Genomic DNA, 72089 nt, shown 5'->3' on the forward strand with positions numbered 1-72089 from the left:
TTATGCTAAAGTTAAGTACTTGTATCTTTATCTATCTCACCAATGTCCTTCTTTGATCTTCTAAGGTTGTTTCTCTATGTGAATTTTGTATATAGTTATAACATTACCTTGGAAAGCATTTGACACTGTAGAATTCTTAACTTAGAGACTTGGTTCCTTGTATTAGTTGAGTTCTTAAGCTTCCTTTAGCACATTGATGTTTTAAGAGAGAAGTCACATGCAAGAAAACATTACAAACAAAAAGATAATTCACACTGTTGGGGTCCCAAATCAACCCTCTTAAGGGCCCCTTCCCGTTTTTGGCGGAGAAGTATTTTCTTCTTTATTACACTGTAGAGACTTGAGATAGAGTGTGAACACTCCATGTAGAGAGAATGCCCATGCAAAAATAACTCAACTATGCTGAAGGTATAATAACTCCCTTATGAGATCTACCAAAGGGAAAACTTATACCTGAATTATCTCCTTCTTTTGAAGAAAGTGTAGATATGAAACGCTATTGAAACTGCAGATTTTAGCCCCTTTCACTGAAGAATGATGAGGCCTATTGGTGGGTAGTTGTGGTTCCCAACACTTAGCAAAAGATATCCGCGATGAGATCCATTTAAAAATGCAGCTAAAAATGGCTTGAAAATGCAAAAAAATTGCCAAGATTTTGTCGCTATCCAACCCTCTTCGTTGCACTATTCTTGCTCCAACAGACCCCCTATGCTCAACCCTTGCCCTCCCTTTGTCCTCCTCTACTTGGCCATGGACTCGCTCAGAGATGGCGCCCACAAGTTGCTTTCCTGATGCTGCCTTCCTTTCCTAAGCACCTTCATGGTTAGTTAAGGTAAAGAGTAGACACACCTAACTTGAGAACTCCTCAGCTATGTTGGCTGACTTCTATGAATGAGAGCCCTACCCCTCTCCTCATATATCCTATTAAGGCTTCTAGAATGTCATATTTTCCCAACTTGGTAGATAACCTTTCAATTTTTAGCCACGTTCAAGTTATAACAAACACATGCAAATGCATGAGTTTTGAATGTGCACATGCACACACAAATGCCCTAACGGAATCAGATTGAAACCAAACTTTTCACATGCAATGCTTCTAGGCTAAGCTACATGTTGATGTCCTTATGTGTCCCATCAGATGATAGATACCCCCTACCAACCAATGTACACTTTTCACATCAAAGAGGGTTATGCAACTGTGCATACATAACTATAATGGATTATTCCGGTCATGCAGGTCCCACTTGTGGACTCACAAAAGCACCAGAGTTCATCCCTAGGCTTAGACTAACCCTAATCTAGGAATGTACACTTGTCCTCGACTTAGTAATATGTCGACGTGGCACTTGAGGACAATGTACACGTGACAATAGTCAAGTGTCAAGTGAGTGTGTAGACTCTTGGTAGTTTATCACATGCTCCCATGGTCTTGAAAGTATTCACTTGTATGATTATACGTGTCTATTTTAGGAGAGCTCGACTCAATGCAAAAAAGGTGGAATTGTTAGTGGCAATTGCTTATGGATTTCTTGTGTAATTGTTACTCATTGCAGTTGCTTGCTATTTAGAACACAACCTAGGTCATTGTTTAATGTGTTTGTGATGGGGAAAGTATTCTTTTGCTTGTTTTTTTGTACTAAAATAGTTAAGTCTCAAGTGAGGATGTAGTCCCTTGTGCTACTTTATCGATTAAGTGTAACTATGCAACATACAAAATACATTTAAAAATGACAATCACCTTGTGTATAAATACAATTAGTTACTCAATGCAATTGCATGCTATTTAAAACTTAGTCTTGTTCATGCTTTAATGTGTTTATTATGATGGGGGAAGTGTTTTGGATTATTTTCTTTAGTTTGTTCTTTTGTCATTTTTGACACCTCTGAAGGTTTTGTTCTAACCCTTCGTAAAGAATGCATAGTTATAACGTTATTGTATGACCTTTTGCAATGGTATGGCATAAAGGATCCTGTGATGGTTGTTGTGGTTGTTGTGTTCCCCTTTATAGTGCACTATACCCTTAACCCTTGAGCACTACAATCTAGTAACTTTGATGGGGGAAGTTGTGGTGTACTTTGGAGCATAGTAACATAAAAACATGTTTCGCCCCGTCGAAACGCCACAAAATGTTTCTGGCACAAAATGTTACGAAACAAAACAAAATGTGTCCATCAAAACGGCATTTCACCCAAATGTAAAGTCATGTCAAAAAATAGGCGAAGGATTTTTTTTGCAAATGCAATTTTGTCCATTTGTTGCGCTTGTCAATTTTGCCCCCCAGTTTGCTTCATGTGAGCTTGTTCACACATCCTAGTGCCCAAGTGCCTTCCCAGTAGCCTGCTACTCCTTCGCTTCTTCTCCTCCGTGCCTCCTCTTCCCTCATCTTCCTTTCCCCTTCTCCTCTTTCTCTCTTCTCCACCACAATCCACCCCTCCTCTTCCCTCCTTTTCTTCCCTCCTCTTTTTCTCCTTTTCTTGCCTTTCATCTTTCTCTATTTTCTTCTCATCTCCTTCCCTTTTCTCCTCTTCTCTTCCAACTTGTTTCTTTCCATTTCCTCTCTCTCTCTCTCTCTCTCTCTCTCTCTCTCCCTTTTCTTGCCCAAATTTTGACAGTACCAAAAGATCTACTCCCAAAATCATAAATTTCATACCCACTAGTCTCTAATCACATTGTCTCCCCCAATCTCTCATGAATTTGGGCATTTTCATGCTTAATTTCTTTTTAAAAAAAATAGAAATTTAAGATTTTTCCTCAAATGTTTAGCCTTAAATTCCAAGTCCCAACCCTGCCCCCATCATGCATCCTCGCAAATTGCCTAATATGCATGACATTGGGGATTCAATGCTCATTCATAAGTATTAGACATCCGACACAAAATGTGTGGTTTGCAAGTTTTGTGGAGAAGTTCAACGAGGAGCCACAACCCGTGTGAAGTCACACTGCACATGGAAAAAGTCACAAGGAACACATGGGTGCACTCATGTTTTGAAAGGTGTCTTTCTTGCCTATAGTGGTTAACCATCAAACTTTGCGGGAATACGAGCACTTCTCCATTTGTCTCTACCTCCGGAGGCCATCAATGTAAACGTGGAAGAAACCAAGCAAAAGGAGGCATCAAGAAGACTACGTGTGGGAGCAGCAACATCGACACAAACCTCTTAACAAGGGCCCTTTCATCCTAATTATGCATCTTCTAGTTCCCGTCACTCTCGATTCATCTAACATTGGTCAGTCCTTGGCTAATGTCAACTCAAGTGATGCGCCACCCACATTGGCATGCCTTCTCCAAGTTCATCAAGCTTTGTTAGTGGTGCTAGTGGGTATGAATGGATGTCAATGCCCCCCCAAGTGCACTCTAGGGTAGCCAGAAGGAAAAGGGGAAGAGAGCCTCCAAGATGCCAAATGACGCTCGATGCTAACTATGCTCCAAAGTTGAAGCAAGAGACCCAAATTATGGAGCATCGTTTCTTTTATTAATGCAACCTTGCCTTTCACATAGCTTATTGCCCAACTTACCACACAAGTTTGATAATGCACTTGTGGCATCCGCCGTCGTCGCAGGAGTGGGAGCTACAAGCCTACATCCAGTGAATGCCGAGTCTTTGAGGACTACTCACTTTTGACAGATCAAGTGAGGAAAATTGAGGATAAGCTCATTGGATTGACATCTTGTTGGTGGGCAGCATTGTGATTGCAGCATTGCAGCATAGTGTCAAATGGATGGAGTGACATGATGAGTCACAAACTACCAAGTCTCGACACTCCACAACTATGCTTCATGTAAATGTTTTATTAAAATCTTTCATAAAGGTTTGAACTTTGTAAATTTATGATGTCTCCTCTTCTTCTAATGCATGATTTTTCGATTGTTAGTGGCACCGTCACATAATACATATTCTGGTATCATCTTGTGCTGGCACCACATTGTTGCCTGCCATTGATGCATCTGCTCTCCTAGATTGATTATTACTGGTGGGGAGTAGATTTATGGCCACATTGGGCAAGCCGTTGAGGAGATTGGGCCACAAAATTTGGTCTAAGTTATCATAGACAATGGCTCCAATTGTGCCAAGATGGGGAAATTGTGGAGAGGGATTAACATACCATTGTCAGGACTCCATGTGCATCCCATTCTTTGGATTTGATGATGGAGGACATTGCAAAGCTAGAATGGGTGCACTCTACACTTGATAAGGCCACACAAATCATTAGATTCATTACAAGGAAAACTCAAGCACTAGCTCTCTTTTGTGGCCACATTGGGCAAGCCATTGAGGAGATTGGGCCACAAAATGTGGTCCAAGTTATCACAGACAATGGCTCCAATTGTGCTAAGATGGGTGAATTTATGGAGAGGGATTAACATACCATTATCTGGACTCCATGTGCATCCCATTCTTTGGATTTGTTGATGATGGAGGACATTGCAAAGCTAGAATGGGTGCACTCTACACTTGATAAGGCCAAACAAATCTATCTTTTCCTCGTTCTTCAAAGGTAAGCTACAAGTGGCTAGCTTTTTTGGAGAGTTCAATTCTCATTTTGCAATCTTAATACTTAAGATTTAATTTCTTGATGATATAATTAGGATGACACAAACAAAGGATGCAATTAGGCAGCTTGTTTATAGTGAAGAGTGGGATTGTTGGAGTGGAAGCCGTAAAGTGGAGGCCCGCACTATTACTACTTACATCTTGGATAGTAATTTTTGGGAGGAAGTGGCGTCTATAAAGATAGCCATTGCACCATTGTACTTCATTTTGAGATTGTTTGACCATGAAGAAAGTAAAATGAGCTTACTCTTCCACTACATGCATAGGCTCAAGGAAAGTATGATAAATTGTAGATGCCTTTCAAAAAATGAGAAGTATGCAATTTTGTTAACTATTAGTATTACTTGTAAGTGGCATGCCGCATTATCACATCTTATTCACATTTCAAATAGATAGAGTCTCTATTGGGTTAGAATTTGTAGGGTAGATGATCTATGTTGGATTTGGACTGACAGATGGAATTGGTTTTATAAACCAATTCACATGGTTTCTTACACGTTGCATCCTTTATACAAGGATCAATAACATTGGTCTAACCGCATTCTTGTGAGTGGTTGGACATCCTATGTGGATAGGATCTTTCTTCTAGAAGAGCAAGTAGAGTAAGTATGTCACATTCTTGCAATAACTCATGCTTCCCTTATGTTTAAGCCATCTCACATTCTTGCAATAACTATCTAGTAATACCATCTTGTAGGATTGAAGAGGAGTCTGTCCCATCCATGATCAAGATCAGTTCATGCGAGGAGTGTACTAGTGGAGCAGCTGAGCGCATATGGAGTACATGTGCCGATATACATCCCAAGAAAAGAAATAGATAAAAATAAAATTTAATCATAATTTCAGACTTCATATGTGGTTATATCACATCAACTCGTTAATAATTTGAATTTGTTACATGTTAAGCACGTCTTAGCTTGATAGGTTGGTGTATGTAAATGCCAACCTTCATCTCTTGGAGCGACTTAAAGGCTCGGACACCAGTGCCTGTATTGATAGAGGGGATATGTTTGCAATGGAAAGTGAAGGAAGTTGATCCTAAAATTCTTAGGAAGTTGGAGCTTATCCTTGAGCGAGCGGAGCAGATTCACATATCATTTGTCTAGAGGCGTATGGATGAGGACATGGCCTATTTTCTTTGGGAGGATGAGGGATGCTTTCGATGCATCACTCATGCACAATCAAGGGAAGTTGCACAAGTATCCACTGGTGCACCCTTGATTGCAATAGATGATGCATGCTTATGACACTTCCTTTGCTCCATGCACATATATACGACGAGGTGGACATGGCTGTGACCAAGCTATGGTGGGGACTCTTTCTAGTGGTCATACTAGTGATTCTTCTAAGGAGATGGTGGCAAGGGTGGGGGAGATAGAGGACTCCTCCCATGAGAGTGATTTAGATGGTGGCAAGGGTGGGGGAGATAGAGGACTCCTCCCATGAGAGTGATTTAGATGCAGATAGTGATGGCAAGAGCTCATAGAGCAGAGCCACTCAACGAGAGTAGTTTAGGATTTTTAATTTTCCATAATGACGTTAACAGCTACTTATTTTGAGATCTTGAGTTTTTGTATTTGACAGTTGACATTAAGATTTTAGTTAGTGAACTTTGAGACTATCGTGGGATTTGACATCGTAGATGCACTTTTTACCTTGAGTCTTGACTCTTACTTGAATGATGAATCTTGGCTATTTGATTTCATGCTTCTAACAATGGCTTGAATTAAATTTAGAGCACAGCCTAAGGCAAATCCGCTGGCATCAGTAATAACTACCTCAAAGGCTTTGGTAAAATGTGGCAATTTAAGAACAGGGTTGGTTACTAAGGCTGAGCTCTGTCTTCAGCTTGTCAAAGGTACTCTGACACATCGCAGTCCACTGAAAAAGTGTACTGTTCTTGAGAAGGTTAGTTAAAGGGGATGCTATCTGAGCATACCTAGGTATAAAGATCCTATACTATCCGGTTAACCCTAGGAATCCTCTGACTTCCTTTACTGACTTGGGTTTTGGCCATTCAACTATTGCTTGGATCTTTGCGGGTGCATCTCGAAACTCTGCTTGCCAAGTTAGAACGCAGTACGTGAGAAAAACTATAGGCATGCAAGGAAGCCATAGCAGTGGTCCAAAATACCCAATGTGCGTAAGTTTCAAAGCAAGGAAGTTTGTCACCTGAATTGGCTGCATGTTGTGTGTCAACTGAAGTGTCATTTTGTGTGCCCTTCAAGCAGGAGAGTCTCTTTAGCCACCCAAAGATACCAGTGAAGTAGCCCTTGGAAATCCGCCTTGATTCTGCAAGCGCAACACCACTCCTCTGGTTTTCCAATGAGATCTGATCCAGGCTTCGTAATCCAACAGCAGTCTCATCAGTGAGGGCATGAAAAGAGCTTTGCACATATGGGCTGCTGTTGGCTTCGTTGTCATCTCTTTTTTGAAATACTAGTCTGCAGCAATACATCTCCAAAGGAATGATCATTACAGGCTGCGGTCGATGATCAGCACCTAACTGCTGCACTAGACTTCGTAGCATATCATCGATGCGAGCACACATGGCAGAGGAGACAGGGTGCAACAACCAATTATGATGTGTTGGATTGTGATCGTCATGATCCTGAAGAAGAATGCAAGCTTTGAAGTAGCGAAGCATTCTGCAGATCTGGGTGAAGGTTGGCCTCTGAGCTGGTTCTGCATGCCAGCATGTTTTGATGAAACTTGATAAAGCTGGGGGACAAAAAGAAGGCAGCGTTGGCCTTTCCCCTGCCAGCACCCTCCTTCGGATTTGAGTGCCCTCCTCAAAGGGGGACTTTCCGGTCAAGATCTCATAGCAGACCAAGGCAAAGCTATAAACATCTGCCTTGTTTGTGTATTTTGCATTAGGGTGACCACCCTCCACCTCATCCTCAGGGTTGGCCTCAAATACCTCTGGAGCTCTCCATGGCGTTGCACCTGTTTGTCTTGTGGTGTATCTTGAGCTCGCATACTTAGCTTTGGACATTCCAAAGTCAGCCACTTTGAGATGCACAAGAGGGCTCACATCATTTGCATACGAGCTACCGACCCCATCCCTACTTGAGAAGCTCACCAATATGTTGGAGGACTTGAGGTCCCTGTGTATGATGCGAAGGCTCGCACTATGCAAGTACTCCATCCCTTTGGCAATCTGCAACATGAGGTCCACTGCAAGTAAGAGAGGAAAGGGTGGATCCATTCCAGCCTCCATTCTCTGCATCATGAGGACCCGAAGGTCTTGTTTCATGAGCTCCATCACAAGACTACACTTGCACAAAGAGGGGCTCTTTGTGCAACAGACAAGCGGTATCACATTGGGGTGACGCAGTTGGGCTTGAATGGCTGCCTCCCTCCCAAACATCTTATTGTCGTCTATATAAAAGAAGTCTTTTACAGCAAAACGACCCCCTAACCAGAGAGCCTCGTGTACTTTGCCATAACCACCCAGACCAAGGATCTCTGGATTTCTCTGCAAGCCCTCTGGATCCACCCATAAAAAGGGGGGCAAAGCATCACCATGTGTTATGCGGCTCAAACTCTCAACACAAGATAGCTTTTGCAGAACAAAATCGGCAAGCTGGCAGGCTTCTCCTTCCTCCTCACCCTTGATTTTGTTCAAGAGGCTTTGAGCTACGCAGAAGTCATCATGTGCATCCACACATGCCCATATTGCACAGAGCTCTCTTGTTAGTTGTGATATAAAGAATTCCATGCTATCAAATGGAGCAGACCTTGAGATTTGCTCACACACAACCGAAAATGTCCACAGCAGGCGATGAAGATGGACGTCCACGACATCCGTGCTCATACCTTGCTTAAGTGCCTTCTCCACCAACCATGAATGCGTGGAACTGGAGCTGCTTGGGAGGGACTCCTGCATACATGTCTCTACTTCTTGCACAGCCAGACAAAATTCATGCAAGGGTTGAGCAAGCTTGTGGCACATGCCCTCCTCCTCTGATGGCCCCAAAGAGGAGCAAGCATGCTCCAGCAACCCAGACAAGGTTTGCAGGACTAAAGAATAAGAGCTTATCAGGCATCGCCATTGACTACGGTGCAAAAGGAGAAGCGAATTGGGAGCAAGAGCAAGCTGCAAGCGCTGGGAGATGAGCAGAGAGGAGGCCAAGATTTCTGTGCGTGGAGATGACGAGGTCGCCATTTCCACCTGGACCGTAGAGCACAGCGGGCTTGAGTCAACACGACATTGTGGCACGCGAGCGGACTGGCTCAGCCTATAAATCCCACGGTGTTGCCTTTAAGAGGTACCTCAAGTGGGATCGACGGCTGAGATGAGCGCGCAGATCTCGGCCTTTGGATCGGAAGCGCACAAAAAGTAAACTAGGGATCGACAAGTTTTTGTTTGTAAGAGAGAGAGAGAGAGAGAGGACACCTTGTGCTAGAACTTTACAAGCATATGTGTCTTGTCTTAGAGCCAAGCAATAGATTGTAGTAGAAATGAATGAATATCAAGTCATTGAGGAGGCAAAAATAAATGCTTTGAGGCGTAACTTGCAAGTCTTGAAGAAACTCAAGTTTTTAGAGAGTTCTATTCACATACACTGAGCTTAATGAGTCTTTTGATAGTATGTGTTACACTACACATACTACTTTTACAAGTTAATCAGAAGGGCCATCATTAAGAAATTCACACTCCCAACACAATGGCCCCACTAGATTATTTTATTAACTATTTTCATGGGAGGGTCATCATTTGAAGTTTTACAGTCCAAACTCTGTTGTCTTGCCTTCTTAGTACCTCTTCTTTTTATGAGGTTGTTAGTCTCTCAATTGATTTTTATGTGGTTGATTAGGTTTGGTCTACACAAAATACAATCAAAGATGTAGTCTCTCTCTACTCCATTAATTTACACTCGAAACTATATGTATTTACTAAATGTGTTGACACAATCACAAAAAAACTTCATATATTGATTGAATTTGTTTGCATAAATACACACAAAACTATCTCTTCTTCTCTTGCTCGCTCGCTCTCTCTCTCTCTCTCTCTCTCTCTCTCTCTCTTTCTCTCTCTCTCTCTGTGTCTCTCTCTCTCTCACACACACACACGCGCACACACGCACACACACACACACGCACGCACGCAAGCACGTACACCTCTTTACATAATGTAAATATCACCCACATATGTGCATTCTCACACAAAAATTATATTGCTATACGATTCTCTCTTTATTTTCCTTGAATTTTTTCAAATAAAACTATAAAGCATATAACTATAATTTTGTGATAGTTTTTTTAAATAGAATTCACTTAGTTCTTTTATTGATCTTTTTTATTTTTCAACGTAAAACTATCTCTTTTATTTGGTAGAGAAATATGAGATTTTACCTTGTTATATATATATATAGCTTGTGAAGGTCTTTTCAACTTTTGACTCATTTTTGGGTAGGCCCTTTTGAAAATGAAGTTTTGTTCAATAGCGTGTGAAGGTCTTCTCAACTTTTGACTAATGTTTTGGGTAGGCGTTTTTGAAAATGGAGTTTTCATGTTCAATAGACTAACCAAGCAAAGAGACATGATTCAGGCTGTTTGGGAAAAATTATATTCTTAACCATCCACCATTCCTATTGATACATCTCCCAACTGAAAATTTGGAAATATCTACAAGACTATTATTCCATTTTTATGTAGTTTTATGCCGAGATTTTTCCTTTCCCCAACCTCAACCGGCAGTTTTACATTTCTAACCGGCGTATTTCCCAAACACTCGATGTGAAGCATCACCTTTGCTTTTCTTTATTGTAAGGGTGTGGGATTTGAACCATGTAGCCCCTCAGCACTAAGCTACATGGGGGTGGCGACCAATGGTTTGGGAGCTCATCATAACTATTGAATTTCCCGGTTGGCCAAGTTTGCAATTTGTAAGTTAGGGTCCTCAATGATCCTATCGGGAAAATGAGGGGCGGAGGTCAAGCTAAGTTTGCAAATTGTGAACTCGGGCTCCTTGGGATCAACGATAGGTGTGGGGGGCTATGTGATAGAGGTCGTCCGATTGGGCTAGCGACGAGCAGCCATATGGCCTCTTTTTTTTCGGACTCTAGGCTCCAAAGTTTGTATGTATATGTATTAAATCTCTATCTTAACTACTTGTTGGAATGTTTGGTGTAGTGGATAAGTATGGTGACTCCCACGCCCCCACTTGGGTTTATATTGCGTCGGCCTCTTAAGTATAAATCCTTTTGGCAAAAGGGGACTTGGAAAAGTTTCTCTGCCCCCCCTTCCCCCGAAATCTGTGTGATTCCTAGCCATTGATCCAATGTTTAGAGGAAACATGCAAACAATTACAATGCACTTGTAAGATTTTGGTTTCTACCTACAAGGTTAAAGTTTGCAATTTTGAATAATGGAAAATGATAGGGACATTCTAGTTATAATTGGCCAAAAAGATCTGCAAATTTTGGGGAAAAACCCTCTATTATTTGGATAACAGTAACAATTTTCAGGCTAAAAAATTCTTTCCGTGAATGTTGCATTGATCCCTCAGTCCCCCCCTCAGCTATAAAAGGCATGGTGCATTTAAGAAGGGGGGAGCATGGCATCGACGGCCCGAAACTCGGGCACGCAAAATGAAACACGAGCAGCCATCCGATTTTCGTAAAAAAGTGAACTTGGGCATGCGATGTAAACTCGGGTGGCAGGGGTTGGGTTACAAGCAAGTCGCACACCCATGGACTTGCGAAACACATGTAGCGCAGTAGTAGAACATTCGCAGTGGCTACACAGGGCAACCCGACATAAAGTGACATCGGGCAGAACATTCGCATGGCTACACGAGGGCAAACCGGCATAAAGTGAACTTGAGAGATCGGGCAGCCTCCTTGAATATACTCGGGCCTTTTTAAATTTGGCGTTAAAAATGCTTCAGAATAGTGTTTATTTTTGCAAGTGAGGTACCTTGTTTTCTAGGAAGGTCTCTTTTTAAGTTGCCCTTCTCCAAGAAAGGCAATTTTTTTTCTTTGCCCTTCGAGAGATGGCTTGACATTAAAGTTACCTTTCTAGGTAAAATACAACCAACAATACTTAAAACTATTGCATGTAACATAAATATTGTCTTTCTAGATAAAATACAATCAACAATATACTTAAAAAGATTACATCTAACATAAAGATTGTATTTTTAAGCAAACGTACTTAAAATACAACCAAGAAATCTCATGAATTGTACATCATCAAATCATCAATCCATAAACTCACCATCATGCAGGTCCAACATAATCTAGAATCTTAGAAACCAAATCATAGAAGTAAAATATCACAAATGTTTCATTACAATAGATCATCACCAAAAGCTCATATGACCATCAACGTCATGAATAATGTCATCAATAATAACCACACATCAAACAAGTCATGAATAATGAAAAGCTACCTTCTTTGCACTATTCAATTGTCATCACATTGACATTGCGATGGGCTTTTGGAGCATCCCATGTGATATATATTGCATCCCAATCCACCTCTAATGCATCTTTTTCACCATTGTATGAGAGAAACATGAGCTTATTCAAAGTTTCCAAGGATAGTCTGTTACGATCATTAGACTTGATACGATTCATCTTTGAGAAACCTCTAATTGTGCTTGCCACAATAACCAACCATGCATGCCATAGCTTTTTCATCTCACCAAAAGCTTGATCCCATTCAACATCATGTCCACAAAATTGCCAAGCCATATGCATACTCTGTCCAGGGCATGTTCTCTTTAACGTAATCATGAAATCTTCATACTCTGTCTTGCATACATCAGCATTTACTAAACATCCAAATTTTTCCAACAAGGCCCTTATCCAAATCGCTCCCATGGAAAAGCAACCGCGCACATTAGGTGGATAGTCCCTTGGACTAAAGATCTTTGTAGCCTCAAAAAGCTTTAAATCATGAAAACAGCTATGCAAGGAAGATATAACTTTACCAACAAATTGTTTGCCAACATTAATACAACTGTCCCAAGTGGTTAAGTGTCGACAATCATCTTTCTCCCCTAGAGTTTCATTGTGAAGAGAATACTTCTCACATCCTTGAGTGTCACTTTCAAAAGTCATGCGTCCATCTTTAACTTGTTGAAAAAATGCACAAATATGAGTAGCACCATGACCAAACTCACCCAAGAGAAAGCGTGCCTCAAGAGTGTCCATGGTCACCACTAATTGTGTCCCAATTGAAGTGATATCCACATGCTCCACCTGAAACTTCTTATTTAAGATATTAAGATAATGAAGCATATCGGCCAATAAATGTAAAAAGAATTTAACCTTAAAGGAAGTAAAAAAATGTATAACTCATATCTTTCACGCAACCATATGCGTAAAAGAGTTGGCATGAGATTTACAAGCCTTTTAGTCACTTGCCCTCGTGAGAGCCAACGAACCTCATGCATTCTCATGCCCGTCTAATGAAGGCCTTTGAAGCACTGTACTACCAACTATAGCAAACACATTACTCATCTTAAAGAGAGTACACATACGACAATGTATTCTCTCTTTTCCATTTCCATCATGCACTGCATAGCTCCATGGGAAGTATACTTTCCAATGCTCTTTATAAGATCGCTCGCCTTTAGTCTTCTTTGCAACATTTCCTTCATGATCCAATACGTCATCTTCATGAGTAGCATATTGTTCTCTCACCTCATGCAAGCTTCTTAACGCATCTGTAATAAGTGGTTCCACCATTTCATCATCTTGTACATTCTCCAATCGAACATTAAGATCTAAGCTCACATTCATGGTGGATTGGTTAGATGTAGAAGATTGTGAATGTGATGCATGGACATTTGAAACATCTTCACTATGTAAAGTAGAGCCCACTTCTTCTACTCTTCTTTTCCTAGAGAAAGCCATCGAGAGACTGAATTGTTGAGCACCCTTTTTAGGGCGACCAATCCTTGATGATGAAGCCATATCTTTCTGAGAAGACCTAACACACAAAACAAATTTGAGGACATAAGTACACCAAAGGAAACATTGCAATCCATCTTAACTGTGAACTAAATACGGATCTCAATAAAGAAGCTATTCCCAAAGGAAATTTGATATATCCCACTTAGTGGCGAGTTCTTATGGCCCTTTATTTTTGTTAATAGAAGATGCTTTTGTTCTTCAAGAAGGACCTACCTCATCAAGGCAAAAAAAAACCTATTGCAAACAAGGAAAAAAGGAAAGTTGATATATCCCACTTAGTGGCGAGTCCTTATGGCCCTTAAACTTTTTGAGAAACTTATTAGGTCAAGCCTCTTTACAATGATTAGGTCTTCACACTAGCTACTTTACAATAACTGCTGGGAATAGCCTTGGGTACCTTACAAGGATCCCGGCATGGCCATTTTTCCCCCTAAAAAGCATCCTTATGTGACAGATCTAATATAGTTTCCCACCTACTTCCATTCTAGAGTTGACCCTTTCTATCATTCATAAAATCAGCAAACAAGCAGACGGCTGAGATCCAGTTCGTGTTTCCCAAAATCTACTTCATTGATATCTTGGGCAATCACAAACACATAGCACCTTCCTTGGTTTCCTCCTTTCCCATATGTGCACACAATCGAAGTCCATTTGCTGGAGGGACTCGTTGGAGATCTGGGATCTGCGATGTTGTTGAAGTGCAATGTGGTGAGCTGGCTGGCCGTGTTATACAGTTAGGGGGGTCTGTTCTTTGAAAGTTCATCTAGCTTTCCCGCGCACCCCCTTTTATAACAGCCTTCCTTGCTGCCCTAGTGTCACATGCTCTCTCTCTCTCTCTCTCTCTCTCTCTCTCTCTCTCTCTCTCTCCACTCTAGCTAGCAACATCTCTCTCTCTCTCACTGCACTCTAGCTGGTGCCATCCCCATCACCATCTCTTCACAAGCCTTCCCCTCTCTACCGACGTTCCCCTTCCAGCCATTGCTCCTTTGCCTGCTCGCAGCCCTCACATTTGCTCGTAGCCTTGCCCTCACCTGCTACTGCAGCTGGACTCCTGCTGCCAGCAGACCATGGTCCCCCTCCCCAGCCACGACCCTCTTACCACACGGTGTCAGGTGGTAGTCCTACGGTCTACCCCGCCCTTGAGCGCTGCCCCGCCCTTCACATTCAGCTGACTAGCACGAGCCTCGCCCTCACCTACTGCTGCTGGATTGTCGCCTGCTCTGCCAGACCCTAGTTGCCATTGCACTGAGAGCAGTAGTAGCAGCAGCACACTGCATAATTTGACGTAGGACCAACGAAATCCATAGGCCGACCGGCCAATGCGTCATTCAGAAGCGTAACGCCAAGGCCACACCCTAGGCCCTACCTACCAGTCAATGATCATGCCGACCTGAAAGCCGGCCTCAGACAAACCATAACGTTTAATGTTTACAGTCCGAACTTCTATATATATCGTCCCTTGCACGCTCTCAACGTGCTCGTCCATACCTTGCACGGACGATCACTAGTATTCATTGACTCCGAAGTTTGAACCCGCTGCCTCCTCACAAGACGAGGTTGGTCCCCTCCTTAGCCACGACCCTCTTACCACGGTGCCAAGTGGTCCTACTGGCCCTTCACCTTCAGCCGACTAGCACGGACAATAGCAGCCAGTGCCATCAACACAACAAACGGCAGGCAGAAACCAGCACCACATGAGCAAGAAGTGTGTAGAACGTCGCCAGTCACAACATGGCAACAAAAAAAAGCGTGCAACAGCCACCAAAGGATCGTGCAACAACCGTGAAAAAAAAAGAAAATGGCGCATAGCATACGGCTATTTTCCACCGTTGCACAATCACCTACACACGACTAAGCCCCACATAACAAAGCCAAGCACAGCTGCTTGCATCGGTCCTTAAGAGAACATACAGTCGACTTGCGTCGTTGCCTAAGAGAACATACAGCCGACTGTAACGACGTCAACATACAACCAACTCACAATTTAGAAAGCAAGAAATTAGCTTACCTGTGTGGTAGTCGTTGGAACTCTGAAAACTTCGACGACTAGCTTGCTTGAGGCTTGGCGCTAACCACTAAATCCCTCCTTCGCGCTGTCTATGTACCTTCAATAGCAGCTATGGTTGTAGTCTGCAGAATGGGTAAACAGTGAGCACCAAGCAAGGAGAAACAACCCATAATTTTTTATTTTGGGTGAAGGAGAAACAACGGTGAATCATGATGTGGATAATACTAAATAGATATGGTTTAAGTTTTAACGTTAATAGCTAGAGCCAGCTGGTATTTATTAATTTTGATTTAAAAAATAGATAATTTAACAAAATATATATTAATTTTTTTAAATAAAAGTAGCCCTTTATGTGCAAAGTTTAAAAATTTCTACCCTTCATTGTTGTGAAAGGTAAATTTTTTTGGAAGCACTTCTCCAGCAATATCTCAAAGATCCTTGTACTTCTATAACAAGTCAAATTGTTCGTGGAAGGCCTCTACAACCCTCGTCTCTAAATCCCATGGTGCCTTTAAGAGGCACCTCAAGTGGGATCAACAGCTGAGAAGAGCGCGTAGATCTCGGCCGTTGGATCAAAAGCGCACAAAAAGTAAACTAGGGATGAGGGTGGCGGCTGGGAAAAGGACGCGGACCATAGATTCGGGAGGTTGTGGTAATCATTTGCATTGGGTTTAGAGATTTTTGAATCTTAATCATTTTTCAACATTTTCTTCTTAAGAAATCTATTGGTTGCATGTAGTGGTCAATTAATAAGGTTTGAGCGTCTTCCCAAGGTAAACTAGGACACGTAAGAAATATGCATGATTTTCATTGTCATTCAAAAATGCCCGCTTCCACCTTGTCATATGTTGCTTCCACCACCGCTTTTACTCAAAGAATCTTGCTATTGGACTAAACATTGAAGGTAATTTTCTCTCTCTCTCCCTTGTCTCTAAATCACACAGTCTATTTGATATGTGGTAGGAAAATCAAAAAACAAGGTCTGAGCAGTAAACTAGAAAAACTAGGGAAAGTAGGACTATGTAGTAAACTAGGACTATGAGCAAACTACGATGGTCAAAGGGATAAATGAATAGCATTATATTAAGAATTTTTTTCCCTTTTTAAAACATGATAACTTTCTAAATATGTCCATGTGTGTGTAGGATAAGCTTGTGGATTGAAGATCCTGGGATTGAAGATGGCCCAAGTGAGCAAACTACGATCGAAGAATACTTTGTGCCTGATACAAGTAGCCAAGAATCTAGTGAGAGTCAAGAAGAGGATGGTTTCTTTGCACAAAGAGTTGAAAGCAAAGAAATTGAAGAAAGTGCCAAAGAGTCACTTAATCCACTGCTTTATCTATCGCCTATATATTTCTCCTTTGATAGGAGAAGTTATGATGTGATGGTCAGTGTTATTCAAGGGGATTTGTCGATGACCATTGAGAGTCTTAAGACTTTCAATTCTAGAGGAGTCCTTGATCTGAAGAAATGGAGGCGAATGAAGGAAAACCTTTGCTTGGATCAAAATCAAGATGGCTCCCTTGTGCTTTGCTAAGAGTCATTTCCAAATTTAAGGATATCATGCATAGAGGAATGGGAAAATATTGTCATAACATGTCATAATATATTGGAGTGTGGAGATCATAGAGGGATAAAGGAAACCCTTGAAACCATTAAAGAAACATGGTGTGTTGACATTCGTCAACATGGAATCCCTATTTCTTATGTAAAGGACTTCATTAATTCTTGTGCTTGCAGAAACATGGTAAAAGGAGTTGATAGAGATTCTATTCCACGTTGGCTTCACAAGAACCCAAAAAGAGAACCCACGACCATTTTGAATTTTGATAGCTCTAATGTGGAGAGGCATTTGATAGAGATAATGATAGAGCACAAAGTGAGTCTTGTGAAAGTTCGCTCGACAAAAAACCAAGGGCCATCAAAGAGGGTTGTTGATTACTTTTGCCATAGAGGTGGAGAACCTAGTCAAAAGGGGACACTAAGGAGATTGAGGACCTCAAAGAAGTGTCATTGTCCATTTAAGGTACAAGTGGAGTATTTGAATACAAAAGACAAAGCAATTATTTCATTATATGCTTCTCATAAGGGACATGTTCTTGGCACTCGAAATGATCTATATCATTTGCCAGTCCATCCTATTTTGCTTTGACATCATTGGAGTTCCTTTATTTCTTACCATGCATTCTTAATTGCATGTTTTGTGGATATAGGTGCTATATTGTCAGCCCTACAATCCTCAAGCAAAGGAAGACAAAGACAAACCATTCATTCTTACTATTCAAGATACGTTGTCGTGACGTTGGCGGTGTTGCTGGGAAAGCGCGAGGCTTCTGGCTGTGAGAGTAAGTGGTTGAACTTCAAGGGGCATCATCTGCAGAAGCTTGCAAGCCAATCTCTCTAGATTCTTTAGATAGGCAAAACATAACAGTGTTTCAACTGCCCTGAGACACGGGCATCAGCATCAAAAGAAAATACAAAAGGAAACTCTCAAGGGTTCCCCTCCTCTGGTAAACCACAGCATCACGGCTTCAAGACCCTGATTCTCAAGCCGGTGCAGTTGAAATCATGTGAACCCAATCAACATAGACATGGTGATCATGCTTATCTAGGTCCCATAAACTAGGTATATATCTTATGCTTTCCAAATGCTCCTCCATGCACTTCCTGCACTCTTTTGTCAACAGAGGCTCAAGCTGATTCACCACTGGTTGAGGTATGGAGGCATAATGATGTAGTTGATTATTATTCACGTATGCTAGACCTGTTCCACTTGTCTTGACAAGAGTGTTTTTCTTGAATACAATGATGGTATCCAAGCCAGGAGCATATGCTGAGGAAACATACACGATTTCTGAGTGTTGGAAAAGTAAAGTGACTGGCTTTATGCCATGACCGGGCTCACTTGACATGAATTTATTACGCCAAACATTCAGGGAAACATGCATAGCAGCGAAACCACCTGCTTTCAAAGTGTGTTCTATCTCTGCAACAAATAGAGCAGGGTATGGGATGCCATCAAACACCTTTGTGAAAGTAAAATCAAAACTCTCATCTGCAAAGTTCTGTTTCAATGTTCTTCTTCTCTTAAGTTCTGAATGTGCCAGCAGATTGATGCCGACCACATCTTTTAATCCCCTCTTCTTCAAAGCAATCACCTCTTCACCTGCTCTAACACCCAGCTGTTCCTCTCGCAAGCTGGCAGAGCGAGAGTCCAGAGTTTGAGGCTTTCTCCCTGATCCATCGGCCAACAACTTGTTGAGCCCAAAATTGTCTTTGAGGCTGAGCTGCCACTTCCTTTCCTAAGGGAGCTGTCCACCGTGAAACACACGGGCCTTCTTTCCCGTCGGCTCCCAGCAGAGCCACCTGTTGTTGCTCCAGCCACCACACACGAGGGGCCTATTTCGCCGTCATTCAATGAGACTTTCCCCCCTTTATCAACACGGCGGCCCTTGAATGGAAACCGCGTTCATCACCCTCCATTCCAATAACAGTTGCCAAACTTTCCCATCGATTAGGTGATTTTCTGGTTGAATCATTAGCCCAATAAACAGATGATTGTACGACTGCACTTTTACTTTTTGTCAGATTTTTCAGCCTATAAGGCAGCAAGATGATGGCTGGCTATCATCTGGCTTCATAGACATAGATTTAGATAAAACACGATGTGAGCCTGAAGTGGGCTCATCAGGTGAAGGTTTGATATGATTTAAATAGTCTTTGCCTGCGTTATCAACATTCCTCTCCAATTCTGAGCCAGAATGTATAAGAGCTGTTCTGCCCACAGAGGCTCGCTTATCTCTTCCAGCAGTTAACACATCCTTCACAGATTTGTCCTGCACAGACACTAGCCAGCCAGGAGGCTTCTTCAGCATACAAGATGCTAGCACTGATTCACCTCCCTGTTTGACGATGTGATGCCCTGCCTTGTCAGCAGGTTTTACCTCACATGGGGCATTTGAAAGAATGGTCGAACCTTTGTTGATAATTATTTCCTCATAAGCCTGTAGTCCCCTCCCAGACACGTCCTTCTCTATTCCAGAACTTGATGTGTCTTTAATAAAAACACCTCCCACTGGCCCTGGCAAACAAGAAGGCCCTCTTTCCAATCCCTTTTTCACAATCTCACTGTGTATTTCTTGGCCCTTACCTAAGGTCCCATGAACATTCAATTCTACAGCATTCTGCATTGGCATTCCATTTAATCAGGATGACGCTTGGGAAATCCATATCCTTCTGATGTTTTGGGCTTTCTCTATGTCAAACCATTCATCCAGATCATCATTGCATACATTTAGCTCTGCTTTTCAAAGAGTTTCTTTCAGATATCCTGACAATCAGAGTACAAAGAAGTGTCCACCTTTCCGGCATTCATGAGTTCTTGAGCATTCTATCTGTTTTGCAACTTGTAGGGAAGACCTCAAGTCAATACAAGCTCCTCACCTTCCTCAGCTATCAGAAAGGTCGAGTGTCGTAAGCCCTTGAAGTGGCAAGAATGGATCAAGTCATTGCAAGCTCCTCTCCTTCCTCAGCTGTCGAGAAGGATGAGTGTCACAAGCCCTTGTTGCTCATTCTACAGTCCTAAGAGAGAACTACAAGTCTATACAAGCTCCTTGCCACCCCCTTCTCCTGAGGTGAACAAGTGTCATAAGCCCTTGTAATCCTTCTTCTTCCCTAATAGTTTTATTATGGAAGACTACAAGTCCTATAAGCTCCTGGCTCTCTCTCTTTCGAGAAATGCATCAGTGTCATAGGCCCCTATAGCCTTCTTTGCTTTGTCTGCCATTATTTTTACCTGCTTTGCATCCTTGTCATGCTTTAGAAGTTCTTCAAGCAGCTAAGATATAGCATCATTATAGTATATTTCCTTCATTTTTGTACCTGCCTTTCAGAAAGCCTTGATTGTGTATCTATTTGCTCTAATTTTCCTCAAGCATCATCTTGATTTGTATGTCATCTTGCATGTATCCATACATTCCAGATATCATATCGTTTTTCATCCAGCATTCAAATCAGATAACATTACCTTTGTTTTCCCACTTCACCCAGCCTTCTTTCGACTGCCTGTTGCTGTTGCATGTAGAGCACAAACGCCTGAAACATCTGCATGGTGTTGACGTCCGGACGAAATCCTTGCTGCTCCTGTTGATCACCCATGATTCCCCTTCTACTCTCACACCAGCTGTCTCACGTCGGGTTCACCAAAGATGTCGTGACGTTGGCGGTGTTGCTGGGAAAGCGCGAGGCTTCTGGCTGTGAGAGTAAGTGGTTGAACTTCAAGGGGCATCATCTGCAGAAGCTTGCAAGCCAATCTCTCTAGATTCTTTAGATAGGCAAAACATAACAGTGTTTCAACTGCCCTGAGACACGGGCATCAGCATCAAAAGAAAATACAAAAGGAAACTCTCAAGGGTTCCCCTCCTCTGGTAAACCACAGCATCACGGCTTCAAGACCCTGATTCTCAAGCCGGTGCAGTTGAAATCATGTGAACCCAATCAACATAGACATGGTGATCATGCTTATCTAGGTCCCATAAACTAGGTATATATCTTATGCTTTCCAAATGCTCCTCCATGCACTTCCTGCACTCTTTTGTCAACAGAGGCTCAAGCTGATTCACCACTAGTTGAGGTATGGAGGCATAATGATGTAGTTGATTATTATTCACGTATGCTAGACCTGTTCCACTTGTCTTGACAAGAGTGTTTTTCTTGAATACAATGATGGTATCCAAGCCAGGAGCATATGCTGAGGAAACATACACGATTTCTGAGTGTTGGAAAAGTAAAGTGACTGGCTTTATGCCATGACCGGGCTCACTTGACATGAATTTATTACGCCAAACATTCAGGGAAACATGCATAGCAGCGAAACCACCTGCTTTCAAAGTGTGTTCTATCTCTGCAACAAATAGAGCAGGGTATGGGATGCCATCAAACACCTTTGTGAAAGTAAAATCAAAACTCTCATCTGCAAAGTTCTGTTTCAATGTTCTTCTTCTCTTAAGTTCTGAATGTGCCAGCAGATTGATGCCGACCACATCTTTTAATCCCCTCTTCTTCAAAGCAATCACCTCTTCACCTGCTCTAACACCCAGCTGTTCCTCTCGCAAGCTGGCAGAGCGAGAGTCCAGAGTTTGAGGCTTTCTCCCTGATCCATCGGCCAACAACTTGTTGAGCCCAAAATTGTCTTTGAGGCTGAGCTGCCACTTCCTTTCCTAAGGGAGCTGTCCACCGTGAAACACACGGGCCTTCTTTCCCGTCGGCTCCCAGCAGAGCCACCTGTTGTTGCTCCAGCCACCACACACGAGGGGCCTATTTCGCCGTCATTCAATGAGACTTTCCCCCCTTTATCAACACGGCGGCCCCCCCTTCTCTTCCAGCTGCGCCTATCTGCTGCAGCGCCCCCCAGCTTCTCGATGAACCTCGTTGGCGGTAGCTCAAACCTCCACGCCACCATTCCAGAAGTAGGCCATGCAAATTCTTATTTTATTTTATTTATTTGGAAGAAAAAAAAAACACCATGTTATTTCCTTTTCACACCAATCTCATGGCACATGGCCCCTCATTACTTTTTTCTGCCCTTCCTTCCATACACACTTCAATAAGCTTCAAGTGCCCGTTCTTTCTTTGACGCGCCCACACATTCGATGCCAAGTAGCTGATATCATCTGCAGCCAATCACGTTCCGGATAGGCCTGCAACAAGCCCAAATTCCACATAAGTTGTGCCATGAACATGCTTTCACTGCATAGACGTGCCACAGCACGACAACGTGGATGTTACAAATGGCACTTCGATTCTCCTTGCATAACTCATGGGCTATTGATAGTACTTTCAAGACAAATAAATTTGGCCTACCATTATCTGCAGCTGTACTACCAAACCAACTTGGAGTTGGCATTCCAGTGTGGTGTATGATGTGCACTAATGACCCAGGCTCTCATCAAGAGAGCATTGCCTTGGAGATTACTATGAAAATGATTTTTTCAAGAATGGGAGATATTCGTCCTACAGCTCTAGTCATTGACAAGTGTCCACAAGAACTAGAGCCATTGCTTAAGGTGGTTGACGAAGATCCCCATTGTTGGGTTAAACAAGAGCAAGAAACTTGCCAACAAGTTGCATGCCATGTCATCCTGTGTTGGTTCCATGCTAAGAAAGCTTGGGTTGAGAATTTGTTACCACAAGTAAGAGATTGCAATATTTCAAGGCTATGGACCGTGGGTATGCAGTAAACTAGGACTGGATAGTAAACTAGGACTGGATAGTAAACTAGGACTGTGCATGAAAACTAGGACTGTGCAGTAAACTAGGACTGCGTAATTGAGAGTAGCTTAGGATATTTGATTTAATATGAGTTTTTTTGTTATAATTTAACCTCTAACAAAAATGTGAAAAATGTAGGTTCCCAAAGAAATACAAGATGAGATCTACACATCAATGTCAAATCTCATGCACTCAGACAGAAATGGAATTTGAACAGAAGTATCAACATTTCTTACAATGTTACAATGCACATGACAATATCATTCGATATGTAACAAATGGTTGGTGTGGGTCTACTTGTGTATGGCGAAGGCGATGGCCAAAATTTGGCCGATTGTTTTCTTATGGGAATGTTGATACTACTAACTTGGTGGAGCGCCTATGGATGGCAGTACATAAAATACACTCTCTTGGATGCACAAATCAACCGGTCCATGCTTGAACTTATACATGCTCTTGTGGGCGATTCCAAGACTGGCAGGCGCATGGGTGGAGCTATGCTTGAGTTCTTCAAGCAAAAGCAAGAAATAGGTAATATCACTAGTTCTTTTTAACATTTTTGTTGTATTCATTTGAAGTATCTTAAATCCTCTTCTTGACATTTGTAATTCTTGATCTAGCCGATTCTGGGCGCTTTAGTATTCGTGGATCGTCAAAGATGCACACTTCAAGGTTGTATGCAGGGGAGAGAATATTACAACGATTTGAAAGTGACCCCTCATCGTTGAAAGTTATCAATGAAATGGCCTTGTCGTTCAAGATTCAAAGCACCTCTTCTTCAAAGCCAATGGTATCATGTGAGTATGCAATCTAATTATTGTGATTGCCCCGATTGGACAAGTGACTGCAAGCACTTATATGGCATAAGATTAATAATGAGGCATCACTTTCCTGAGTTATATAACTTTCTTCCCATTATTGACAATGCACGCACCTTGGGAATGGTTCCTATGGATCACGAGATTTGTGAGACTTCTGCGAGCCCTTGTAATCAGATGGACATGAAAGAGGCCAACACAAGTGAAGACATTCATCTCTGCATTGAAGAATTTAGAAGAATTTTAAGTCAAATAGAGGAAGAATTGGACACAAAGGACTCTACAGAAAAAGAATTATGCTTGACACAGCTACAAACCTCAAAGGAGTACCTTACAAATCTTATCAAGCCAAAGGAGATTGACATGCCTACAAGAGGGAGTGTTCGTCAAATTCAAGCACATGTGATGACAACTAGGCTTGGCCATGGAAGGCCAAGAGAGCCTTTCAATACCATTCCAACTTCATTTAAAGAAGCTGAATTGTGTCCCCCCAACAAACGAGCTCATGTAACCGGTGTATTGAGAAGAAAACATCAACGTGGTAGACATCGTATTCACTTTGATAAAAGACCACGTATTTGGTGCCCACATTGCTGCACAAAAACATTGATGGTAGACCCCCTTTCTACCCTCTCTTGTCACACTTGCTATGGTTTATTGCCTTTAAACGGAAAGACATGCTCCCATCGGTGTTGAAGGCATCCTCATAAACAAGGATGTGCTATTATGCGATGGATTACAAAGCTTGCAATGTAAGATCATGTCTTGTTTATATGGTGATTGTAAGGATGAGGAGAGACACTTTTCTTTGACTCTTCCAAGTGGACAAGTCCTCGAAAAGATATACGCATCGCGCGTTAGACTTATGCTATTGTACACTTGATATATATCATGTGGAATGGAATGGTTGAAATGTTTTGGTGAAAGCAAAAACTAGGACTGTGCAATAAACTAGGACTGCAAAAACTAGGACAAGCGAAAGTACATAATGAAGTCCTGTTTTTCAGTATTTGTGTAGCATTGGATGTATGTATGATCTCTCTCACTGGTAAGCCTTTCCACATAAACTAGGACTGTGCAGTAAACTAGGACTGTGCAAAAACTAGGACAAGCGGAAGTACAAGCTTGCAATGCAAGATCATGTCTTGTTTATATGGTGATTGTAAGGATGAGGAAAGACGCTTTTCTTTGACTCAAAAAGATATATGCATCACGTGTTAGACTTAAGATATTGTACACTTGATATCAATCATGTGGAATAGAGTGGTTGAAATGCTTTGGTGTGATATATATGAGGAAACTAATGTTATGAAATGGTGGCAAGTACTGTCCTGTTTTTCAGTATTTCTATAACATTGGATGTGTGTATGATATCTCATTGGTAAGCGTTTTCACTTAAACTAGGACTGTGTAGTAAACTAGGACTGTGCAAAAACTAGGACTGTTCAATAAACTAGGACTGTGCAAAAACTAGGACAAGCGGAAGTACAAATGGAAGTCTCATGTAATATTTATAGCATAAGCGACAATGGACTTTGCCTTTGAATTTGCCAATGGATGATATTGAAGACTCATAAAGCCAATGAGGTTTGCAAGTAGCCTCACATCGATAAAAAGCGCAGTTTTGCATAAAGTAATAACCAAGGAGTAAACCAAAAATAACTACTCCATTGACACATGTATTGAACTCATCTAATACAAAATCTTTACAACCAAAAGATTTAGCATTCCATGGAAGTGTAACCTTTCAAGAAGTGTACAACTTATCTCGAAATGTAATTTTGTACCAACTATAAAATCCCAAAATAAGACTTATCTTCACTATTGTGGGTGGAGACATACAATGTCATATATCATAAAATGGCATAAGCCTTCCATTGACTAAGTTCGCAAATCTAGTGCCCAAAAAACTAACATAGCAAACTAAGAAGGTCACGATGCTAAGGGCAGATGCTTGTCCAATACATGGCTGAGCCAAGAACTGAACTCATCCTTCAACTTCATGACATATCCATGGTCGAACCACTTCTTTGATAGCTACAAAAGAAAAAAAGCAATGTTAGAGTTTAGAACACCAAAATCACATTAAGCACATACATAGCAAGAGATTTCGTATGGAAGCTTTTTAATAAGCATGTGCATACCCAATGCTTTGGAGGTGTATCTATAAGGCTCCCATCAATTAGTTTCTTGATAAATGCCATTACATAAAATCCGCAATCAATTGCATTTGGTTGTTTTGGCACCTACAATGTTTATCAACATATGTCTCAATTGATCCAATCCAAAAAATGCCATATATCATGCTATATAAAGGACACAATATTGAAAGCCAAAATTAATTTTCACATACCTCTATACACTTCAACTCAAACCCAGTGGTTGGATGGGCATGCAAGAGACTCTTGTAATGGTCCATGTGTGCAGCTTGAAGAAATTGACTCAAGAACTCTAATAATATATAGATGTAAAATGTTAGTTAGCATTTACCCAAGCATTATGGATTCATGAACTTCAAAGTAAACCTCTTGTCTTACCGTTGCACAATGGAAACATACTCGCCCGAAGTCCTACATGCAGTGAGTCTAGATGTAGGAGAATATTTTTTCTCGATGACAAGCTTCTGACCTTCATGATGTGGTAATTGTAGACTACAAAAAGAGTCCAATGGTGCTTGAAAACCATGAAGTTGTAAGTGCTTTGTCTACTAATGACAAAAACAAGAACACATGCATCAATATAAGTAAAGTATTGACTTTACTTATGTACTAGAGGTAGAAACAAGAACACATGCTTGCTCATATCAATATGTCCAAAGAAATTTTGCAATGAATTATTGCTCTTTGGATGCCGTGAAGCCACATATTCATACCACAAACTATCCACGAATGAAACCTTCTCCAGAGCATCTACTACAGGTAGGGTTTTTTCCATCCACCTACAAAATCAACATGCTTTAAGCATCTTTGAACTGCAAATCCAAAAGCTATATTTCAGAATTAAAAAAATTACCGACATGGCAAATAGGTTAAGCACACGAGTAGACGCTTCCACATGCGTGATTGACTTAGCTAGTTGCACATCCACCTCGGCAATGAATCCCCAACGTGTAGAGTGTAAGTGAATAGTTTCTCTGTGTTGAAGTCTACACAAAAATCAAACATGTTAAGATTGAAACCATGCATATGTTAAGATAATTCAATATTCAAGCCATGGAGTTAAATAAAGTATACCTCTCATAGACCGCACTTAGATCTTTTACCATGTCCAAGACATTGTGCATCTTAATCTCACTAGTGGATATTGTTAGTACTACATTTGAAGGCTGGCTCTCACTCGGAGAGCTAATATCAACATGAGATGCATTTACATTGCAAGCCATCCCCTTCAAGTTCAAACAAATAAGACTTGACATAAGGAGCCAAGGTATGTAAAATAAAGCCTACTCTTAAATTGTGTACAAAGAGACATCTTCCACCCCAAACTCCTCGATAAATGCTTCCTTTTGCATGTTATAGGCTCTCTTGGACAAGTTGGATGGAGCTTTCTTTTCCCAAGCATCTTCGGCCAAAAGTCTTTGTTTCCTTTCATTGTTTTTCATGTTGATTTGAAATTTACGTTGTGCATCTAGAAACCTTGTCTGTGAAGCTCCTTGCATTCTACCACCCAAGGGGCGTCCTATCTTTTGAAGTGGGATATCCACCTCTAACCCATGGTCGGCTTTCAAGTGGTGAATCATGTGAACTCTCTTACAATAGTTTGTGTTCCATCTAGGACACGTATCTGAGACTCGACATTGCCAAGCAAGTCTCCCAGAAGGAAGAATAATCTCCTCATAAGAGTACCAAAGAACCATCAATATAAAGAAGTGACATACACAAATTGGTATCACATACTTTTAGCAAAAAGAAAGACTACAAGAACGACTATATCGTGACTTGCTTTCATTGAAGTTAAATGAAGCAAAGATACGCTAGTAAACAATGTATAAGCTAGGGTTTGGATAAACTATGCATATCTAGTGCACAAGGGTTAAACTAGGTTGAAGCTTTAAGTGTGTCATGTATGCATGATTACATATTACTAAAATACATGCATGGCAACAAGACATTAATCATGGCAATAAGTGAACCCAAGCATGGCTATAAAGCATGCATGCAATAAGCACCATCAATAAACTAAGGCTGATTTTCAAACTGGGTCTGTGTAGTAAACTAGGGATAAACTAGGTTTGTGTAGTAAACTAGGCAAAAGCTTTAAGTGTGTCATGCATGCATGAACACATATTACTAAAATACTTGCATGGAAATGAGGCATTAAGCATAGCAATAAGAACCCTAGCATGACAATTATTTGTATTCCCTCCCACTGTTTGTTTCCGACAACATTTTATTTTTCTCTCAATTATGTCTCCAAACAAAAAAAAAAGGTGACATTTAAATGAGCGTACAATCTAAGTGTGATGCTGATGACGATTAGATGCTTGTGGTCAATTAGAATTAGTGCGGATTAAGCAACTCAAATTAAACGTAATTAGGAGACGAGGGTGGACAGAGATATGAAGAACATCTAGAGAGGGGGGACTAGTACCTCACTGTGTTTTCGCAGAAGCGTTTGAAGGATTGTCGTTGATGGAGGACGTGCAGATCACCGCCGGAGGATTTGCAGATCACCACCGGACGTGCAGATCACCGCCGCTGGGCAGGAACGGGTGGTCCAGCCTCAACGGGTGGTCCAGCCTCGTCTCTAAATCCTGTGGGCAGGAACGGGTGGAGACGAGCCTCTAAAATCTGTCGTTCCGCCAAATCGCTCAGACGGGTGGAGACGAGCCTCTAAAATCTGTCGTTCCGCTAAATCCCTAAGCAACTAGGTTTGAGCGCTGTGATCCGAAGGCCGAGATCTGCGTGCTCATCTCTGAAGATGTTTCCAATGTCCATGCATCACATTCACAATCTTCTACATCTAACCAATCCACCATGAATGTGAGCTTAGATCTTAATGTTCGATTGGAGAATGTACAAGATGATGAAATGAAAGATGATGAAATGGTGGAACCACTTTACAGATGCGTTAAGAAGCTTGCATGAGGTGAGAGAACAATATGCTACTCATGAAGCTGCAGTATTGGATCATGAAAAGGAAATGTTGCAAAGAAGACTAAAGGCGAGCGATCTTATAAAGAGCATTGGAAAGTATACTTCCCATGGAGCTATGCAGTGCATGATGGAAATGGAAAAGAGAGAATACATTGTCGTATGTGTACTCTCTTTAAGATGAGTAATGTGTTTGCTACAGTTGGTAGTACAGTGCTTCAAAGGCCTTCATTAGACGGGCATGAGAATGCATGAGGTTCATTGGCTCTCATGAGGGCAAGTGACTAAAAGGCTAGTAACTCTTATGCCAGCTCTTTTACGCATATGGTTGCGTGAAAGATATGAGTTATACATTTTTTTACTTCCTTTAAGGTTAAATTCTTTTTACATTTATTGGTCGATGTGCTTCATTATATGAATATCTTAAATAAGAAGTTTTAGGTGGAGCATGTGGATATCACTTCAATTGGGACACAATTAGTGGTGACCATGGACACTCTTGAGGCACGCTTTCGCTTGGGTGAGTTTGGTCATGGTGCTACTCATATTTCTGCATTTTTTCAACAAGTTAAAGATGGATGCATGACTTTTGAAAGTGACACTCAAGGATGTGAGAAGTATTCTCTTCACAATGAAACTCTAGGGGAGAAAGATGATTGTCGACACTTAACCACTTGGGACAATTGTATTAATGTTGGCAAACAATTTGTTGGTAAAGTTATATCTTCCTTGCATAGCTGTTTTCATAATTTAAAGCTTTTTGAGGCTACAAAGATCTTTAGTCCAAGGGACTATCCACCTGATGTGCACGATTGCTTTTCCATGGGAGCCATTTGGATAAAGACCTTGTTGGGAAAATTTGGATGTTTAGTAAATGCTGATGTATGTAAGACAGAGTATGAAGATTTCATGATTAAGTTAAAGAGAACATGATTTCATGATTAAGTTAAAGAGAACATGCCCTGGATAGAGTATGCATATGGCTTGGCAATTTTGTGGACATGATGTTGAATGGGATCAAGCTTTTGGTGAGATGAAAAAGCTATGGCGTGCATGCTTGGTTATTGTGGCAAGCACAATTAATTGTGAGAGAGGTTTCTCAAAGATGAATCGTATCAAGTCTAATGATCATAAAACAGACTATCCTTGGAAACTTTGAATAAGCTCATGTTTCTCTCATACAATGGTGAAAAAGATGCATTAGAGGTGGATTGGGATGCAATATATATCACATGGGATGCTCTAAAAGCCCATCGCAATGTCAATATGATGACAATTGAATAGTGCAAAGAAGGTAGCTTTTCATTATTCATGACTTGTTTGATGTGTGGTTATTATTGATGACATTATTCATGACATTGATGTCAATATGATGACAATTGAATAGTGCAAAGAAGGTAGCTTTTCATTATTCATGACTTGTTTGATGTGTGGTTATTATTGATGACATTATTCATTAAATTGATGGTCATAAGAGCTTTTGGTGATGATCTATTGTATTGAAACATTTGTGATATTTTACTTCTATGATTTGGTTTCTAAGATTCTAGATTATGTTGGACCTGCATGATGGTGAGTTTATGGATTGATGATTTGATGATGTACAATTCATGAGATTTCTTGGTTGTATTTTAAGTACATTTGCTTAAAAATACAATCTTTATGTTAGACGTAATCTTTTTAAGTATATTGTTGATTGTATTTTATCTAGAAAGACAATATTTATGTTACATGAAATAGTTTTAAGTATTGTTGGTTGTATTTTACCTAGAAAGGTAACTTTAATGTCAAGCCATCTCTCGAAGGGCAAAGAAAAAAAATTGCCTTTCTTGGAGAAGGGCAACTTAAAAAGAGACCTTCCTAGAAAACAAGGTACCTCACTTGCAAAAATAAACAGTGTTCCAAAGCATTTTTAACGCCAAGTTTAAAAAGGCCCGAGTATATTCGAGGCTACCCGATCTCTCAAGTTCACTTTACGCCAGTTTGCCCTCGTGTAGCCATGTGAATGTTCTGCCCGATGTCACTTTATGCCGAGTTGCCCTGTGTAGCCACCGCGAATGTTCTACTACTATGCTACATGTGTTTCGCAAGTCCATGGGTGTGCGACTTGCTTGTAACCCAACACCTGCCACCCGAGTTTACCTCACATGCCCAAGTTCACTTTTTTACGGAAATCGGATGGCTGTTCGTGTTTCGTTTCGTGTGCCCGAGTTCCGTGCCGTCGATTCCATGCTCCCCCCTTCTTAAATGCACCATGCCGTTTATAGCTGAGGGGGGGATTGAGGGATCAATGCAACGTTCATGGAAAGAATTTTTTAGCCTAAAAATTGTTATTGTTATCCAAATAATAGAGGGTTTTTCCCCAAAATTTGCAGATCTTTTTGGCCAATTATAACTAGAATGTCCCTATCATTTTCCATTATTCAAAATTGCAAACTTCAACCTTGTAGCTAGAAACCAAAATCTTACAAGTGCATTGTAATTGTTTGCATGTTTGCAGGCTTCCTCTAAACATTGGATCAATGGCTAGGAATCACACAGATTTCGGGGGAAGGGGAGGTAGAGAAGCTTTTCCAAGTCCCCTTTTGCCAAAAGGATTTATACTTAAGAGGCCGACGCAATATAAACCCAAGTGGGGGTGTGGGAGTCACCATACTTATCCACTACACCAAACATTCCAAGTAGTTAAGATAGAGATTTAATACATACACATACAAACTGTCACGTAGGCTGTAACGCCTGTGACCGACGGCGGCAGACCAGATGGCCATGTCCGGGGTTCAGTGGGAGAGGACGCCCATGCGGAGTCATGGGCGGCCAGGCTAGTGTGGATGGCAGGCCACACACTATATAGCCTAGGGGATGAGGGGCAATCCTCATTCTTCCTCTATGGCTAGGTGGTGAGCCAGAGGCCGTCCCCTCCTGTGGTAACGCCCGTAGCGGCGTTACATGCATCTAACACTGGTATCAGAGCGTCGGTTCGATTGGGTCGTCAGAGTCCGCGCGTGACCGAGGGACCGGAGCCCACTCAATGGTTTTCAACCATTCATCTTCTCACCCTTATCTCCACAAATTATGGGGTGTGTGGAGGGAGGCGGCCATTTTTGAAGGGAAGAATTCTCTCTCTCTCTCTCTCTCTCTCCCCCCGTCACACACAACAAACGAAACGCAGGTAAGCAATTTTCATTTTTTTTCTCTGCGTTGAAATTGTCTGCGAATCAAATTCGTTTGGTAGAGAGAGAAGTTGCCAATCTCTATACTATGTGTGGGGGAGGGGGGGGCGAAGGCAACGTTTGGTGTAATGCAACGTTTGGGGGAGGGGGCGGGCGAAGACACGACCTACTGGCCTACGTTGTACTAAAAGAGCACAAACTCGCTTTCTCACTCCCCTTGCCTGTGAGACATTGGCTGCGGCGGCCAGGCCATACCCGGCCAGCCAGGCCAGCCAGGCAGCGGCCTGCGCGGCCAGCCAGGCGATGGCGGCGACCAGCCAGCCGGCGGCCAGCCAAACCAAACTAGGCGGCGGCCAACCAAACTAGGCGGCGGCCAGCCAGGGGAGGTGGCCACCAGAGCAGCCGGCAGCCAGCACGGCCAACCACGGCCAACCAACCAGCGCTGCAGGCGGCCAGAAGAAGAGAAAAAATAAATAAATAAATAATATCATTTATTTTTTTATATATTTTAATTATTCATTTTTAATAAAATTAAAAATGAAACTAAATTCACACGGATCTTCTCTCCCAGCAACGGAGGGATAAGCCCAGCAGACGAGGGATGATCCGAGTTTTTCAGGCACAACTTCCCGACCGAATTAAATTTTTTATGAGTTGCGGGCATTTTTTCTCGTGGATCAACGACGCTTGTAGAGGCTCGCAAGAAACACAAATCGACAGGCAACCGTAAAGGGGGGTGACTATTCTCTCTCCACCACTGCTCATTTTATTAGCGTTTTTTTTATAATTTCCGAGTTCTCGCATTGTTTTTTTTGCAAGAATTAAAGTTGTCTGCTGGGTGTAGTGTGTCCCCACCGCCTTCTACTTCTCTAGGTTTTTCAAGTCTCTTGTCCTCGGTCGCGGGTTTGACCCCGACCGAATTGTCAGGCCGTACACGCCCGACCGTTGTCCGGTCCGGAGTGCGCTCGTCGATCACGCGTGATCCGCCAGCGCCCTCCTCGTCTATTGACCCCGCCTTACAACCCAGCGAGCCTACAGTGGCCGCATTAGCAAATGACCCCTTTCTGGCCGACGAGCCAGAGGACATCAACACCGACGTCGCCGAGGGGACCGAGGAGGACCTCTTGGATTATGACGACGACGATTATGACCTATTGGACCCTGTTGATGTCCTGACAGAGACGGAGCTCTCTAGTGGACTGTTTAAATATCTTAATGTCAAACTAAACAATATGGGTAAAGTCCAGGCTGATTTAGTCACGATGCTACAGAGCATCTCCACATGGTTAGATGCACTGACAGCCACCTCGGCTAGTACTCCGACTCCTCGTGGTAGCCGAGCTCCTGCGGCACAGGAGTACAGGCCGATGCGCCTGCGGGGCCGTCCATAGCGACAGCTTCGTCGTTATTAAAAGACTTAAAGCCGCCTAGTTTTTGTGGCAAGGAGAAGGAGAGAAAGAAGGACTCGATCAATATGTTTCTAGCGAAGTGGTCAGATTTGCACGCGCTGCGACAGCAGCCTAGCCGGATACAGCCCGTAGAGGCTAGCCTCTCATTAACCGACAAAGCGTACAAGTGGTGGATGAGTTTGACAACTCGCCCTGCCACTTGGATGGAATTTGAAACGATGTTTCGAAAAGAATTTTTGCCTGTTAATGAGGCAGAGAGAAGCTGGGAGTTATGGGACAAGTGCTCGATGGAGAACAAATCCCTAACTCAGTACATCTCAGACTACAGGGAGATAGTACTCAAGCTAAAGGGAATCGATGCATTCCAGACATTGCGAGGCTTTAAGAGAGGCCTCAAAGATGATTACCTTGAGTACGTAGAGCCCTTACAGCCTAAAGACTTAGCAGAGGCAATTAAATATGCACAGATATTTGATGACATCAAGCGCCGTAGTGCGCGTGGTAGTTCTAGCAGGGTCGAGGGTAGTGAAAAGAGGAGGTCAGGCCTCAAAAGAAAAGGGTTCCACAGTGATAAACAAGGGGATAGGACGGACCAGGAAGGACAAAGTGGTCATTGCTCTAAAAAACCACGACCATCCAAGAAGAAAAGAGACAGTGAAATCCAAAAGAAAGAGCAGTACATTAAAGCGCGAAAGGAAAATCGCTGCTTTAATTGCAATGAAGTAGGGCACACGAAGGCTGAGTGTCCAAAGCCTAAAGCCAGCACGAGTGGCAACGAGCCCAAAAAAGATGGTAAATCTTCTAGGCAGTTGCATACAGTGCAGAGACTCCCTCTCAGTTCCGCAGAGTTCAGAGAGGTGACAGTGTGTCATTGTGATGAGCATCACGCTTGTTCAGTGACACCAGCGATGTGGCAGCCTACTGTAGGTCCGCATGACATGGTGCGCATGTATGACACCATAGGTGGCCGTAGAGTCACAGTTTTTATTGATGATGGAGCTAGCCACAACTTCTTGAACTACTCGTTAGTCAAGAAGTTGGGGTTGACTGAGACCCGGGGTGATCATGAGTATACTGTTGGCCTAGCCAACGGATATGACAAAACGGTATGGAATACCGTAGTATTGGGGGTCCCATTATCTATGCAGGACTACGAGGCTCCGCTTGACTTTCAGGTCATACACTTAGCCAGAGTAGACGTATATCTAGGCAGGGAGTGGCTGTATGGCTTGGGCCCTAGTCTAGCTCGGAATTACTTACATAATACGCTATGTTTTGAGCACGGAGGTAGAGTCATTACCCTGCAGGGCGACCGTACTGTCCCTGCCACACCACTTATTTCCTCCATGGAGCTGTGTACAGCGGTCCGCAGAGACCAGATAGCAGAGGTATATGCTTGTTACCCTCTTTTGAATTCTGTTTCCGTAGATGAAACGATAAATGATGTTTGCGTAGATAAACAAGGAAAACAAAATAACCTTGGACGAGACCCACTCTTTGAAAACCCTGTTTGGCATGCATGTGATTCAAACAAGAAAAAATCCAAGGTGAATGAGACATTAAAGAAAAAGTACGTAGATACTTTAATGAATTTATTAGAGGAATTTCAGGATGTTTTTCCTGATGATTTGCTAGATGGTTTACCACCATCTAGAGAAGTAGACCATGGCATCGAAGTTATGCCAGGATCAAAACCTATAAGCAAACCTACTTATAGATTAAGCCACTCCGAGGCACAGGAGGTGGAAAAACAATTGACGGAATATTTGAACAAAGGCTTCATTCGGCCTAGTTTAAGTCCGTGGGCATCGCCTATTCTTCTGGTAAAGAAGAAAGACGGATCTATGTGGATGTGCATAGACTATAAGGTTCTTAATCATATAACGACTAAAAACAAGTATCTAATGCCACGCATGGATGAGTTGTTTGATCAACTCTATGGATCTAGATACTTTACAAAAATAGACCTGAGATCTGGATATCATCAGGTTAGAATAAAAGCAGAAGATGTTGCAAAGACAGTATTTAGGACCCGTTTCGGGCATTTTGAGTTTTTGGTTATGCCATTTGGGCTAACCAATGCTCCAGCGATGTTTATGACACTGATGGACAATATTTTACGTCCATATCTGGGAAAATTCGTAGTAGTTTTCTTAGATGATATTCTTGTGTACAGTAAGACACAGAAAGAACACATAGAGCATTTGCGTCTCGTGTTCGAGTTGTTGCGAGAGCACAAACTATTTGCAAAGAAGAGCAAATGTGAATTTTTTGAAACAGAAATTCACTACCTTGGCCATATTATATCCGCCGATGGTACGCGGATGGAGCCAGAAAAAGTAGAGGCTATTCTTAAATGGCCAGCGCCAAAGAATCTCGAGGAACTGCAGATTTTTCTTGGCATGTCGGGGTTCTACTGATAGTATGTAAAGGACTACGCGAAGATCGCAGTCCCGTTGACTGACCAGTTATTACGGTCAAAAACTAAAAACATTAGTTGGGGGGATGCCCAACAGAAAAGCTTTGATAAGCTCAAGGTGACCGTAGCAGCTGCACCTGTTTTGACTATTGTCGATCCAAATGAGCCGTTTGTTTTGGAAACAGACGCTAGTAATGAGGCCATTGGGGTCGTACTTATGCAAAGGGGACGCCCAATTGCATTTGAGAGTAAAAAGTTAGATCGTGCGCAGCGTAACTACTCGGCTTATGAGCGAGAGTTACTAGCGATAGTTCATGCACTGAAAAAGTGGAGACACTATTTATATGGTGCTACTTTTGAGGTCCGAACGGACCATGAAAGTCTGAAATGGCTTTCAAGTCAAAATGAACTGAAGGGTAGAAAAGCTCGGTGGGTGGAGATTCTACAGGAGTTTGACCTTCAGATACGTTACCAAAAAGGTAAGTATAACGTGGTGGCAGATGCACTTAGTCGCATGCCACAGATTAATGAACTTAGTTTCACAGTCTTCAAGAATGATTTCTTGGAGTCACTACGTGGTTTATGTGAGCATGATCCATCTTTTATAGAGGTCTGGCGCGCTGTACGCGTACGCACTTCTTCACAGACACGACCACCTCCCTCGTTGGCACGTAATGCTAGTCCGGAGAAACTAGCCGAAGGTGCAATGGGAACGGAAGCGAGAGTTAGTCCGGAGAGACTAGCCGTGTCTTCTGGGTATAGTTTGGAGCCGGAGAGCTCTGACGTAGGCCCTTCATCAACTTTGACTGCCACGGCTTCAAAGGGGAGTGATAAACTTCATCGGGGAGAGAAATATGCTAATTACTCCATTGACGAGACGGGTACTTACTCTACAAGGGTAGAGTATGTGTACCAACTATTGGTGACTTTTGGGCCCAAATTCTTAAAGAAAGTCATGATAGTCCAAGTGCGGGTCATCCCGGGATTCAGAAGACCTATGCACTAGTAAAAAGACAGTTTTATTGGCCTAGTTTGTTTAAGGATGTCCAGACTTATGTGTTGAAATGCAATAAGTGCCAGGTCAATAAACATGAACGTCTTAAGGTTGGAGGACTACTCCATCCACTGGAGATTCCTCAAGGGAAATGGGAAAGCATTTCCATGGATTTCATTACCGGTCTACCCAAGACGAGTCGAGGGAATGACTCGGTGTGGGTGGTAGTGGTGGACAGGTTAACTAAAATGGCAAAGTTTATTGCCACGAAGAAAACTGTTAAAACGCCAGAGTTGGCAAAACTCTTTATTGAACATCTCTACAAGCTATATGGCCTGCCCGCAGATATAGTGTCGGATAGAGATAGAAAGTTCAACAGTCATTGTTGGAGGGAAGTCTTCAAAAAGTTGGATACTACTCTGAGTATGAGTACGGCAGATCATCCGGAGTCTGATGGTCAAACTGAAAGAGTTAACCAAATTCTAGAGGATATGTTGCGTTCTTATGTTAGTAAGAAGCAATCTAATTGGGAAGAGTACTTGCCCTTATTGGAGTTTGCCTATAATAGCTCCAAACACTCAGCGACGACTGGATTTACACCATTCATGTTAATGTATGGATTCCAGCCGAGATCTCCGATGGCTGTAGGCCTAGAAAAGGAGAAGATTCAATCTGTCAAGGATTTCCTTGAAGATATGAATGATATGCTCAGAGCCGCACGTGAGAGCATTCGTAGCGCTCAGGATCGCGCTAAAACTTATGCGGATAAAGGACGTAGAAAGGTGACCTTTGCAGAAGGTGACTTTGTATTCCTCAAGGTTCCTGCGCAGTCAGAAACCATGAAAACGGGAAAGTGTGATAAACTTTCTCTGAGATATTGTGGTCCTTTTAAAATCTTTAAAAAGATTGTGGACGTAGCATATAAACTTGAGTTACCGGAGAGTTCTCAAGTCCATCCTGTCTTCCATGTCAGTAAACTGAAGAAATCAGTTCACAGGTTAGAGAACGCAGTTTCTCCAGAGATTTTGGTGGACTTGATAGAGCCACCAAAGATACCACATGAACCTGAAAAGATTCTACAGTATCGTGGCAGACAAACCCGACATAAAGTGTACCAGGAGGTACTTGTTAAATGGACAGATAGGGATGAGGAGGTAGCTACCTGGGAACGCCATAGTGCAATTTCCAAAAGATTTCCCCAGTTTGTTTTCGAGGACGAAAACTCTTCTTAAGGGGGGGTAATGTCACGTAGGCTGTAACGCCTGTGATGATGACCAACGGCAGACTGGATGGCCATGTCCGGGGTTCAGTGGGAGAGGACGCCCATGCGGAGTCATGGGCGGCCAGGCTAGTGTGGACGGCAGGCCACACACTATATAGCCTGGGGGATGAGGGGCAATCCTCATTCTTCCTCTATGGCTGGGTGGTGAGCCAGAGGCCGTCCCCTCCTGTAGCAACTCATGCGGAGTCATGGCGGCCAGGCTAGTGTGGACGACAGGCCACACACTATATAGCCTAGGGGATGAGGGGCAATCCTCATTCTTCCTCTATGGCTGGGTGGTGAGCCAGAGGCCGTCCCCTCCTGTGGTAACGCCCGTAGTGGCGTTACAGGCATCTAACACAAACTTTGGAGCCTAGAGTCCGAAAAAAGAGAGGCCATATGGCTGCTCGCCAGCCCGACCTCTATCACATAGCCCCCCACACCTATCGTTGATCCCAAGGAGCCTGAGTTCACAATTTGTAAACTTAGCTTACAAATTGCAAACTTGGCCAACCGGGAAATTCAATAGTCGTGAACCATTGGGTCACCACCCCCATGTAACTTAGTGTTGAGGGGCTACATGGTTCAAATCCCACACCCTTACAATAAAGAAAAGCAAAGGAGTGTTTGGGAAATACGCCGATTAGAAATGTAAAACTGTCGGTTGAGGTTGGAGGGGAAAGGAAAAATCTCAGCATAAAACTACATAAAAATGCAATAATAGTCTTGTAGATATTTCCAAATTTTCAGTTGGGAGATGCATGTATAGGAATGGTGGATGGTTAAGAATATAATTTTTCCCAAACAGCATGAATCATATATCTTTGCTTAGTTAGTCTATTGAACATGAAAACTCCATTTTCAAAAACGCCTACCCAAAACATTAGTCAAAAGTTGAGAAGACCTTCACACGCTATTGAACAAAACTTCATTTTCAAAAGGGACTACCAAAAAATGAGTCAAAAGTTGAAAAGACCTTCACAAGCTATATATATAACAAGGTAAAATCTCATATTTTGCTGCCAAAAAAAGAGATAGTCTTACGTTGAAAAATAAAAAAGATCAATAAAAGAACTAAGTGAATTCTATTTAAAAAAACTATCACAAAATTATAGTTATATGCTTTATAGTTTTATTTGGCAAAATTCAAGGAAAATAAAGAGAGAATTGAATAGCAATATAATTTTTGTGCGAGAATGCGCATATGTGGGTGATATTTACATTATGTAAAGAGGTGTGCATGCGCGTGTGTGTGTGTGTGTGTGTGTGTGTGCATGCGTGTGTGTGTGTGTGTGTGTGTGTGTGTGTGTGAGAGAGAGAGAGAGAGAGAGAGAGAGAGAGAGAGAGAGAGAGAGAGAAGTAGAGATAGTTTTGTGTGTATTTATGCAAACAAATTCAATCAATATATGAAGTTTTTTTGTGATTGTGTCAACACATTTAGTAAATACATATAGTTTTGAGTGTAAATTAATGGAATAGAGAGAGAGACTACATCTTTGATTGTATTTTGTGTAGACCAAACCTAATCAACCACATAAAAATCAATTGAGAGACTAACAACCTCATAAAAAGAAGAGGTACTAAGAGGAGTGCAAAACTTCAAATGATGACCCTCCCATGAAAATAGTTAATAAAATAATCTAGTGGGGCCATTGTGTTGGGAGTGTGAATTTCTTAATGATGGCCCTTCTGATTAACTTGTAAGTAGTATGTGTAGTGTAACACATACTATCAAAAGACTCATTAAGCTCAGTGTATGTGAATAGAACTCTCCAAAAACTTGAGTTTCTTCCAGACTTGCAAGTTACACCTCAAAGCATTTACTTTTGCCTCCTCAATTACTTGATATTCATTCATTTCTACTACAATCTATTGCTTGGCTCTAAGACAAGACACATATGCTTGTAAAGTTCTAGCACAAGGTGTCCTCTCTCTCTCTCTCTCTCTCTCTCTCTCTCTCTCTCTCTCTCATCTTTATCTCCTACAAACAAAAACTTGTCAATCCAAGCATTAAGTAAAAGTACGCTAAAAGAGGTCTGCAACATATAGTATTTCAAGTGAACTAGTTGGCCAAACCTATCTTCCACGGGTCTTGTACTCTTGTGACACATCCTCTCTCTCTCTCTCTCTCTCTCTCTCTCTCTCTCACACACACACACACACATCCTCTCTCTCTCTCTCTCTCTCTCTCTCTCTCTCACACACACACACACACACACACACACTCACACACACTCACACTCAAGAATTCCCACGAAGCAAAGTAATGCATTGTGTTGTGTTGTGTTGTGTGTGTGTGTGTGTGAGAGAGAGAGAGAGAGAGAGAGAGAGAGAGAGAGAGAGAGCAATGAGGTATGCATGGTCAAATGAGAAAGCTTTGAGACCATGCAACTATCATGATGGGATAGTAATGTGGCTTTGCTTTGTAGGTTCATTGGAATGCCACATCTCATGCAAAAGAATTCAACTTGGAGGGTTTTTCAGATAGTACATCGAGCGGTGACACATCAAGCGATGACATGGACATCGATGAGTTCATTCAAGATGAGAAAGTAGTACATCCCTTGGCAAATCGAGGACAAAAGACCCATCGAAGTGGTGATGATAAGTGAAGATTGAGAAAGTCTAAGCGGTGTGGTTGCCCTTTCAAGGTTGTCTTGGAGTATGCTAATGACACAGACAATGTCAACATCTTTATACACACGATGTCCATGAAGGACATGTTCCAAGCTCTCGGGGTGACCTTTATTATTTCCCTGTCCACCCTTTGGTCATAGCATGTTGCATGGATGACTTGTTTGACATTGGAATATATCGCCATGTAGCCAAGATGTCCAGAACAAAAGAGAGCTTCCATCTACAAAGATCCTCCCCCCTAGATCGTGTGGTCTTTCGCTTCTTCATGATCCCCAAGGAGGTTCAGACGCTCGCCTACCAAATGCATGCTCAAGGTAACATGCTTGATAATTATGACGCATTTGGGAGTCGCAGGGCCTCGGGGTATTGTGCTTATTATTGGTTATACATGTTGTTTGCAGGGAAAAGTTCACTTGATGATTGGGCAACAATGTATAGTGAGGCCCTCCATTTAATGGAGCAAAACAAGGTAGCTTATGCGCTGCAAATTTGACCAACACTATCTATGTTAGAAGTATGCGCTTATGTGGCTTGGACTTGTTGTAGGTCCTTTATGTTCAGCCATATAATCCACTAGCAGGAGACGAGGAAAAAAGGCCTTTTGTCCTTATCATTCAAGACAATTGGATGTTGGAGATGGCAATGCGTTTTTCATGGCATAATCCTTGGGCTATGGACAGCACATTTAAGACAAATGTTTTTGGTCTACCTCTCTATGCAGCTGTTTTGCCCAATCAAAATGGTGTCGGTCTTCTGATTTGGTTGATGATGTGCATGGCTGATGTTGGTAGTAATTAGGAGAGCATAGCTTTAGAGTTTACTTTCAAGATCATCTTTTTCAGAATGTGTGAAACTCGCCCTGTTGCCATTGTCATCAACAAAAACCTAGTGGAGTTGCAAGCCATTCAAAAGGTTGTTGATGCGGATCCTTATTGCTGGGCTCATGACCAACAAGGACAACGTCAACAGATTGCTTGTCATGTCCTTTTATGTTGGTTTCATGCCAAGAAGGCATGGGTAGAAAACCTTTTACCACAGGTGTGTTTATGGCCATGTCCATTTTGTTTGTATGTTATGATGTTGGGCATAACGTTGCATTGCTTTGATTGCATTGTAGGTTCCAAAAGACAAGCAAGATGATGTTTATAGAGTCTTATCAAATCTCATGCAAGCACATACTCAACAGGCATTTGAAGAGAGATTTCAGGCATTCTTGCAGGAATACTCATCACATGTGAATGTATGCCGCTATGTCTCTAATGGATGGTGTGGGCAAACATGTGTGTGGCGGAAGTGTTGGCCTAGGTTTGGACGTCTTTTCCCACATGGAAATGTTGATACAACAAATCGAGTAGTAGAGAGGTTATGGCAGTACATTAAGTACACTCCCTTGGATGCAAAAATCAATAGATCAGTAGTGGTCCTATTGCATGCTCTTATAGGCGACTCTAGAACTAGCACACACATGGGAGGGACCTTATTGGAGTTCTTCATGCAAAAACAAGAGATAGGTAACTACCCTCTTTCCTCGCACCATTTTATTTCAACATGGTGATTTTCTTCTTTGAATTGTCTCTTCTTTCTTTGCAGCCGCCTCTGGAAGATTTAGTGTCCAAGGTTCAAGCAAGAGTCACACCGCACGATTACACGCAGGCATGAGGCTCTTTAAAAGGTACCAAGATGAACCATCAACACTCGAAGTGATCGAGGAGTCCACGTTGCTTTTCAAAATCCAAAGCATGTCTTCACCTGCAACATGGTATCATGTAAGCATGCAGTCCAGCTATTGCGATTGTCCAGATTAGACGCCCGAGTGCAAGCATGTGTATGGGATTCGGCTGATATTGCAGCATCACTTTCCACATCTAAATGATGTATTGCCCACAATTGATAGTGTGTGTGCTATGAGGCAGATGCAACACAATACTCAAGTTGTTGGAAATTATCATAATACAAGACTAAACATTGAAGGGCATGATCTTGATGTTGGTGGAAATGATGCGGGCATGGGGCTAAGCAGCGCGACGAGGAGGGGTAGCTCAAAGGGCCAGATGGTATTGATGACTTGAACAAATACATATGTGTCTTTAGGACTTCAAAGGGCAACTCTACAGGATCTCCAAGAGAGTCTCCCTACTTGCGACTCCACACAAAAGGGGCTGATTTTGGAATAGCTGAAGATATCAAAGGAGAGTGTTGTTGCCTTGTTAGCTCCAAAGAAGATAGATCTACCTTTAAAAGGCTCTGTTCGCCAGATTCAGGCTCATGTGACACTCACTCAAATTGGTCATGGGAAACGAAAAAAGATGACTACCACTTCTATTGAGGAAAGGGAGTCCCATCACAGCGGTTCACAGGAGTGCTCAAACGTAGGCATCAACATGATAGAAGTCAGGTGCGGTTCTCGAAGAGGGTTCGAATCTTTTGCCCACATCGATATAGCAAGACTTTGATGATTGACCCTCTATAGACACACAGTTGCCATACATGTCATGCATTTCTCCCCTTGTCGAGGAGGCATTCCCCTGTTGGTTATGAAGCCCACCTTATTAACAAAGTTGTCAAGCTATGTGCTGACACATCCGTTGAGAAGGGTGTGATTACAGCTTGTGTATATGGGCTGCAAGAAGATGAGGAGAGACACTTTAGCATGTACCTCCAGAATGGGATTGTGCTTCAAAACATCCATACATCTCAACATAGGATCATCCTTGTATATAGTGGTTCTTGAACAACAATACCACTCTTGGACTGGAATAATATTACTTAATTGGGAACCTCAATAACCTCAATAATATTACTTACTTGGTTCTTGAGAGCAAGGTATAAACTTAATCTATTTGTTCATTCTATGTTAACATGAGATCAATTAAGTACTTTTGATTATGCAGGCATCCTCTGTACTGTTACTATTGTGCAGCTTTAATCAGCACCTTCATCCTTCTTGGGACAATGGCATTTACGTTATCATCATCTATGCATGCAGACAAAAATGATCTGATATATTCAGAGCTCTGGCATGCTTATGCTGCAGGTCCCCTGGTCTCGCTGCCGTGCAAAGGCAGTTTAAATTGTTGACGTCGATGTGTGTAAACATTCTGCATTTTAGTGAAAATTTGACTTTCATATAGATGATTCTACTTAGGGCAACCTCGCAGACACTTGCTCACAATTGCTCACAACTGGATGGAGTGTGTTTGTCAACACAAAAAGGCTAGTTACTGGGGATTCCGTCCTCTTTCTAAGGTCACACTTACATCGCATGCATAGTTTATAAAGGGTGTGCTGTGCAGGGACCTTCAAAATGGAACATTATTCTAATAAGAAGTATGTGGCATTAATCTTGCAGGAGGGAGAATGGGGAGTTATAGGTAGGAATTTGGCAAGGGCTTTGACCTCTCTACAGTGCACCCATGTCAGTGCTTCCTAGTCATAGTATGCACATGGGTGTCCTTGCTGCTGCACCACATGCGGTTTCGACCAAAAGCATGTTCAATGTGTATTATAATCCGCAGTATGTATATTCATGTGAGATTTTTTAGTTGTAAGGTCAACCCATCAATGCAAAGTTTTGTTGTTTTAATGTTGGATGAATATTTGGCTAGGACAAGCCCAACAAAGTTTGTTATCTCGCAACAAAAGTTGGGGAAAGCATTTGCCCATGGACATTCTGTTGGGATGCACTTTAAGATGAGGTTTGAAACCGAGGATGGAACAGAAAGAAGGTGCAGCAACTTGCAAGAAGTGCATAGTAAACTAGTTATTCAAGAGCACTGTGTGTTTTTGCATTGATGTGTCCTTGTAGAGCTAACAAAGTGTCACATTTGTTTGCAGGTATACTGGTACCTTCACCCCTCAACTATGGCCATACTAGTACATTTGTACCCTGATTATACGCATGATAAGTTCATTGACATCTGTATTGCTAACCTGTTCACACATCACAAGCATCGTGGGGGGCTCTGTAGAGCCCCTTAATCCTCCCTAATTGAGAAAGGTCTTGCAAGTTCAAGAAGCAACACCCTTAAGTGCCTCTTTAAGAGAAGATATCTTTAAGAGAGCTGCCAAGCCGTCCATGTGGGAGCCAAGAACAAATGATCCCTTCGCTGGAACTGAAAAGGTTAAGAATGGGATAAGGGGAGAGACCATACATTAACACTAAAGCTTCAATACAAGTTAGTCTCTTTTTTACTCTCTCTCTCTCTCTCTCTCTCTCTCTCTCTCACACACACACACACACATTGATCACCCTCTACCTCAAATTTCACTCTTGTGCAATAAGGTTTTTTACTTCTCTCTCTCTCTCTCTCTCTCTCTCTCTCTCTCTCTCTCTCTCTCTCTCTACTACTTTGAATCCTTGAGATGCACATAAGGGACACCATCTATATGATGATCTCCAAGATCAAAGAACAACCTCATCAACAAAAGTGCTTGCATATGAATTTGTCCATTGACCACGGAATACCTATAAGACATACCAACAACTAGGTTTCTCCTAAGCTCTCCTTCAAACAAATATCTTCTTCATGTATGTTGTTGATAACCCCCAAATTTGTGCATTATTTGTTGGCACACTTTTATGGTCTACATCGACACATTTTTAGCATTTTGTCTATTAACATTTATTTGATGTGCTTTGCAATGTAAAATCCAATGTAAATTGGCATGGCTATTTAGCAGGTCCACATAACATTTAAAATCCATGGTCTATAAAATATGTGTATGTGAGTTTTCAACTTTTGGAAGGTTGTGTGTGGGATACTTTTTAGTTCTTTATGTTGCAAAAAAATGAAAGATCTCATGAATCTTAGGCCAAAAGATGTACTCAATTTTTTAAAATATTAAGAAAAGTAGTGGGGGTTGATTGAGGAGGTTATGCACGACTCCTTATGTGCATACTTCTTCCACTTTTCTTTCTCTCTCATTTTGGCACCTATCTCTCTTGTCCTTCTTGTTTCTTGTTCTTTCTTGCAAAACTAACTATAAAAAGAAGAAGATGAGAGTGAGAATGGTGAGGAAGATGACGTCTTTTATGTGCCATGGTTCTTTTGAGTGGGTGTTGTTTTCTTGGTTATGAGAGAGCAATTTGCAGGTTTCATGGTGAGGGGCAAAGCCCTAAGCATATATTTTGCTGCCTTGATCCCATGTTTGTGTGTCTTTTGTGAGTGATGAGGGAGAGCTGTTCAGTTGTGGACAATCTGACGACACAGAGTACATAGCGACGATGAGGGGTTAATGCATGAGCGAGTGCAGTTCACATACTAGTGCAATGGGTGCTCGTTCTCTTTTAATTCATTTAGGGAGATATAGTTACAACCTGCAAGGTATCATTTTGAGCGAGGAGTCATCAGGGCACTCTTGCTCTTTTTCTCTCTAGGTACGAGGTATCTCTTAAATTTCTCTCTTTTTCTATTTTGTGTCAAGTGTGTGCAATTTGTAAGGCGTGTATCACACATGTCTGGCTGGACGTTTGTGTGGATGAGGTGTCAAAAAATAAATAGAAGTGTTTGTTTTCCACCTCGTGCAAGAACATATTGAGCCGGGTCTATCACCCAAGAACATATTGAGCCGGGTCTATCACCCAAGAACCAAGAGCAACGAACATCATAGAAAAGAAGCCCGCAAAATCATTTGATGGGACTTGAACATAGTAGTCATTGGCCCACCCAAGTATCTTTACAACAAGGTTGAAACAACTCATTGATGTAGTGTGAAGTTTTATTAAATAATACCTAACGTCCATCCTTGTGTGACATGGTGAATGCATGGACACCATTTTTTCCTGTTTTCCAGGTGTCCATGTGTGACACGGGCCTAAGAGGCTCTAGATGCTTTGTTCGTCTCTCTCTCTCTCTCTCTCTCTCTCTCTCTCTCTCTCTCTCTCTCTCTCTCTCTCTCTCTCTCTCTCTCTCTCTCTCTCTCTCTACATGCAGGGCATAGATAATAGCCCCTTTTATGATTAATGAAAGGGGCATTAAAGTACAAGCAATAAAAAATCTATCCAGTGGCCATCCTTACCTTTGGAATAAAGCACAAATGCCTACATTAGATGCAAACTTTGCACTATAATCAAGTTCCAAATGGTGGTGGTTGCATGAACAGATAGCTATACAATCAACATTAGAGGTCACTCAAAAATAACAAGGTCTATAATTAAGTGCCAAATGGTGGCGGTTGCATTAATAAACAGTTTTACAATCAACTTCGGAGGCCACTCAAAAATAACCGAGACAAATATGGGCTCATCATGACTTATTTCTACGAGAGATAAAAACTACAAAAAAAAAGTCATAAACCCCCCAAAAATTCTCACCCTAGAACCCAAATCATTGGATTGATCAAATCATTCACTCTAGATTGACCTATATAATGTTCATCCAACTCCCTAGGCATGACTAACAAAAAGAAAAATCTTGAAGGCATCACATAAACAAAAACCACATCATCATATACAGTGACACTACATAACCAACATAACTAAAAACAAATCCAAGTATCACATAGCATGCATAAACATAAATCATTCCATGCATGGAATATAATCATAATATACACCTAAAGTAAGAAACTGGTCATGCTTTTTTTAATCATGCTAATACCTAATTGGGAATACTCAATAAATGCTAACTTTCTTTCCTCTACAAACCCTAATAAGACACAACTCTTAATCCTAATGTGTTAAATACGAGAATGCATGAAAATATGTATGATAGTAGACAATTAAACTTTTGTCAAAGAAAGATTTTTTTTGACTTATAGGGTAAAACCCCCAATAGGTGCCAATAGTATGATGAAAGCTCGTTGGCGGAGTTAGTATTTTCATGCGAGGTGATTGGTGGATAGAGTTTCCTTGTTGGCTCATATTGGATCATTGTGTAAAAGATAGGTTTTTGCCTAATTTAAGGGCCAAAACGTATGAAATTTTTACCTAGCTTTGTTTTTTTTTTTGGGTATTCGGAACGAGAGAATTGGTATTATTCACAAAAAAGGAACTCCTCTCATTTTGAGATTAAGAGGTCTATTATATAGGGATGCCCACTGGTACCACTTGGATGGCTGGTACATGATGCTATGTAGAAAGGTGATCTAGAAGGAATGATAAAGGGGATCTAGAAGGAATGATAAAGGTCAAATGTGTCTACAGTTCTTTGCAAACGACACTAATGGCCTTTACCGAGCTTTGTGCTGTAGGTTCTCCACCATGAAATTGCATATCTAGCGATGTAAATAAATCTAAAATTTGAGCTTCATATAGAAACTTTACCCCTTCATACATTAGGCATCATATCAATGGGTCCTCTATCCTAAGGCCTTGGAGGAAACATGAAACTAGTTAGAGTTTCTCATACATGCTTAAATTATCATTCAACAAAAAGACCATTGAAAAAGAAAACCCTTGCTTGACAAAATGCACACGTTAGTAATACTCATGTGAAAGAAATTTGTTTTGCGACTTACGTGGAATTGTGAACTAATGTAAAGCATGCAAGAAATAACATTTGTGCATGAAAAACAATCCAAAAGAAACATATTTATCAAGAACAAATGGTAAACTAGGTAGGACCTTAGTTGTTGAGGCTTATTTCTTTAGGTCTAAAGAAATGAGTCTTTGATATTGGACCAAAAATATCTTTTCTTGTGTTTAAATATGTGCCTCCATAGAGTTCTATGGTGGCATTGATGATGTGGTAGCAGTGTTGATGTTCTAATATTATTGTGTGTGGCGTTATTAGCATGATAGCATTACAACATTATGAATGGGATGCCATTATCACAATTCAAATTTTGGTATTTTGATGATTTCTTGTGTTTCCATTGTGATGTTTTGTAATGATGTGATGCCATTATCACAATTCAAATATTGGTATCTCATAATACCATGTGTTTGAACTATGATATTTATGTCACAAAACACACAAAGTTCTAACTAAAATATATAGAGGTTCTATGTTCAATGCCTAGAAAAAGTTCAAAACCTTTTATTGAGGACAACCTCCCACTCCTAAAATCAACATGAGAAGCTCCTATTTCCTAGCAAACACTTGATGCAAAGGTTCCAACCCACCCACACCCACCGATTCATGATCAAAGGTGGTTGTTTCCTAAGGCCCCCTAATTCGGAACCTTTAATTATAGAAAAATGCTTGAGAATGTGCCATCTAATCTAATCTAATAGAATATATAATGTGAGAGGTTTCCATAGGGCAGCCTCTCCTTAATTGTTTCTTGAGAAAATAGGGTCTCCACATAGACTATCTATTTCTAGATTTGTGCATGCTATGTATCTCTACCTTTATATATAAGCATGTTATGCACATTTTATTTTTGCTTTTCTCTAAAATCATACTCTCAATTATCTCTCTCTCTCTCTCTCTCTCTCTCTCTCTCTCTCTCTCTCTCTCTCTCTCTCTCTCTCTCTCTCTCTCTCTCTCTAGCACACAGAGAGGCAACCCTAATCGAGAACCTTTAATTCTAGAAAAATTCTTGAGAATGTTGCATATAATCTAATCTAATACAATATATAATGTGAGAGGATTCCATAGGGCAATCAAGAACCTTTAATTCTAGAAAAATGCTTAAGAATGTGATATCTAATCTAATCTGACTATCTATTTCTAGATTTGTGCGTGCTATGTATCTCTACCTTTACATATAAGCATGTTATGCACAATTTTATTTTTTCTTTTCTCTAAGATTATACTCTCAAGTATCTCTCTCTCTCTCTCTCTCTCTCTCTCTCACACACACACACACACACACACACACGCACACACACACGCACGCACACAAAGAAACACAAGAAAAATAATGTGTGTGTGTGTGTGTGTGTGTGTGTGTGTGTGTGTGTGTGTGTGTGTGTGTGTGTGTGTGAGAGAGAGAGAGAGAGAGAGAGAGAGAGAGAGAGAGAGAGAGAGAGAGAGAACACAATTGGCATCTAGATTTTTTCTTTTCACAACATGTCTATTAGCTGCTAAGAGTGCCAAATGGTGGCATTCCCTGAGGATGAGATAGTGAGCTAGATGCTCCTGGAGGTAGATGTTGTGCTTGGAACTAATTTGGTCGTGTATGCCAAATACAATGTTCTTATGAAAGCACATTACGTGCTATTTGGATTGCTCTTATGGCAGTATATGCCCAAGATGGGAAAAGCTAAATGATTTGGTAAACATATATGCTGATTGGAGTGTGCTCACAAAGGCCAAATAAGAAAAAAAAAAGCCTCCTATTTAGATTGCTATAATTGCAGAACATGCCCAACATGGCAGAGCAAAAAAATCTAGTTGACATGTACCTATGTCGAATGCAGTGTCACTAATCAAAATGCAATTAGATAAGGAATTTTCTTGCATGGCCTCTAGCGGCTCTTTCTTTGTTCATGAAGGAAAAATTGTTGCGTTCATAGCTCTCTCTCACTACCCACATACAAAAAATCTTGCTCTCACACCTCTCTCTCTCTCTCTCTCTCTCAGGTCTCTCTTTTTCTCTCTTTCAATTAATCTAGGATGATAATTCCTAGAATCTATGGGACTTACGGGTTCGGTCAGATGAGCTCAATTAAAGGCTTTTGACTACGTTAGGGAAAAGTTATCCTGGTGGAATCGCCCGTGCTTTCCAGGCAAGACAAGTTTTTTCGAGTTCGGTTTGGAAGAATCGAGGAATTAGTCACCTGTCCGGATATCCGTGGCACGAGGCCCCGAGTGTGGGACCCTACCCCGCGCAAGATGTGCTACTTCCATTGCTAGCACTCCGAATCCGTTGCATGGTGGGGACAGGGATCTTACAGTATGTAAGATTCCTCCCCAGCCTCTCAGGATGTCCAGTATCTTCCCCTGTAGTCAAATCCCTCTTCAAAAATATCAAAGATCTTGTTTCTACCTGTTTTGGCCTAGAGAGAGAAAATATTCTAGAGAGAGATTATTTAGATTTTGAATATTTTTGGATAGAAAAATTTCTCATCCTATTAATATAAGTTCTCCTGAATCATAAGCTCAAAAAGATTACCAGAAGAAGGTGCATTAGAAATCAAGTATAATCTGCTCAAGAGGCATTATCCTGAGGGTCAAGATTTTTTCGAAATTTTAAATTAAGGTTCCTATGGGCCAATAAGATCAATCCATGTGTGGGGAGGAGATAAATCCAATTTGTAAAAGAAATTACCCAAAAATGAGTAAATGCTCACATAAGATGAAGAGTTAGCTATGTACAAGGGTTATAATTAGAGTAAAAAACTATGAGTATTACTAAAAAAAATGAGATATTTTGGGTATAATCATTCCATTTTGACACATATGTAAGGAAGGGGAGTCCCTTCAAGGAGGAGCATACTTCACTTGCTTGAATCAGTTTTAAACTCAAAAATAATGTGATATTTTTATCTCTCCTCTCTCTTGGATCAAACCGAATCAAAAAAGAACCAAACTAGGTCCAAATCTAGTCCAAATTCAACCAAATTGAAATCTAGAAAATTCTAGAAATCAGTTGGTCTTGGTTAGAGTCTCCCTCTCTTATAAATAGAACTTGAGTCTTTGTAAAAAAATAGGAGAATTATACTATGCCAAAATTATGCTGAAATAATGCTAATTTTTACTATTCTCTAAAATTCTCTCCAAATTGAAGAAATTGGAGCTTCCCTCTTTCTTCAATCTCCATTGGTGACTCCATCAGCACACCAAACCAATTGATTGGTTGGGGGCCTCTACCGTGAACAAAGAATCAAGCAATTTGTAAGGTAAATGGTGAATTTTGATCTTTTCTATAAATTCTCAATGTTTCTCTCTTCTCAACCCCTCCCAAGCTTGAGAAGCTTAATTGGAATGGTTTTTGAATGCTATTGAAGTTAATTGATGATGGTAGTAAAGAATTACATAAATTTCCATTTATGCTTAATTTTAATGGTTTTTATGTAATTTCTCTCTCTCACTCAAAGAATGGTCATTCTCATGACCTATTCTCAATCCAAATGAAGCTTTTCCTAAATCCAAGATTAATCTATGCTTGAGGCCAAATTAATGGCTTTTTTCTATGCTTTTAGTTTATGTATTTCATGAATATTGATGATTCAATCCATTATGGGTTAATGATCCAATTAGGGATCATTCTAATCATTCCCTTAATGATAAGCTTTATCCTTTAAAATAATTAAGATTTATCAGTCATAGCAGCGGAGCTATGGTAAAATTTCTGTAAAAATTGCACATAAAATAATTTCATTCAAAGCATGAAAAGAGGACTTCCTACCATATTCTAGGAATTATCATCCTAGATTAATTGAAAGAATTTCATTGTAATCATGGAGAAATTGATTTCTATGTTATGCATAATTGATGAATTAAGAAAAAGAGGATTTCTAGTAATTAAATTTTATGTTAAAAAGAGTAATCCCCATCGTATGAGTATTATGAAAGGGTTATTTTCATTCTAGACATAGAAAAATATAAACTAGAAATATTTATTTATAAAAGTGTGATTTTCATCATAATTGATTTTTATGATTTTTTTATATTAAAAGTGAGATTTTCATCATAAAGGATTTTATGCATAAATTAGATGCATAAAAGAAATTCTTTTATATTAAAAGAATGATTTTCATCATAAATGATTTGTATGCATAAACATATGCATAAAAGATTTTTTTATATTAAAAGTGAGATTTTCATCATAAATGGATTTTATACACAAATTAGATACATAAGAGAAATTCTTTTATTCTAAAAGTGTAATTCCTACTAAATTGGATTTATGCATGGAAAGATGCATAAATAAATTATTTTAACCCAAAAGTGTTATTCTCATCAATATTGATTTTATGCATAGAAAGATGCATAAAGAATTTTATTTTTAATTCAAAAGAGTTATTCTTATCAATTTTGATTTTATGCATAGATAGATGCATAAAAGATTTATTTTTATTCTAAAAAGTGTTAATTTCATTAAGATGGAAATTTATGCATAGAAAGATGTATAAAAGAGTTATTTTTATTTTGAAAGTATTATTCTCATTAAATTGGAATTTATGCATAGTAAAATACATAAAAGGATTATTATAAAAGTGTTATTCCTACCAAAGTTATCTTTATGCCTAATAAGATGCGTATGAGATGTGATAGGATGTGGTGATAAGATGCGTATGAGATGTGATAGGATGTGATAAGATGTGTATGAGATGTGATAGGATGTGATAAGATGCGTATGGAAAGTGATAGGATGTGATAAGATGCGTATAAGATGTGATGGGATGTGATAAGATGTGTATGAGATGTGATAGGATGTGATAAGAGGTGTATGAGATGTGATAGGATGTGATAAGATGCATATGAGATGAGTTAGGATGTGCTAAGATGAGTTAGGATGTGACAAGATGCGTATGGGATGAGGTAAGAAGTGTATCTGATGGGATAAGATGTATATGGGTTGTGATAGGGCGAGAATGGATGTGATGTAAAAGAATAGATGTGAAGGCGTATGTGGTTATATGCATGGGAATGTAGAAATGGATGTATGAATGTAGATGTGGGTGTATGAATGTAAATATGAAATGTAGATAAGGATATGGATGTGGATGTGGATGTATGGATGTGGATGTATGAATGTGAACGCGGATGTGAATGTATGATATAGATGTATGGATGTGGATGTCTGGATGTAGATGTGAATGTGGATGTATGAATGTGGATGTAGATGTGAAAATGGATGTATGGATGTAGATGTGGATGTGGATGTATGGATGTGGATGTGGATGTGGATGTATGAATATGGATGTGGAAATGGATGTGTGGATGTGGATGTGGATGTGGATGTATGAATGAGAATGGAGATGTGGATGTATGAATGTGGATGTGGATATGGATGTATGAATGTGGATGTGGATGTGGATGTATGAATATAGATGTGGATGTATGGATGTGGATATAGATGTGTATGTATGAATGTAGATGTGAATGTGGATGTAGATGTGAAAATGGATGTATGGATGTAGATGTGAATGTGGATGTATGGATGTGGAGGTGTATGTATAAATATGAATGTATGATATAGATGTATAGATGTGGATGTATGGATGTAGATGTGAATGTGGATGTAGATGTGAAAATGGATGTATGGACATAGATGTGGAATGTGGATATGGATGTATGGATGTGAATGTGGATGTGGATGTGAATGTATTGTATGAATGAGGATGTGAAAATGGATGTATGAATGTGGATGTGAAAATGGATGTATGAACGTAGATGTGGATGTATGGATGTGGATGTGGATGTATGGATGTATGTATGTGGATGTGGATGTACGAATGAGGATGTGAAAATGGATGTATGGATGTAGATGTGGATGTATGGATGTGGATGTGGATGTATGGATGTGGATGTATGGATGTGGATGTGGATGTATGGAAGTATGTATGTGGATGTGGATGTATGAATGAGGATGTGAAAATGGATGTATGAATGTGAATGTGGATGTGGATGTATGAATGTGGAATGTGGATGTGGATGTATGAATGTGGAATGTGGATATGGATGTACGAATGTGGATGTGAAAATGGATGTATGCATGTGGATGTGGATGTGAAAATGGATGTATGGATGTGGATGTGGATGTGGATATGGATGTATGAATGTGGATGTGGATGTATGGATGTGTATGTATGAATGCGGATGTGGAATTGGATGTATGATGTGGATGTACAAATGTGGATGTGTATGTAGAATAATGAATGTGAATGTGTATCTGAAATGATGTGTCGTCGATATGAGTGAATGGATGAGATGTGATGTACAAATGTGGATGTGTATGTAGAATAATGAATGTGAATGTGTATCTGAAATGATGTGTCGTCGATATGAGTGAATGGATGAGATGTGATGCGGATGTGGAATTGGGATGTATGATGTGGATGTACAAATGTGGATGTGTATGTAGAATAATGAATGTGAATGTGTATGTGAAATGATGTGTCGTCGATATGAGTGAATGGATGAGATGTGATGACATGTGAATTGGATGAGATGTGATGACATGTGAATTGGGATGTGAATATATGATATGTGATGTGAATGAATCTGAGGTGATGAGATGGAAAATGATGTGATTGGACGAGCATGAGCACCCATACGAATGGAATGTGGAATAAGTAATGTGGACTGATGAGGGATAATGTGGAAAGACGAGAGTTCAATATAGAAACTATATTTGTGACCTGTTTATAAATGACTGTTTTATGTCAAGAATGCTGGGGAAGCATTTCGACCGTCTTGTGATTAAGGTCGTGGAGACCTAACTGATAAAGTTGCAACTACTGTGACGGAGAGTCAATGGAGGACGTCTCATGTAGCAAGGTCGGCCGAGGTCTTGACCAGCCTCGGTTGTTCGATTTAAATGGTGAGCTTCCGGTACGGTGGATGAGGGACCAAGGAAGTGGCCTATGAGTGAAGTGCTAGGTGACCTGCGAAGGATTCTAGAGGGTGCTGACCATACGGTGCTCGGGCTGCTCTGGGTCACCGAAGATACCCACACGTGCGTCATGGAAGATATTGGAACAAGGAGTAAGAGTTGTTTTATGAAACCGAGTATGGATCTAGTTGATTGACCTTGCTAGTCCTCAACTGATGAGTCCATAGCTCTCTTATATGGATCTGTTGGTTGATCTTCAACGAGGATTCCATCGTGATTTTTATAAGTGATTATCTGCCGGGTACTATAAGCTAGGAACTATAGAAAAGGCCCCTGAGTGAACAAGTGGTGAGCGTTCTGGTTGCCAATTGTCAGGGAAAAATCTGAGAAGTGTTTTGAGCCTGTGTTCATATGGGATGCATGGCCGATGAAAAAACTTTGCCCTGAATGCCGTGGTAGATGTACAGAGTGGGTGGTTTTATGTTTTTTTACGAGCTCTTGGTGATGCCTTCACGTGAAAGTATTACGGGAACCCCGAATGTGATGATGGTTGGTCAATTTGGGCTGATTCTGGATGCAGACATGGCGCTCCATTTTTAGCAAGCATGTGATGATGATTGACAGTGCATGGCAACGACTGCAATGGTCGTGTTTTGGTAAATTATGATGCAGTTGATTGAGAACGTGTGGGCAGCTCTTGCATTTGTTTTGGAAAGTCGTGGGCATCGCATGTTAAGGTGAAGCACAAGGATGCAGAGGGGCCCTCTAAGCATTGTGGCCATCCTTGAGGCTTTAAAGAAAAAATTTAAAAATAATATCAACATGGCCAGCTTGTTGAGGTCCACATGGCCGTTTGCCTTGCTGCCAGCACAGCGCAATCGCCTAGAAGGTTGGCGAAGAGAGAAAAGTGTGGAAGGTGGCCGCCTTGAAAGAGAGGAGGCTTCTTTTGAAAGGTGTGCAGGGGCTGACGAGCGGAGAGAGCTGCAGAGAAGGCTCTGGTGTTGGCGTAGCTGTTGTTGCTGGCGACAGAGAGAGGCTAGAGACGGGATGGGGAGCTGCCTCGAAGGTGAAGTCCGCTGTAAAAGAGAGCCGCTTCCACTAAAAAAGAGAGAAGCTGGTAGCGAGAGCAGGGGGCCCTCTGAGCACGCCAACAGCAGGAGAGCGGGGCTGGCGCTGTAGAGGGGAGCCGCCTTTGAGCTGTCTGCAATCAGTAGAGGGCTGTGGGCAGGCGATAGAGAGAGGTTCTTTTGGTTTTGGTGGTCGCCCACGACAGCTGTGGGTGGCTGGCGATAGCAGATAGAGAGGGCTGGTGGACTCTGTGTGTGTGGCCGCCTCTGAGGTGCCGACTGTGGGCAACGAGGTGAAGGGCCACCTCTGAAGAGAGAGAGTTGATGTAGGTGGTTGGGGTTTTTGCTTTGAGAACTGGTGGAGGCTGGTGGCAAAGCTGATTGAGGAGGTTGGTGGTGACTACAGGCAGGGCAATAGAGAAGCGTTGACTGCAATGAAGCTAAGGGAGAGAGCGGAGTAAAAAAGAAGCTGGTGCCAACTGCAGGGAAAGTTTCGGGGCTGTTTTGGAGGACGAGCTTGTGGGTTGTTTTTTATGGCTGTGTTTACAGCTGTATGCATGGAGGTTTGGCTGCATGTACATGGGCTCAGGTATGTATCTCAGGAAAAGATAGGAGACAGGCTTGTGTGGGTTTGTGAACTCGAGGCTGTTTGGTACTCCTTGTCTTGAGAATCAAGGGACCTGGTTAGAACGCGGTGTTCATGTATTTACAGTTTGTGACAGCTTATGCAATTCAGCGAGGGCTCTTTGCGACTGTGAAAATAGTATAGAGTTTGTTGTGGAAAACATCCCTGGTTTTAGCACTGTTTGTGGATGGTGCTGTGTATGTTTTTGCTGGATATGTATGAATGCAGATGTGGAATTGGATGTATGATGTGGATGTGTATGTAGAATAATGAATGTGAATGTGTATGTGAAATGATGTGTCGTCGATATGAGTGAATGGATGAGATGTGATGACATGTGAATATATGATATGTGATGTGAATGAATCTGAGGTGATGAGATGGAAAATGATGTTATTGGATGAGCATGAGTACACATACGAATGGAATGTGGAATAAGTATGTGGACTGATGAGGGATAATGTGGAAAGACGAGAGTTCAATATAGAAACTATATTTGTGACCTGTTTGTAAATGACTGTTTTATGTCAAGAATGCTGGGGAAGCATTTTGACTGTCTTGTGATTAAGGTCGTTGGAGACCTAACTGATAAAGTTGCAACTGTTGACGGAGAGTCAATGGAGGACGTCTCGTGTAGCAAGGTCGGTCTTGACCAGCCTCGGTTGTTCGATTTAAATGGTGAGCTTCCGGTACGGTGGATGAGGGAACAAAGAAGCGGCCTATGAGTGAAGCGCTAGGTGACCTACGAAGGATTCTAGAGGGTGCTGACCATACGGTGCTCGGGTTCTGGGTCGCTGAAGATACCCACACGAGCGTCGTGGAGGATATTGGAACAAGGAGTAAGAGTTGTTTTCTGAAACCGAGTATGAATCTAGTTGATTGACCTTGCTGGTCCTCAACTAATGAGTCCATAGCTCCCTTATATGGATCTGTTGGTTCATCTTGCTGATCTTCAACGAGGATTCCATCTTGATTTTTATAAGTGATTATCTGCCGGGTACTATGAGCTAGGAACTATAAAAAAGGCCCATGAGTGAACAGGTGGTGAGCGTTCTGGTTGCCAATGATGCCATAGATACTCCGATGAAGGAATGATTGGAAATTAAGATTCAACCGGATACTTGGAAGTTTATGATCAGTAACATTATGATTTCATTAAATGACTGAATTAAATACATTTGAATCTAGGAAAAAGGCAATTTCATATTGGGTGTGTAAGTGATGTGACTGGAGTTAAATTTGCTTGAAAATCCGGCTAGGGGGCCTGGGAACTCTTTTCCCTGGTACCCGAGACAAAACCTAACCAAATTCCTAATTGGATCCCATCACTACAGTGGTTGGGCGGTTGGCTACTAACCCATGGGACTGGATGGGGTTAGGCTGGACTGATGGATCCATAAATCGAGACTCAATTTTTGTTTAGTTTGATAGAGGAAGTAAATCCCGGACAGAAATTGTTCTATGGAAAAGAATCAATGGCTGTGCCTCTCAATGAGGAAAAAAGCGTTGGTCTCTATGATCCAAGTACTGTCTTTTTCCCTGATATGACTATGGGACTTACGGGTTCGGTCAGATGAGCTCAGTTAGTTAAGGCACATCCACATTCATACATCCATTTTCACATCCTCATCATTCATACATCCACATCCACATACATACATACATACATCCACATCCACATCCACATTCACATCCATACATCCATATCCACATTCCACATCTATACATCCACATCTATGTCCATACATCCATTTTCACATCTACATCCACATTCATACATCCACATTCTCATCTACATCCATACATCCACATCCATATCCACATCCATACATCTATATCATACATTCACATCCGCGTTCACATTCATACATCCACATCCACATCCATATCCTTATCCACATTCCATATTTACATTCATACACCCACATCTACATTCATACATCCATTTCTACATTCCCATTCATATAACCACATACGCCTTCACATCTATTCTTTTACATCACATCCATTCTCGCCCTATCAACAACCCATATACATCTTATCCCATCAGATACACTTCTTACCTCATCCCATACGCATCTTATCACATCCTAACTCATCTTATCACATCCTAACTCATCCCATATGCATCTTATCACATCCTATCACATCTCATACACCTCTTATCACATCTCATACACCTCTTATCACATCCTATCACATCTCATACACATCTTATCACATCCCATCACATCTTATACGCATCTTATCACATCCTATCACTTCTCATACACATCTTATCACATCCTATCACTTCCCATACGCATCTTATCACATCCTATCACATCTCATACACATCTTAATGTTGAAATGTCAAGCTCGTATACAGCTGGAGGATAGCACATGGGTGCTGACAGAGTGACAGTATGGTAGATGGATATCGTGTGGTGTGTTTATGACCGCGTCCAGCTGGTCATGTGTGGTGTGGACATTACATTAGGTTTACTTTGTAGTGTGGACATAACACTATGTTGTGTTCTCTTTTGTGTGTGTGAGAGAGATGATGACTATGGCTTCTCTCCTTCTTTATGATTGATGAATATGGATTAGGGTTTGCTTCTCTTGTGTGTGCTCCCTCCTTCTTCTAATTTTTTATCATGGTATCAGAGCCTAGAGCTCATTAGTTGTGTTGTGAGAGTGAGTGAGAGAAGAGGGAAGAAGAAGAAGAAGCTGTGAAGATTTCCATTGAAGATGTGGAGCAAAAGAAAGCTGTGGAGCTCACCTCGGTTACAGATCTGAAGCTTGGCCTAACGGGTAAGAGTAGCAAAACTCTCTTGAGCGGATTGCAGGTGCCAAAGAGCAGGTTCAGTGAAGATTGAAGTGCATAAAGCAAGCAGAAAATTTCTGTTTTGAAGCTTTCATGGAAAGCTTGTGAATGAATGTATTTTGGCACATGTATTTGGGTAAATGCAAGCAAAGAAGTGAAGGTCTCATGTATTTGGAAGGGCACATGTACTAGCAACTCAGGAGCAAATCATTCATGCAAAAATTGATGCATTTCAAGTGATGTGTGAAGGAAAAATTCTGGTTTTGTGAACTTCTGCAAAACAGAGAACATACCCCCCGTGGAGGATCGATTGCGAGAGCTAGAGGAAAAATTGAGTCAAACCCTTCAAGCACATGTTAGCTTAGGTCATTGCTAAGGTGCTGGTGAAGTGAATGTGCAAATGTCCCATCCCTAGAGCCCTCTGGAGCAGGCGGCGCTTTCTGGAGCAGTATCTTGGATAGTTTGAGAAGATTTTGGTCTAATTCACTCATTTGTACATCAAACTTGGTGCTTTAAAGCTTGGAGTGCTTAGAAAAAGTGTGATTGAGAGTTGTATTACATTTGGGGCATCTCATGTGATGTATTTGAAGCTCATTTAATTCAATTAGCAGAGACTTGCAGGTTTGCAGAAATGCTGTCCAGAAATAGAGCATCACTAATCAAGGCATTAATCCTTGTCTATATCAAATTGGACAAATTCCTTTGGTACAAGCAAAGTTCCCAAGAGTTGCTAAGATATTGGTTCAAGAATTTTTGGATTTGGATCAGAATTGAAGGAGATAGAGCATTTTTAGTGAGAGGTGGTACCTGACATTTGCAAAAAACAGCATTCCAGAGAGTTGCAAAACTTGGTGGTTCTCACTCAACTTGAAGAATTTGATCAAACCCTTCTAGGATATTTTGGAGCAATGTGTTATGAAGCCAATGAATGCATAAACATTAAATTTGAACAAGATTTGAAGGAATTAGAGCAAGATCTTTGACTGGTTCTCTGGCGAGGAAAAAACCAAATTTTTTTTTTTGAAGAAGTATCTCATGTTTTCAACTTTGATCAAGTACACATTGTTGATGAAGCATTGTGGGATGTAAAAGCACATATATTGCAATCATTTGATGTGATTTGGAGAGATTTGGAGCATTACAGGTACTTCATACAGTGTGTTCAAAGGGGTGCATCTACTACTTTGCAAACATGGGAGATGGTCCGGTACAAATTGTTGGAGAGAAGCTTGACAGAACTAACTTTCAAGTGTGGAAGTTTCGAATGAAGAGTTTTTTGAAAGGCAAAGGTTTATGGAGTCTCGTGTCGGATGAAGACCCGGAGCCATTTCTACCTCCTCAACCAAATAATGCTCAGTTGCTGGCTCACAAGCAATGGGTAGAGCGGTCTTCGAAAGTGTTGCATTACTTTTCAATATGTGTAACAGATGCCTTGCTTATTCACATCCAAGATGCAAAAACACCGAAAGAAGCATGGGATATATTGTGCCGAATGTATGAGACAGACACTGGTGCAAGGAAGATACAACTAAAGCAACAGATTCACAGTGTAACACGAAGGAATAGGAGTATACATGAGTATGTTCAGGAAATCAAGGGTTATGCAGATTCACTATCATCAATTCATGCTCCAATGGATGATGATGATTTGGTTGCTCTCACATTGCGTGGTTTAGGTCGGGAGTACAAATCTTTTGATACTTCCATCTCAGTAAGGTTGGGAGGAATGCCAGACTTTAATGAGCTTGTGTCATTGCTCATTGTGGAAGAATTAAAGCTTGGACTTGGTGGTATGAATATTACAAATGGTGCATCCTCATCCAGTAATGATGAGCATGCAAAGGAATCGGGCTTTTTACTCATCTAGAGGCTCTCGAGGCAGGGGGAGATTTGCCCCTCGAGGCCGTGGAGGACGTGGTTGGAATGACAGGTCTACTCAACCACAATCAAATCAGAATTTTCAGAATTCACAGTCATCATTTGGACCACGTGCAGGTCGTGGATTTCAATCCCATAGGGGGAGAGTTGGAACAGGTGCTCGTGGTAGAGGACGATGGCAAGGTCCTCAACAAAATTTGAATGGGATTGAATGTCACTATTGTGGCAAACTTGGACATATGGCAAAAGATTGTTACAAAAAGCAGAATGATGTCAGGAATGGAAGACCACAACATGGAAATTATGCATCTACTAGTAACAATGATGGGAGTTCAAATCATCTTTTTGCAATGAAGCACATTATGGGGACAATGGATTCTCAGAATGCTGGAGATGAGTCATGGTATATGGATTCGGGTGCCTCAAACCACATGACATGTCATGGTGAGTGGTTTGAGAAGATGCAACCATTGGGTACAAATGGTTATGTGGTCACAGGAGATGATACTCAGCATCTTATAACACATGTTGGCAGTGTGCCTTTGAGGATGCATGATGGAAATGTGAAGAATATGTCAGAAGTGCTATATCCATTACAAAGAATTTGGCATCAGTAGGCCAAATGGTTGAGTTGGGACTACAAGTAAGATTCAATGAGAATGGCTGTTTTGTGGAAGACTTTAAGCATGGCTGTAGATTGATTGCCAAGGGCAAGAAGGAAGGAAGGTTGTTCAAATTGGATGCAGGCATACCAGAGTTGAACTCAGCCATGTTTTCTAAAAGCAATGGGATTGTGCAAGACATTGATATGTGGCACAAAAGGATTGGACATGTCAATATACAGAGATTAAAAAACATGCAAACAAGAGGCATTGTCAGTGGATTGCCTAGATTCAAATATGATGGACATATGCATGTTTGTGAAGCCTATCAGTTTGGAAAGCAGGCAAGGTTGAGGTTTCCTAGAGAAGGAAATATGAGTAACAGGCCACTTGAGATAGTACACAGTGATGTATGGGGTCCTGCACAAAACCCATCTATCAAAGGCAGTCTATACTATGTGACATTTATAGATGATTTCAGCAGGATGACATGGATATACTTTCTGAGAGAGAAGAGTGAAGTGTTGGAAAAGTTCATGGATTTCAAAGCTCTTGCAGAAAAGCAATATGGCTGTTGGATTAAATGTTTGAGAACAGATGGAGGTGGTGAATACACCTCAAAAGCTTTTGAGCATTTCTTGAGGAAGCATGGAATAAGAAGACAGTTGACTTGCAGGTATACACCTCAACAGAATGGTGTGGCTGAGAGAAAGAATAGAGTCATATGTGAAGTGGCAAGGGCAATGCTCAATGAAAAGAGCATGCCAGATTACTATTGGGCAGAAGAATGTGCTACTGCAGTGTATATATTGAACAAAACACCTACAGCAGCCATTCATGGAAGCACGCCAGAGATGCGGCTTACAGGTTACAGGCCAGATATTGGACACCTCAAAGTCTTTGGATGCATAGCTTATGTACATGTGCCTGACGAAAGAAGAAGGAAGTTGGATCCTAAGGCAGAGAAATGTGTATTTGTTGGATATGCACAGGATCGAAAGGCATACAAATGTTATAACCCTCAAACTAGACAAGTGGTCATCTCACGAGATGTGGTGTTTGATGAGCTTGCTAGTTGGTACAAAGCAAAAGATGAGGGAGTCATTGAGTCACTTGAGGCAGATGTGCCTGTGAACTTGCCACAAGCAAGTTCTAGTTCTACTACTATGTCTGGGCCAGCAGCAGAAGCTGAGAGTAGCAGTGTACGTCCATGGTCAGCAGGACGTTTGAGGCATGAGAGTGTGAGCACTGGGAGTAGTGCTATGGATAAAGGAAAGAAGAAGGTTGAAGGAATTGGAATCACAGGTTATGAGTCATCTAGTTCACAGAGTTTGGATGAGGAGCTTGGCATACCTGTTTTACGCACACCTGGTGCTAGGCAGGACAGATATGTGCCACCACATGCTAGAGTTACAGGTGTACAAAGTGACCCGCATGCATTGCGGAGATCCCAAAGAGTCAGATATCCAGTTGACAGATTGACATATCGAGATTTTGCTATGCACTATGCATACATGACATCTATGGTGAAGCATGTGGAACCTACATGCTATACAGAGGCTATTGGAGAGCATGTATGGGAGAAAGCCATGGATGAAGAGATGGATGCTTTGGACAAAAATGATACATGGGAATTGGTTGAGTTACCGCAAGGAAAGAATGCAATTGGTTGCAAATGGGTGTATAAGGTAAAGTGCAAGTCAGATGGCAGCCTAGAGAGACATAAAGCAAGGCTGGTCGCTAAAGGATATGCACAAACTTATGGTCTTGATTATGATGAAACTTTCAGCCCAGTGGCTAAGATGGCTACTGTGAGGTCTATCATTGCACTAGCAGCACAAAAAGGTTGGGCTTTACATCAAATGGATGTAAAAAATGCTTTCTTGAATGGTGAACTACAAGAAGAGGTGTACATGGAACAGCCAGAAAGATATGTACATCCAGAATATCCTACCTTTGTTTGCAGGTTAAAGAAAGCAATATATGGTTTGAAGCAAGCACCTCGTGCTTGGAGTGACAAGATCAGCAGATATCTTGTCAGTATTGGATTTGTGGTTGGAAATGCAGACTCTTCACTTTATGTGAAGAAGACACATGATGGTATCGTGATGATAGTCATTTATGTTGATGATTTGATTATCACAGGTGATTGTGGGAAAGGCATTGATGAGGTTAAGGCCTCTTTATGCAAAGAGTTTGATATGAAAGACCTTGGTGATTTAAGGTTCTTTCTTGGCATTGAGATGATAAGAACAAGCAAGGGTATATGGCTGGTGCAAAGGCAATATGCACTTGACATGCTGGCAAAGTATGGTATGACAACATGCAAACCAATGTTGACACCATTAGAGCAAAACATGAAGCTTAGGGCTGATTTGGGTGATGAGCTTGATGATATCACCATGTACAGAAAAATGGTTGGTAGCCTTATCTACATGACCATTACGAGGCCAGATCTGAGCTATGCAGTTGGTTTGGTAAGTCAGTTTATGCAGAGTCCTCGTAAACCTCACTTGGATGCTGTGAGACGTATTCTGAGATACGTCAAAACTACCGTGCATTATGGTCTTATCTATGAGGCAGGAAAAGACATGCATGTCTATGGATATACAGATGCAGATTGGGCCGGTAGTGCATATGATAGGAGGTCTACCAGTGGCTATGTTTTCAGCCTTGGTAGTGGAGCTGTGAGTTGGAGCAGTAAAATGCAACCTACAGTTGCTTTATCTACCACAGAGGCCGAGTATCGTGGAGCAGCCATAGCTACATGTGAGGCTATGTGGTTGAAAAAGTTGCTAGACGATGTCAGGTTACAGAGTGATATGAGAGTTGTCATTCATTGTGACAACATGAGTAGTATTCAGCTTGCTAGCAACCCAGTTTATCATGCCAGGACCAAACATATTGAGGTCCACTATCATTTCATCAGAGAGAAAGTGCAGATGGGCATGTTGATTTGACATATGTACAGACAGATGAGCAGGTTGCAGATATCTTTACCAAAGCACTTGGTAAGGATAAGTTCGAGTATTTCCGTACTAGATTGGGAGTCCTAGAGATGGACATGTCGAGCTTGAGGAGGAGTGTTGAAATGTCAAGCTCGTATACAGCTAGAGGATAGCACATGGGTGCTGACAGAGTGACAGTATGGTAGATGGATATCGTGTGGTGTGTTTATGACCGCGTCCAGCTGGTCATGTGTGGTGTGGACATTACATTAGGTTTACTTTGTAGTGTGGACATAACACTATGTTGTGTTCTCTTTTGTGTGTGTGAGAGAGATGATGACTATGGCTTCTCTCCTTCTTTATGATTGATGAATATGGATTAGGGTTTGCTTCTCTTGTGTGTGCTCCCTCCTTCTTCTGTTTTTTTATCACTTAATACATCCTATCACATCTCATACGCATCTTATCACATCCTATCACATCTCATACGCATCTTATTAGGCATAAAGACAACTTTAGTAGGAATAACACTTTTATAATAATCCTTTTATGTATTTTACTATGCATAAATTCTAATTTAATGAGAATAATACTTTCGAAATAAAAATAACTCTTTTATACATCTTTCTATGCATAAATTTCCATCTTAATGAAATTAACACTTTTCAGAATAAAAATAAATCTTTTATGCATCTATCTATGCATAAAATCAAAATTGATAAGAATAACTCTTTTGAATTAAAAATAAAATTCTTTATGCATCTTTCTATGCATAAAATCAATATTGATGAGAATAACACTTTTGGGTTAAAATAATTTATTTATGCATCTTTCCATGCATAAATCCAATTTAGTAGGAATTACACTTTTAGAATAAAAGAATTTCTCTTATGCATGTAATTTGTGTATAAAATCCATTTATGATGAAAATCTCACTTTTAATATAAAAAAATCTTTTATGCATATGTTTATGCATACAAATCATTTATGATGAAAATCATTCTTTTAATATAAAAGAATTTCTTTTATGCATCTAATTTATGCATAAAATCCTTTATGATGAAAATCTCACTTTTAATATATAAAAAAAATTCTTTTCTACATCTTCTTATGCATAAAAATCAATTATGATGAAAATCACACTTTTATAAATAAATATTTCTAGTTTACATTTTTCTATGTCTAGAATGAAAATAACCCTTTAAGAATACTCATACGATGGGGATTGCTCTTTTTAACATAAAATTTAATTACTAGAAATCCTCTTTTTCTTAATTCATCAATTATGCATAACATAGAAATCAATTTCTCCATGATTACAATGAAATTCTTTCAATTAATCTAGGATGATAATTCCTAGAATATGGTAGGAAGTCCTCTTTTCATGCTTTGAATGAAATTATTTTATGTGTAATTTTTACAGAAATTTTGCCATAGCTCCGTTGCTATGACTGATAAATCTTAATTATTTTAAAGGATAAAGCTTATCATTAAGGAAATGATTAGAATGATCCCTAATTGGATCATTAACCCATAATGGATTGAATCATCAATATTCATGAAATACATAAACTAAAAGCATAGAAAAAAGCTATTAATTTGGCCTCAAGCATAGATTAATCTTGGATTAATGAAAAGCTTTAGGAAAAGCTTCATTTGGATTGAGAATAGGTCATGAGAATGACCATTCTTTGAGTGAGAGAGAGAAATTACATAAAAACCATTAAAATTAAGCATAAATGGAAATTTATGTAATTCTTTAGTATCATCAGTTAACTTCAATAGCATTCAAAAACCATTCCAATTAAGCTTCTCAAGCTTGGGAGGGGTTGAGAAGAGAGAAACATTGAGAATTTATAGAAAAGATCAAAATTCACCATTTACCTTACAAATTGCTTGATTCTTTGTTCACGGTAGAGACCCCCAACCAATCAATTGGTTTGGTGTGCTGATGGAGTCACCAATGGAGATTGAAGAAAGAGGGAAGCTCCAATTTCTTCAATTTGGAGAGAATTTTAGAGAATAGTAAAAATTAGCATTATTTCAGCATAATTTTGGCATAGTATAATTCTCCTATTTTTTTACAAAGACTCAGGTTCTATTTATAGGAGAGGGAGGCTCTAGCCAAGACCAACTGATTTCTAGAATTTTCTAGATTTCAGTTTGGTTGAATTTGGACTAGATTTACTTTTGGTTCCTTTTTGATTCGGTTTGATCCAAGAGAGAGGAGAGATAAACTTATATCACATTATTTTTGAGTTTAAAACTCATTCAAGCATGTGAAGTATGTGATGTGGATGTATGAATGAGGATGTGAAAATGGATGTATGAATGTGGATGTGAAAATGGATGTATGGACGTAGATGTGGATGTATGGATGTGGATGTGGATGTATGGATGTGGATATGGATGTATGGATGTATGTATGTGGATGTGGATGTATGAATGAGGATGTGAAAATGGATGTATGAATGTGGATGTATGGATGTAGATGTGGATGTATGGATGTGGAGGTGGATGTGGATATGGATGTGGATGTATGGAAGTATGTATGTGGATGTGGATGTATGAATGAGGATGTGAAAATGGATGTATGATTGTGAATGTGGATGTGGATGTATGAATGTGAATGTGGATGTGGATGTATGAATGTGGAATGTGGATATGGATGTACGAATGTGAAAATGGATGTGAAAATGGATGTATGAACGTGAATGTGGATGTGGATGTATGAATGTGAATGTGGATGTGGATGTATGAATGTACGAATGTGGATGTGAAAATGGATGTATGCATGTGGATGTGGATGTGGATATGGATGTATGAATGTGGATGTGGATGTATGGATGTGTATGTATGAATGCGGATGTGGAATTGGATGTATGATGTGGATGTACAAATGTGGATGTGTATGTAGAATAATGAATGTGAATGTGTATGTGAAATGATGTGTCGTCGATATGAGTGAATGGATGAGATGTGATGACATGTGAATTGGGATGTGAATATATGATATGTGATGTGAATGAATCTGAGGTGATGAGATGGAAAATGATGTGATTGGATGAGCATGAGTACACATATGAATGGAATGTGGACTGATGAGGGATAATGTGAAAAGACGAGAGTTCAATATAGAAACTATATTTGTGACCTGTTTGTAAAGGACTGTTTTATGTCAAGAATACTGGGGAAGCATTTTGACCGTCTTGTGATTAAGGTCGTAGAGACCTAACTGATAAAGTTGCAACTACTGTGACGGAGAGTCAATGGAGGACGTCTCGCGTAGCAAGGTCGGCCGAGGTCTTGACCAGCCTCGGTTCGATGTAAATGGTGAGCTTCCGGTACGGTGGATGAGGGACCAAGGAAGCGGCCTATGAGTGAAGCGCTAGGTGACTTGCGAAAGATTCTAGAGAGTGCTGACCATACGGTGCTCGGGCTCTGGGTCACCCAAGATACCCACACGTGCGTCGTGGAAGATATTGGAACAAGGAGTAAGAGTTGTTTTCTGAAACCGAGTATGGATCTAGTTGATTGACCTTGCTGGTACTCAACTGATGAGTCCATAGCTCTCTTATATGGATCTGTTGGTTGATCTTGCTGATCTTCAACGAGGATTCCATCTTGATTTTTATAAGTGATTATTTGCCGGGTACTATGAGCTATGAACTATAGAAAAGGCCCCTTAGTGAACAGGTGGTGAGCGTTCTAGTTTGCCAATGATGCCATAGATACTCCGATGAAGGAATGATTGGAAATTAAGATTCAACCGGATACTTGGAAGTTTATGATCAGTAATACTATGATTTCATTAAATGACTGAATTAAATACATTTGAATCTAGGAAAAAGGCAATTTCATATTGGGTGTGTAAGTGGTGTGACTGGAGTTAAATTTGCTTGAAAATCTGGCTAGGGAGCCTGGAAACTCTTTTCCCTGGTACCCGGGACAAAACCTAACCAAATTCCTAATTGGATCCCATCACTACAGTGGTTGGGTGGTTGGCTAACCCATGGGACGGGATGGGGTTAGGCTGGACTGATGGATCCATAAATCGAGACTCAATTTCTGTTTAGTTCGATAGAGGAAGTAAATCTCGGACAGAAATTGTTCTATGGAAAAGAATCAACGGCTGTGCCTCTCAATGAGGAAAAAAGCGTTGGTTTCTATGATCCAAGTACAGTCTTTTTTCCTGATATGACTATGGGACTTACGGGTTCGGTCAGATAAGCTCACTTAGTTAAGGCTTTTGACTACGTTAGGGAAACGTTATCCTGGTGGAATCGCCCGTGCTTTCCAGGCAAGAGAAGTTTTTCTGAGTTTGGTTTGGAAGAATCGAGGAATTAGTCACCTGTCCGGATATCCATGGGCGAGGCCCCGAGTGTGGGACCCTGCCTCGCGCAAGATGTGCTACTTCCACTTCTAGCACTCCGAATCCGTTGCGCGGTGGGGATAAGGATCTTACAGCTACATATCAGCTTCCTCTCTCTCTCTCTCTCTCTCTCAGGTCTCTCTTTTTCTCATTATGGTACATATCAGCTTCCTCTCTCTCTCTCTCTCTCTCTCTCATCTTATCTTGGCAACATTTTGAGAATTAGGAAAGTGAACCTCAAGAGATAGTCTACACAAAGAGAAAGATAGTGGCCTTTATTAGTACTACAGAAGAGAGTAGTCCTAGGAGATAGATGTTTTTAGGAGAGAGAGAGAGAGAGAGAGAGAGAGAGAGAGAGAGAGAGAGAGAGAGAGCAAATTTGAGCACATGTATGTTTTAGAGAGAGAGGAGAAAGAGATTTGTAGCATCAAAGTTGGCAAGCCTAAGTTGATGTGCTTAGTAAAGCACAAGGTGAGCTTCCTGTTTGAATGTAGTTTCTGAGGATGCTTTCATAGGCCTAGCACAAGGTGAGCTTCCTGTTTGAAATGTAGTTTCTGAGGATGCTTTTATAGGCCTAGCACAATTAGCGTGGAGAAGGTCTCTTATATACTAATGCAAAGTGAGGGTCTATGCTTACTTCTTGAAGGCATGTGGCAATATTGCACAACAAGTTGTTAGGGACAAACATAGTCATGATGAGACTATTTGTAATTCCATTGGGAAAAGTGCTATGCTTGGCACTTATTTAGCCGACATGTAAACAAAACATGTTGTGCTAACTAAGGCAAAACAGGTGGTCAATGAGCTTTTTTGTTTGGAATATAGTTTCATAGAGTACTCTAATTCCAAGAAGGGAGAGCCTCTCTCTTGGACACAATTTATGCTCTCTTCTTGAAGCCCTATGGCTCTTTGGAAATTTTGTGCTTGAGAGTGCTTTGGTTGGCATAAATCCTAAATGAGGCCCACCTACAAAAGTACAAGTGATTGTGGTCAAGGGACGAGACAAGAAACACTCACACTACGGGCATGGGCGAATTTAGGGGAGTCTGATGGGGTGTGAACACCTCTTATGTTGGGACTTGGATAGTGATAGCAAGCCCTGTTATTTTGGAGCACTAGGACCTATATATTATTGGCAGTTGTGTTAAGAAAACCCATGCTCCTCTATCTCCTTCTAAGGAGCTTGTGTAGCCTCTTGTACACGCTCTCCTCATAACGGTATCAGAGCCGAGGACCTTCTTCTTCTTCATTGTGCATGGAAAGCGGGTGCAGCTTCACAAATCAGCACCAGGTGCCATCTTTTGCAACCACAGAGCTACGCAGGACGAACCCCTTACGTGTGTGAGTCAGCAGTAGGGTTGGCGCAAACGGGGCTGTTTCTCCTGCATACAGTTGCCTGCACCCCAAGTGTGATTCCCATCACTAGGCAGCCCCAATTACCTTTGTCTGAGCCGCCATGAATGAACACCTGAATGACCCCATTGCTGGGCTGCTTTGACTGTCCAGTTGCACGTTTGTTAGAAGCTTAGTTGAGAGCTTTGTTAAAAAGCTTTACCTTAAATGCTCAAAACATTAAGAACTTGGAAGGGGCTATCTAAAGTGTCCAGATCTTAGATGACACGGATGAGAAGAAGCACAGTAAAAAGTCCTCTTGGCCTGACATAGCTAACACATAGCCTTACAAATGGTAATAAGAACCATACGAGAAAGTCTTTTAAGCTAGATGGCGATCACGCCAAGAAGCCCAAGCCTTCTCGAGGTCACTTGACACCTCAAGAGCTTGAGCAAAGCTAAGGAGGTAAAGGCACGCCACTTTGATGTCACACATGAGTGTTCATGAGTGTTGTGTCACGTTAACCATGTGGGTTCCATCTTTTGGACCATATGGTTTAGTGTGGATGCACAGCTAAACTAATGGACGGAAGGTCCATGTTATGGTTGACAATGGTTTTCTGAATTACAAATTGGCGGTTGAAGCGACCTGAGACCCCAAGTGATCATTAGTATATGGTCTCTCTGGTGAACGGCCATGATAAACATGTGCGACACCATATTTAAGGCATGCCTCTCACCATCTATGGGCATGATGCATCTCGACTTCTAGGTTATGCATATTACAAGAGAAGATGTCATTTGGGAAGAAAGTGGTTGCACTCTCTTGGTCCTTCTCTTCATCGCAATTATCTTGAAAATACCTTAGAATTTTTTGTTGATGGCAAGAAAGTTCATTTGCAGGGTCAACATAATATTCCTCCTACTCCCCTTATTTGTTTTCCTAAATTAGATAATCCTATAAATACTAATGCAATAGAACATATCTTTTTTTGTTATATGTGTCCTGTTGATGTCTCTTGTGATGATGTGAGTTGTGTTAATGCTGAAGAGGAATCTATAAGTTAAGTACAAAAGGAGTCTATAAGTTAAGTACAAAAGGTCATAATTCGCTGCAACAATTGTTGATTGAATTTGAAGATGTGTTTCCTCAAGAGTTATCTGACGGGTTATCTCCTGAGTGAGAGGTTGCACACACAATATAGATGTCATGCATGATAGCAAACCAGTTTGTAAACCACCGTATTAGCTTAGCACTAAGGAAGGCCAAGAGGTTGAAAGTCAATTAGCTGACTACCTCAAGAAGGGTTTCATTAGTCCAAGCAATTCACCTTGGGCATCACCAATATTATTTGTGAAAAAAAAGGATTGATCTATGCGGTTGTGTGTAGATTATTATGGATTGAATGCAAGCACGATCAAGAATAAATATGCGCTTACAAGAAATGATGAACTTTCTGATCAATTGCAGGGTATCACCACGTGCGTATCCGCAAGTAGG

At 41.0% G+C, this 72089-nt stretch overlaps 1 protein-coding gene and 1 long non-coding RNA gene across 2 annotated transcripts; both read right to left on the minus strand.

The window, feature by feature from the left end:
- Positions 1–6297: 6297 nt before the first annotated feature.
- On the minus strand, positions 6298–8789 carry LOC147615435 (uncharacterized). Its single transcript, XM_086779553.1, has 2 exons — positions 6727–8789; positions 6298–6611 (listed from the first exon to the last, which is right to left on the minus strand). The coding sequence occupies exons 1-2, from the start codon at positions 8720–8722 to the stop codon at positions 6514–6516; spliced, it is 2094 nt and encodes a 697-aa protein (XP_086635679.1). The 5' UTR covers positions 8723–8789; the 3' UTR covers positions 6298–6513.
- Positions 8790–25484: 16695 nt separating this feature from the next.
- LOC147615436 (uncharacterized) lies at positions 25485–26029 on the minus strand. The gene is made up of 3 exons (XR_015262739.1): positions 25935–26029; positions 25726–25827; positions 25485–25618 (listed from the first exon to the last, which is right to left on the minus strand). It is a non-coding gene; the product is annotated as an uncharacterized LOC147615436 (long non-coding RNA).
- Between the last annotated feature and the right edge of the window lie 46060 nt (positions 26030–72089).

The sequence above is a fragment of the Cibotium barometz genome, chromosome 40, assembly GCF_041138505.1.
Source record: "Cibotium barometz isolate CiBa-2024 chromosome 40, ASM4113850v1, whole genome shotgun sequence".
NCBI classification, from domain to species: Eukaryota; Viridiplantae; Streptophyta; class Polypodiopsida; order Cyatheales; family Cibotiaceae; genus Cibotium; species Cibotium barometz.

Excerpts from the sequence above, each read along its gene's own strand:
- LOC147615435 (XM_086779553.1), bottom strand. The coding sequence starts at position 8,722 with ATGGCGACCTCGTCATCTCCACGCACAGAAATCTTGGCCTCCTCTCTG. Across the intron at positions 6,612-6,726 it reads ACAACATGCAGCCAATTCAG|AGTTTCGAGATGCACCCGCA; the intron begins GTGACAAACTTC and ends CTTGGCAAGCAG.